This window comes from Lissotriton vulgaris, chromosome 3_1 (assembly GCF_964263255.1).
Source record: "Lissotriton vulgaris chromosome 3_1, aLisVul1.2, whole genome shotgun sequence".
NCBI lineage: Eukaryota > Metazoa > Chordata > Amphibia > Caudata > Salamandridae > Lissotriton > Lissotriton vulgaris.
The window spans coordinates 817,109,758-817,181,846 of record NC_141689.1 but is presented as its reverse complement, the minus strand read 5'-3'; positions in this window follow the sequence as shown (position 1 = coordinate 817,181,846).

Genomic DNA, 72,089 nt, shown 5'->3' with positions numbered 1-72,089 from the left:
ACTCTCAACACTCAAGCAACTAAAACATCTGCAATCTGCTTTGGGCTCATCAGGATGCTCAAAAAAATCCTTCCCCTCTTGCCTTTCGAAGCCAAACAGATTGTGATACAGGGCCTATTACAATCCCAACTCGATTTCAGCAACGCCCTGTACTTGGGGGCACTGGAATATGTGTTGCAAAAACTCCAGCGGGTCCAGAATTGTGCTGCATGCACGCTGCTTCAGATTCCACGTAGAGCAACAATAGAATCCGGGTTGAGAACTCTACATTGGCTCCCCGTTAGGGAGAGAATAAAATTCAAAGCCCTGTGTGTGTCCCATCAAGCCTTTTGGAGAACCGGTCCCAAGATCAACCATTCCCTTCTCTCCCCCTACTGCCCCAGCAAACAACTTCGTTCTACTCACGCTTTTTTAGCTGTAGTCCCCCGGATCAAAAGGTCAAGAGCAGGAGGAAGATCCTTTTCGTTCAACGCTGCTAAGTTGTGGAAGTCACTCCCTGTACATCTAAGATCGAATTCCAATCTGCTATCCTTCCGCAAACAGCTTAAATCTTCCTCTTCACCAACTGAACTCTTCTCCGAGCTGTTGCTTCTTGAGGCACTATCCCTTCTTTACTAGCGCTTGGACGCCCAAGGGCAGCAGTTGCGCTCAATAAAACCCCTTTTCATTTAATTTCACAACATTAATTGAGTTCAGGAGCAGCATGTGATGTCACATCTGTTGTTGAAGGAAGATGACAGTTCAGTTTCCAAATTCAAACAGTCTTTGACAGCTCCCAGGCTCCCCAATTAGCAATTATTTTTATATGCCGGAAAATGCAAAATATGGAGAACTTGCACAGTTCAAACACATTTATAATAATACAAGAATGCTACTGTATATGTTTGGGAAGTGTATCTGTATTCTTCTGGCATTGTCCTTCTTGGATGCAAGGCTGAGTCACTGAGGAGAGCCAATGAGGTTCTGTGTATAAGAGAATGCTTTTGGAATACAAAAAGAAAATGACAATACTGGAGAGTCAAGATAAGCATGGTTCTAGAGGTGTCACTGTTAGGGGCTGGAGAATGAGATGGCATAATAGCATACCATTAACCAACAGCCAGTCTAATATTGATCCCAGACACCAGACAGCCAGACAGTCATCTAGCTACATGTACCCAAACAATGAAAAAACGTATCTGTGCCCATCATGTAACATGTCCATGCCACCTCCTCTTATTAGGAGTTTGCCACTTTAGTCAATAGCATGCATTTTCCTTATCAACAGACCTATCTCAAGTTCGCTGGGGCTGGCATGTTTGAGTCCTCTTGTTTCTAATAGAAGTAAATTGGCATTAGTACTTCTTCTGGCTGTAGTCAATGGTGCTTTAAGATTTCTTCCAAAAACAAATCCACATTTTTAATCAGAAAATGAAAAGAATTAGAGTATTAGTCTAATTTTCGTTAATGAGTAGTCTCAGGAGAACTTTGAGATTATGGATTTAAGTTAACAAAAGGACAATCAATTAAAATAGATATCCCAGTGACACATGAATCTCAATGGTAGATAGAACGCAAGCATGATCCAGAGTAATCACCCAAACGTTAAGGGCCTGATTCCCCAACTGCACATTGTGGTACATGTTGACATAGTCCTGCACAATTAGGTTTATGCATGCATTAAATATAGAACCTTGACCTATTCTCTATCAGTCATGGCTTTGAAAATATTACTGCCATTTTCATTGGCAAGGAATGTAGTGGTTGCTGTTAAATGCCCTAAAAACCATCATCATCAGTAAGTCTAGCAGGTAGCTGTTGCTTTACTCCCTTGAAGGAGATTTAGCATGCAGTGTTTCACAAGCGATTTGTATGTTGCTTGACATCTGGTCCATATGTTCATAGTGAGGTGGATGGGCTGAACAACACTCCGACATAGACTAACCAACCAATTGCATGACTTAATTGTGAAGCACTGGTACACTATCAGTGGAAAAATAGGTCTGGTTTGGTACCTTCAATTTGGAGCAGAGGATCTCCACAAATTCACGAAACCACTCTCCTTCATTGAAAGAAAAAGAGAAGTGGTCAAGCACTAACCTTTTTGCCAGCTTCCAATTGCATACATGTACTTTCTCATCTATTTGATGATCTGATGACTCCTGAATATAACCTTGATAGTTGGTTTTTGGGACTGTATTCTTTGTGATATTTCCACTGATGACCTACAAGGAGCAGGTAGGCTGCTAGGGCACTTTAGGGTGACTTTAGCTCTCTGTCCCATGTGCCATTCTAAGGTTTCTGCGGGCAATGACCACAAACAACAAGTGAGATTTACAGGGCTACTTGGTATTACACTGACATCTTAAACTCTTCCTTACCATCATCCTCTTCTATTAGTTAACATTCTTCTTCTCTCTTACCACCAGCAACTATGATTTTTAAGTGCTCTTCACACAAGATTGTTAAACTTTCAGATGGGCCATTTTGTCCCTGACACTTAGGACCCTATTTATGTTTTGACAGTAAACATATTCCATCACAGCCACTATGGAGTATGCCTTCAGCCAAAATAATGGCTAGACAATCAATTTAGATGTGGAAAGACTATTGGTTTAATCACAGTGGAGGATACTCCATCTCTGCAGTGATTAAATCCCTCTGACAGCCCTAGGGCACAAGGGCTGTCAGATGCAGACATGAAATTCCCCGCACCTGATTTAGATGCACAGAATTAAAGGGCAGCTTTTACTGCCCATCATTGCCAGAAAAACCATGGCGATATGTGGCAGTGAAAACTGCTAAATGCTCCCTTTGCAATGGGGGAGGACTGCCATGGTGAGGGGAGCATTTTTTTTTTTATTTCCAAAAAGAAAACCGGATTTGGGGATTTTCGTTTTGAAAATTAAAAAAAGACAACAGTTTGGTGCTGAGCTCCATCATGGTGAACTGCACCTGTACCGAGCAATGAAATGCATTGACAAGAACCACTGTGATAGTGATTCCTGGCAAGGCTTTCTAAATGACAGCTAGCTTCATTCTGTTTCGCTGGTGGTACAATGGGCCATCCACCAGGATATAATTGAGGCCCATAATGTCCCCCTAGCTTACCACAACAGTCCTTTGGTGGCAAATTGAGCCACAGAGGAAGTACATCTCACCTCAATTCAACATGAGTTTTGTACCTCCACCAACAGTGCCTGCTTCCATCTTTTCAAGAAGAACCCAAAACCTGCAGCGACCACCAGCCCTGCCACGGTCAGGGGCAGTCTGTCCTGGAGGAATGCGAAAACAACTGCCTAGCCACACATCAAGTTCTTTAGGTTTTAGAACAATAAGAAAGCTCTAAACTCCAGTTTAGGAAGACCTTTTAACACTCACATGGGGAGCTGCTTTCGTAAACTTTCCATTCCTTCATTTCTTGTTGTGAGTGGCAGTTACATTCTAATCACTATCAAGATCATCGGAAGGAAACTTGGAGAAGATGGAGGATGGCTCCATCTTTTCTTTGCTTTAGATTATGAAGCAGATGTGCCCAATTGAAGAGCAGTCACATCAACATCCTTCTCTGCAACAAACACAACTTCCTGCTCTGTTCCTACTTGTGGAAGACCAAGGGGCTCATTATGATGGTGGTCCCTCTGCCATCTGACTCCCATTTACATCGCCACATTAGGATGACGGGGGAATCGCTTTGAGACCATGGCGGTCGCAAAGACCGCCCTCCACTATTCCACCAAAGGCAATCGTCATGATTGGCTAGCGAAGCAGTCAGCATGGGTAAAATGGCGGCGGTGCCCAGCAGGCCCGCCCGTCAGATTACAATGCTGGCGGAGGCTGTGTTCGGGGGCTCGTTGTGGGCCCCCTCTGTGTGGGGGGAGGGTCTATGTTCACTCGGGGGTACCTATGGTACCTAGCTACATTTCCATGCACAAGGTCACAGGCACCACGTGGTGCCTGCAAAGTGTGCATGGAAATGCACAATGTGCGATTTCCAACCCTGTGGCGGTGCTGCAGCCAGCAGCACTGTCCACAATGTAAAATCTCTGGATGTGACCACCATGGTGGTGGTCACATTGTGATTCTGAGTGCGGGACCTCCGCCTCACAGGAGGCACAATATATCATGATAAAACAAAAACTTAATAAAAATGTTAAGCGATTCTTCTGTAAATGTTCCTAGATTATGGCTTTTACAAGTGGAATAAAAGGATTTCAATGTTCACTGAATCCACAGATTAGTGAAGGTGGTTAAATTACCACATGTCCGGCAAAGAAGGAGTCATGGAAGAAAAAGACAAAATGGCCAGCACACACACAACCTCCCTCACTGGCTCAAAAAACGGTGGTCGCCACATGCCCCACAAAGAAGGAAGCAGCTGGAACAAATTCAAAATAGCCACCACACATCCACAAACTAGCCATACAACATGGCCACCACCTCATGGCCAGCAAAGAAAGTGGCATAGAAAGCAGAGAAGAAATGGCAGCATTTTACAAACACATATCAACTACCAAAGTGACCACAGCTTCATAGCCAGGTAAGAAGGAAACGGTCATGATTGCACAAGATAGTGATGCCAGGAACCTTAAAGTTACAGGCAATAGCTCATTTAAATGTTGTTTGTTGAATTCTTACAACAATTGGAGTGCTAAATATGATGATGATCAGTAAAGGTAGCGTTCACAGCTATTAATATGCAAAAAACTGAAACTATCTAGAAGCTTGCGGGAAGCAGCATTTCTGCAGTGGTTGCCATTAGATATTTATTTCATAAAGGGAGAATGGAGTCGGAGTCTCGTTGCTTCGCAAAACAGTCCATGGTTGGCAGTTAGAGGATTACAGTGGAGAAAGTACCTTGAGGTAGGAGAATCAGGTTGGAACTCTGACTTCCTGCTTTTTGAATACCATTCATATCAAACACATGAATAGTTAAAATGTTCATGGTAGTGTATTTTCGTTTATATATGTGCACGCTCTATTTTCAGGAAATTGTTTGGGCATGTTCAATCTTATTTTGCACTTCGTGTATCTCTTGTTTTCATCACTGCCATTGTATTTATAGTCATTTTCTTGAATCCTCCACATTGAACTACTTTGGAGTCCTGTGCAATGAACTCTCTAGTAAGTTAGCAGAGTCATACGTGAACACCACACTGCATGGATTCCAAAGGACAATAGTAATCATTATTTTTCTATATTTCAGTGAGAAAACTGTATTTTAGCTGATAGAAGAAATGACTGAGGTAGAGATCTTGTTACTTAAAGAAATTAGGAAGAATCATTATATATCATACTGATGTTCCAGGATTTTTTTCTAAATCTCATATGGTTCCTACAGACTTCTATAGCCGGGTGGAAGGAAGTGTGACGAGTCTTGCACCAGTGTTTCTTTCTCTTCCACTTACCCTTTTCCCTTCTGTATTGGCTGCTGTGATATCTGTTAAAACAGAAAGTCTTGGTCACTTTGTGGATTTGAATATCACTAGCTTCATGACATCCCTTCAGCTCTTGAAATCTAGGAACCTCTATTGAAACATGGAGAACAGGAGTTGCCTTATTCTACCTGGAGTACCTCCCAACTCACAAGAATTATTGTAGCATTGCAAATATGTATTATTTTCTCAAAATGTGTGTGGGCCAACACATGGGACTGTCCATTACCCACCGCAAGTCACCAATGTCAGAAAAGTACATTAAATAAACTTTAGATATTTCCCTTCCACAAACAACCAAAGGTAACATCAATTACCCCTTCAAAATGCTTTGAGGGGTTGCAGAGAAAAACAGTAAAACACAATATCAACAATGTCATACTTGCAGAAATTCATAAACAAAATGGTGAGCACGCACATGGGGAAGAAGGTAGCTGAGAACAAAGGAAGATATTTGGCAACATGAGCCTTGACTCAAGGAACCACCCAGATTCCAGTCAGCAACAGGCACATGCAGGCACACAAATAGCCTTCATTCTGCATTCAATAAAGGCCATCCAAGAACCCCTAAAATAATTTGAAGCAGCAGTGAGAATTTGAAAATGAATTAAAAATACACTCAAGGGCTACTGCAGGGAAGACCATGCACCTAAAAAAGAGTAAAACAACAGCACAGTGAAATGATTAACAAATCTGTAAAAAAAAGTCACAAAAACACGGGAAATGGAGAAAATACATATTATAACCCCAGGCCTCCAAAATCTCCAAAATGTGCAACCATTAACACTTAAAAAGCTAAGGGTCTTATTTAAATCATAGCTGACGGTCTTATTCTACCAGGGTGACAGACTAAATTACTCCATCGCCCTAGTGGAGGGACCATCCACCAGATTTATAAATTACTGTGAAGCTGGTGGTCATTTATAAGCCATTGCCAGGAACAGCCCTCACTGTGGTGCCTGTCAATGCATTTTGCTGTTTTTTCCCAGGGCTTCGTCCACATGATGGAACACTGCAGTAAACTTTGATTTTTATATTTACAAATAAAACCTCCCAAAACTGAATTTTCTTTTTGAAAATAAAAAATAAAATGTCCCTCTCCCATGGTGAATGGAGCATTTAGCAGTTTTCACTGCCACTTACCACCAGTTGCTGATGCTAGCTCCTTCAAAATACTTCAAGTCGATAATAAAACGTCCAAATGACTAGTGGCGCAATTTATTTGATGACTGCACCAGAGTTTTAAAGGTATAGAAAAGTGCGCTGGATCACTATTGAGAATGTTGTTGTTGTTGTATGTACTTTATTCGAAAACATTTTTATCATAAAAGTATGTACATCCTCCAGTCATAAAAAAGATCTATTTACCCATACAACCATTATACAAAACATTAAATTACAATAAAAAGAATATATACATATAAAAACCTAGAATGATACTATAATACAAATGAGGAACAGCAATCTGTGTAGATCCCCTATCTCCTAACTCTTATTTTTCTTTAACAACTTTGTACGGATCAACCAGACACTACCCAGGTGCTTTGCTACCCGGCAGACAATGACGAAAGACGTAGTGGCATATGTTAAGATGCATTGTGCCATCCTGTAATTCCTACAGCCCAGCTCTTTGCAGATGGGTTTCAGCCATATTCTTCTCGCCACCCTATATGCTTTACATGCAAAAAGAAAATGGGCTAGTGACTTCCTGGGAGCTGCGCAACCTGGGCACGAGACGGATGGGGAATTGCACTGTTTCCAACTTGATGTGATTTCATTAATCGGGAGGGTTACAAACGTCAGCTTTAAGTAGAGTGTCCTGTCTGTGGGATTTTGGATAAAGTCAAGAAAGGGTTCAAGCTTCCTGACAGATTTATGCTCCAGAAAGTGCTCTGTGAGGGGCCCCCATATGGAGCGATGCATCTCCTCCGCCTGCACCCAGTCCCAATATAGTTTCCTAAATATTTGTTTGGGTGGTGGGCACTGGGTAGCCCACGGTTCACACAGCCCTATGTTTGAGACGAGCTGTCTAAGTTTGCTTATCCACTTGATCTTGTTACAGGTGCTCAATTTAATGAGTTCGTCGAAGGCTGCTGCATAGTTTGCCAGTTCAGGCGTTCTTCTTAGACGTACCCAAAATAATAAAGGGTGGAGCCGTACTATGTCTTTATTCGAACGTTTTCCAAAGTCCTGACGGATGGGCTTTGAAGGGGTGGAAGTTGGAAGAGATACCAGACCTCTAAAGAACTTGTTCTCAAATCTGACCAAGTCAGTGGTATTCTCAAAACCCCCATAATTCCGACCCGTATGCAACCGAGGCTAATGCTTTCCCTTCATACACCACGAGGACTATTGAGAATGTATTATCTCACACGGTGCTTAGAAATTAAAAGCTGAGAGGCTTAGAGATATTTGCATTAGATGCAATCTGTCATGCATTGTTTAGACAGTTGCAGTGGTGAAAATATGCCAGTTCTGTATAACAGCACACGATAGAGCCTCGGTGACCTACTGCTCATAAGCAGGAAGTTGGGTTTTCCTTTTCTGAGGGATGAGAGGATAATATTCTACTTGGAAAGTTGTGCTCCAGTGGGTGACTCAGATGCAACTGAGGAAACATATGAGTCAAGTGCACAATGGAAGAGTTGTTTGTGGATCTATGTGGACATGCATATGCTTTCTTTTTTTCCTGTTTATAGTAATCTTGATATGTGTATCTCGGTGGATGGATTAGCAAACATTTGTTTTTCCACAAATAAAGCTGTTTTCAAGTTCTATGTGCGTGCATGAAATTCGGGTGTTTTACATATCTCTAAATGTTTCCTTTTTTTTTCTAGATTTGAATCTTCATCTGGTCATACAAAGTTGTATTAATCACAGGCCAGGACGTGGCCCATGGCTTTCTCTCATTGAAGATTGTAATTTACTTCACTAGCAGTGTTTCTTCCACTGCATGTTTTTACTCCATGATCTACCTCAGCGTGGTTCCATAATCACATTTTCACTCAAACACGTTTTTGCTCTATTGAATCTTTTTTTTAACCCAAACGGGGGGAATTGAGAGCAATTAAGCTACAAATTTCAGTGACAGAAGTTTAGAACTTGGACTTAAGCAAGTTGAAATGAACGGTATATACAATTGAAACGAATAGCATGAATGCAGGGATACATAATGAACAGTATAATAAATACAATGTATGAAAACTGGGCAAAGCTATCGATTTGTGAAACAAAGGATAAATCTGGAAAATAGGCAAACGTTCTTCTTAAAAGGTACCAGGACAGGCCACTTCCATGGTTTATATTTTTCCCCAACATTAAATAAACTGTTGGCATGATTGCAAAGATTTTCAACTGTGCTTTGGCACAGAATCTGTTTACCATTGTCGGGAAAGGCAGAAATTATATTTTTCAACTGTTTTTGCCCATTTCTTCTTGGCAGCTATTATTTTGAAGAATAACAGCAATCCGTCACAAGCTGTATGTGGGAGTCTGAGCTGCTGCATTAGGAAAGGCACGTTTATTTATAGATTTAATCATGACCCTGGCACATTTGTGATTCTTCGTCATTTTCTATTGCTGCTTTTATTTCGCACTTTCTCTTGTATGGGAGGATGACTCACGTAGCACACAATACATGTGACAATCATTGATGTGTCACTACCTTTCCATGTATATACACTCCAGATATGCGAGGCCGAGGAGTTCAAGGCAACATACTGCAAAATGATGTATTTAAGTTTTACGAATTCACAAACGTTTTTGTTATGGTTATGAACAATGAAATGCGTAAGAAACAACGACTTCCCATTTTAAAAATCTATCTATCTATCTATCTATCTATCTATCTATCTATCTATCTATCTATCTATCTATCTATCTATCTATCTATCTATCTATCTATCTATCTATCTATCTATCTATCTATCTGTCTGTCTGTCTGTCTGTCTGTCTGCCTGCCTGCCTGCCTGCCTGCCTGCCTGCCTGCCTGCCTGACTATCAGTCTATCCATCCCCCTCTTTTAAGAAAGCTATGCAGATGTCCAGTCTGCACAGCTGTACCATTGTCAGGCCCAGATGACCATGTCTTATGCAAAGTTATTTGAATTAAGCGACATATTTTGTGATAGAATAATTGTCTTTCATTTTCGTGAAATCTGCAAATCATGAAAATAATGTGGCAAATTTAGTGGCAAATCCTGTAATCTGTAAATATGTGGTAAACAGTGTAGCCACTGAATCCCATACATCCACTGGCACTGCCATTTTTCATTGTGATGTAAATTTCTTTTCAAAGGTAAACAAAATCTAAACATTCTCGTTTAAATTCCAATTAGTTCCCATTGTTAGCTGCACTTAGAAGAAAACTGCTTTTCAAGATAACTACGCCAAACCAAACATGTAGAATTAAAAGTACGAAACTTGTAATATTTATATCATGGATCTATGTTACCATCTCTGCGTGCTGGTGGCGTTCACAACCCAAGACCAGTGCAATATCCTATATGCAGCATATACATATCCACTGTATAATTATAGTTAGGTGAGTTTCTAAAGGGGAAGTGTTTTTCCTTAAGAACTTTGGCACCGTTTGACGAATCTGCAAAGCTATTCAAAAAGAGTTTCCCCACCTCAGTTTCCTCCTGAACAGTTTCACACCCAATCCATCAAATGGGGGCCAATAAATAGGAGGGTCCCAAATGTTGATTTCTCATGTTAATTCACAGAATAACCTTTGATCATTGATCCGAAAAAAATGCTGAACAAAATTCATGAAATTTGTCAAAAAGCTAGAACTTTACTCCAAACTCGTTCTTTTTGTTTTTGGTGTAAATTGGTTCTGCTGCTTTAGAGAAATTTCCATTTAAGTTGGTGAATAGCTTGGGCTTGAAAGGGTTAAAAAGTTAAAACAAGTAGGGCCTCATTTCCTTCCGATGCGTCACTTTTTTGACGCATCAGAGGCGTAAAACATGCCTCCTGTTGCTCAATATTTACATCTAAGCAGATGCGTCACTTTGTAAACCCCTGCGCTACATTATACCTGCGTCAGGTGTAATGTATGAAGGGGGGGCGTTCCCCACAAAAAGCCTTTTAGAAGTGATGCAGTGAAACCTATGAGATTTCACTGCGTCACTTCTAGGACGCTGTTGCGTCAAAATCTTACGCCTGCCTCACAGCAGGCGTAAGACTGATGCTGACCCTTTCACATGGGGCTTACCCCATCTGAAAGGTATCATTGCTCGAGTTGCATCACTTTTGTGACACACTCCAGCAATGCGTCACTTTTGCACCATACAGATATGTCAGAAATACTGACGTATCTATAACTCCTTACGACATGATGCTTCATACAGTAAATATGACACATATGTCGCAAGGAGTGCACACTGAGAAGTGACGCATTGCTGCTTTCACGCAGCGATGCGTCATTTCTCATAAATGAGGCTCGTAACATCTAACTGGATGGTCAGTCATGCAGAACTACAGCAAGAGTCCAGCTGTACTGAAAATTTGAAAAATAGGGCCCTTTCAATGGGACAAGGTAGTTTTTTTCTTGTTGCCCATTTTGGTACCCATAGTGATCTGATTGGCTGGACACTGTTTTGGAAAAAATGTTGTTGTCATCAATAAAGGACTCACTGATCCAGTACAGATGTTTTGAAAATGTTTACAAAATAGGGCATGGGGGCACAGGGTAGGGACACATTGATCTCAGGCACTTGTGTGGAGCGAGCCATGTGGACCACCGGGTCAAAATTGAAAAAAAGAAAAAGTCAAGCTATGGAAACTGTTGTACTAAAGTATGACCCTTTACAGCCCTCCTGTGAGTTAATGTGGTACTCCACCATAGTATTGCATAACCATATGAGCTTCCTCTGGAAAACTTTCACAGTACTATGGGGAGCACGCTTCAGTGGTGGGTACTTTGGAAGTACCGCACTACCCAGAAAAAGACCATGGTGGGAATGGAAGCAGAGCCTAGCCATATGCAAGGCCTTGCATTAAATGCCCTGCTGTGCATGGTCAAAGTTTGTGCACAGTGGAGAGTTGGTTCCCAGTTGTTTGTTGCAGGGCTTGGCTGGGGGCCAGACTCTGCGGCTAACCCCTGCTACACACTGCCAATGGTCGTAGGCCATATGATGAGAGTTGGGTGCAGGACCTGGCTGCCCTTGGAACTGTTGGGTGTAGAGCATTGCCAGATCCCAGGCCTTAAGGCAAACCCCTGTGGCCACAGCTAGAGGCTGTGAGCAGCAGTGTTTGGCACCTGTGGGGGATGCGGGCAGTGTGGTGGTTGATGCATGACGACTGTGTGCAGAGGTGTGCGACATATAGTAAACTGAAGGTAGTGCAAACATTATAACTATATATTCAGATATATATACACAGATATATCAGATATATATGGACACATGCATAGCTAGATTTTGGTTAGACACAAAACCATAATATTGCCATCCTCCATTTCATCTGAAAATGTATCAGAAAACTGACCCGTCGGCTCATGTAAATATCCTAGGTCAGTCTCTGGAATCTGCCTTACATCTGCCTAAGCAAAATCTAGCAACACATTTGTCCATACTTTAAAGAATCATATGGGAGCAAACCATTTGCATCCTATAACTCCGTGGAGCGTTTAATACAGTAACTTTCAAGAAAGCCTTCTCATTCTGCAGGTTTCTGCTCATCCACTTTTGATCCATCATATGAAATTCTTTTTATTGGGTTTTGGAACATAACATACACATATCATATTGGTGATAAGCCCACAAGGACCTCCTGTGATTTTTAGTTGAATTTCAAGGTTCTTTCCCAAAGATCTGAATTTGTGTATTTTGCAAATAGCATAACTCTAGCAGAGTGAATGCCACTTCCAACAATACCATTGACGGTCTTATCTTTTTTAACATTTTTAAATGCAGGGTGGTTAGATTTGCACAAGACCCCAGTTAAACATTGGGACCAGAATCATTCTAAAATTTCTAACTCATAGTACAGAGAGTTGACAGGGTTGATTAGCCTTTTCTTATGTCTTAACTACGCCCGGGCATAGAACTGTGCTCCATTCACGGAGTTTGCGGAAGTTGCCAACTGCACATTCCATGCAGTTACCGTTAAACTCCAAACTCCAAAACAGAGCTTACATTTTGGGGTCCAAGCCCTTGAAATGTCATTTTGCGTATACGAGAGCGACTTGCTGGGCACTAGTGATTGCCCACAACATTTTTAGGGTTGTTCACAGGCGCCACAAGATTTGCTAGCTGGCTTTTGCGGTCACTAGCACGTCATTCAGATGTGCCAGTGACTTCTGGCAGATGTTTTGTGCTGTATGTGATCCCAAATGTGCAGGATCTACCATGGCTGCAATCTGGGGAAGTCTCTCCTTGAGAAGCATCAAAATCTTCCCGAACTGATGAACTGGAGTTAAAAACCTCCTCAAATTGACATTTGGTGGTGTTTTTTTTTGTGCAAGGAGTCTTTTTTTGTTTATTTACATTTAAACCTGGAAGGAAGTGCCCCAGAGTCTCCAACTTCCTGTTCCTGTCCAGCAGGCTCCTCCCAGTGCTTTGGCCATCCCCTAGTCACTTTTCATTTGGAGCTGAAAGGATAACTATTTGTGTCTGCTGTGCATATCCTTTTGGATATAAGTCCTTTTGTATTTTAGATTTTACAAGTAAGTTGAAAATCTGGTGTTGTTTATTTTATTGGGGCCATGGACCTGGATTTGGTATTTGTACTGTTAATAGATTTTAAGAATGTATTGTGATGGGTGGGCTGTTGTTTCAGTAGGGGCCTTGTGATCACTGATTTATTTGCATTGTATGTTTCTTCTTTTGTAGAGGAAAAACGTTTCACAGTTTACTGCAATTTCTCCATGTTTTTAGTACATTTACAATATTGATTGAATTCACTAAATGCTCTATTCTGCCAATGGGCCTTCTTGCCAGCGGGCACAGTGCTAGTCATGGGTGCACGAAACAACTGTTTCTGTGGTGTTTACATCATTAAGAACATGGATAGATTTGGATTGCAATAGAAATGTGTTTTTTGTGTTATTTTATTGTTTTCTTCATGCAATCACTGTATAGGACTAGGTGAGGTAAAGGTAATGCCTTTGAAGGGTGTGTGTTGTTGTAAAAAAAAATGTTCTGCCAAATAATTTTCATTTTTGGCATTGCTGAATTAATTAGGTGTTCTCTGTTTTTCTAAGCCTCCTTTATCTTGCCAGTGTGTGTGTTTGTATGTTTGCCATAGGTCCCCATTTGCCTTTGTTCCAGATGCCATGTGGACACTGGCCAGGGGCCATTTTGTATAGTCAGTGGACCGTCACTAGGCCTGCATGTGCTGTTTGTTTTTCAGGCCTCCTGCCTCTTGTTGTTGGGACTTGTGAGTGACTATGTGGCTGGCGGCCATTTTGTGTAGGCAGCCAGTGTGCTTTTGCCATAGGCCTGCATGCGTTCTTCTTCCCGGGCCTTCAACTTCTTGTTGTCACCATGTAGCTGGTGGCCATTTTGGTTAGGCAGCCAATGTGTTTTTGCCATAGGCCTGCATGTGTCTTTGTTCCAGGCTTCCAGCTTCTTGTTGTGACTGATCATGTGGCTGGCTGCCATTTTGGGAATCCACCCAGTGTGCTTTTGCCATAGGCCTGCATGCGTTCTTTGCCTCCAGCTTCACGTTGTGACCACTAGGCTGGCGGACATTTTGTGTAGGAATTAGGCGGCCAGTGTGCTTTGCTTTCCCTATAGTCCTGCATGTCTTCTCTTTGTTCCCAATGAATGCATTCATGCTCAGTATTGTTGTTTATGACAATGAGAAACTGGTTTGCAGCCATTTTGTACATCCAACCAAAATTGGCCCTTTGTTATAAGTTGCATGTTTAGTTGAGCAATGAGATAGCAGTTTATTATTATTATATTATTATTTCTTTAAGGTTAAGTACACTTATGTTTAATTTTTCAAATTGTAATTACTATATTTTTTATTTTATAATTTTTCTAATGTTATAAACTTTTTTTGTATAATTAAAAAATTGTTTTTGCTCATATAATTTTCTACTACACCTGGCATCAACCGCATGTATACTATAGGTGTACAGCAGCATTCTGATTTAGAGATAGATTATAACACACCTCCTACCCCAAAGACAAATAGGAGAAAATACAGGGAGAGAAGTGTGAAAGATAGATAATAGGGCGACAGGAAGAGAGAGATGACAAAGAGAAAAGTGATTGTCAAAATTCCTAAACCACTGGGGAAAAATAAAGTGATTGCATGTACAGCAATATAGTTTGAACAATAAAATCAACATTTAACTGGTTCTGTACATAGCTCCAATTATTTCATGACATAATCACCATGCCACTTAGGTGATCTTACAAATCTGTCACTGCGTTTAACTTCAGGCATGTTGGTTTGCAAATTAGAACTCTCATCTGACTTGTTTAGACTACTCTGCTCTGAATATGGAACTAATCTTTCCATGCTCCACATTCTGCCATCAGCCATGGTAACCACATATTTCTTGACATTCTTTATCCTTGCAGGATCATAGTATTTATTGTACCTGTCCGAGCTATAGTGAGGTCTTTTAACCAGGACAAGTTGACCTGCTTTCCAATCATGTGATTTGACTCCCTGTTTGTGATCATATTTTTGTTTGTACTCATTTTAGTGGCGCACAATTCTTTCCTTGGTCAACTTTTCATCCCTTACAAATGAGTTGTCTTTGATTAACCAGTTAGGTGTAAGTTTGGATCCTGGTTGGCGCCCTCTTAGAAGACAAAAAGGTGAGTAACCAGTCACGCTGTTGGGTGTGATATGATATGACCAAATCATGTCTTTAATTGACTGAACAATGGGTTTATGTGCAACCATCACTAATTGTAAAGCCTCTTTGTTCAACCTAATGCAGCGTTCCACCAATCCATTTGCACAAGGATAATATAGGGGAGTAGAAATGTGTTTTATTGCCAAACTGACAAGAAACTCTTTCGTTTTCTCAGACACCAACTGCACTCCATTGTCAGTAATGAGCGTCTGGGGAACACCTTCATTCGCAAAAACATCAGAAAAGAAGCAAATTATAGTTTTGGTGTCTTCCTTTTTGACAAAATTTAGTGTGATCCATTCGGAAAAATAGTCTACTAAAACAATAATGAACCTCTCTTATAGACCTGATATTTGTAGGGGGCCAATGATGTCCAAGCCTAATTTTTCCCAGGCCTATAAGGGAAGGTGAACCGGTTCTAACAGTGTTTTCCGTGTGCTTTTGGTTTTGGCACTGAGACCACAAGCATGGCACTCTTTAATCAGATTCTCTATAAGAGTGTCCATGCCAGGAAACCAATACCCAGAACAAAGCTTGCTTTTTGTAAGGCTACTTTCTAGATGGCTTTCATGAGCTATTTCTCTGATATGCATCCTGAGTTCTTCAGGGGGAATTATCTTGTCAACTTTGAACACATTTGTTCCTGCAGTAGACAGTTCATCTCTAACATTCCAAAATGGTTGTAACTCACAAGGAAGGTCTCTAAATTTCTTGGGCCAACCCTTAGCGATGTTTTCCCTAACCGCTTTCAATGTGACGTCCCTTGACATGAGGCTATTTCACTCTTCCTATAAAATGGCAGGAATGGTTACTTGTAAGACCTCGAACTCTTCTATACCTTCCTCCATATACTTATTGAGGGGTAAGCGAGAAAGTCAGTCGCAACTTGATTCTTGTTACCTGGAACATACTCAATTTTGAAATTGAAATTTTGTAGGGACACAATACATTTGCCAATTCTGGGTGTAGTTTTCTCAATGTCCTTAGAAGAAAATAATGACACTAAAGGTTTGTGGTCCATGCTGAGCACAAAAGGTATATCCCACAGAAAAAAATGTAAATGATTAATTGCCCAAAAGCAAGATAAGGCTTCCTACTCAATTGTGTAGTTGTTAATTTCTGCTTTCTTTGAGTGTCCTGGAAGCAAAGACTATGATTTTTTCATTGCCCTCGTGCATTTGAGAGAGCATGGCACCAATGCCTCTATTGCTAGCTTCTGTAGTGAGGAAAGTGTCTTTGGTACTGTCGAAGTTACCTATGCAGGGTGCCGTTGCAATAGCCCTTTTGAGGCCCACAAACGCACTGTTGTGGATGGGTAACCATTCAAATTTCTTCTCTTTCTTCAATAGGTCTCTGATAGGTTGTAAAGGATCTGAGTATTTTTTTAATGAATTTAGACATGTACTCAGCCAAATCTAAAAAAGATTTTGTTTCATCTTTGTTGACAGGAGTAGGAGCTTCTACCACAGACTCTTAAAGATCCATTTTGGGTTTCATGCCTTCACTGGACAAGGTGTGCCCAGAGAATTCAACAGATGTCACTCCAATCTTGCACTTGTTCTTTTCAATGGTGAAACCTGCTTCACTAAATTTGGTACACACTTTTCTCAAGTTAAAATTGTGTTCATCCTCATTGGACCCATAAATGAGAATGTCATCTTGAAAACAGATGGATTTGTCCACCCCCACCAAAATATGTTGCATTATTCTTTGGAAAGCTGGTGCGCTGAGGCCAATCCAAATGGCATCCTTAAGAATTTGTAGATACCAAAGGGTGTGGTAAAAGCCGTGAGGATTTGAGAAACAGGGTGCAATGCCACTTTAATGATATGCTGATGTGAGATCTAATACGGAAAAGTATTTTGCATCATTTATTATGGATAACATTTAGTTGATTTTTGTAAGTGGATACCTTTCTACCCAAATGTTCGGGTTGAGACTTCTCAAGTCCACACACATTCGGATCTCATTGCTCTCTGTTTTAGAAATTATAACAATGGGGGCCAACCATTCTGGACTCTCCGCAGACTGAATAATGCCCAGCTTCTCTAGTTTCTCCAGTTCTTTTTCAATGGTTCACGCATAAACAAAGAAATGGACCTGGTCTTGTGTGAGACCAGAACTGCATAATTTTTTTGCTTAATTTTGTGCTTGTAGTTTTTTAGCATGCCAACATTTTCTGTGAAGAACTTTGGAAATTCATCACATATGCCTTTTCCTGTTATCGATCTATCAATTAGTAATACTTATTTTATGTTGTTGGGGTCCAGCGGGATGCCTAACTCTTTCTGGTACTTCCACCCTAGTGAATTACTTCCTTTTTCTGTTATGTAGACTTTCCCAAATGTATATTTGTCCTTGAAAGTGATCCGCATCTTCACCATTCCTTTTAAAAGAATGGGATCCTTATTGTACCCCCTGGGTGCACATCAGGGTTTTCCAAAATGTATTCACCTTCCTTAAACAAACCTTGGAAAATGAATTTGTCTATTAGGGTGTAAAGGGAACAGGAGTTCACAAATGCATTGACTTTCTTACCGTCCAATTGTATTTCACAAACAGGGTAACTCATTTTCTCTTCATTTTCCTTTACCATGCACCTGAAAAATAAATTAGTTGTCTCCAGATTCCGTGACCTGGTCATAAACAGCATGTACATTTTTACCTACATCTTTGGAATTACACATTTTAGAAAAATGTCCAACTCTATTGCACTTTCTGCAATGAACTCCTCTGGCAGGACACTTAGGGAAATTTGCCAGGCGATTGACATTCCCACATCTGTAACATCCGAAGCCTTTAGGCTTAGGTTTTATCACAGCGCTTTTGTTCTCTATTTTTAGAATATCATAAACCCCTTAATTTCATTTACATGTTTCTCCTCTGACACATAATCTTTGTTAACTTTCATTTCTTTTACACAATAAGCAGTGTGCTCAACACCTTTAGCTATTGCTAAAGCCTTTTCCAAATCTGGACTTTGGGTTAACAACCTCTCTTGCACCTTGTGATCATTGGTGCAACTAATCAACTGATCTCTAACGAGAGAATCGGTAAGTGCACTGAATTCACAAGTGTCAGAGAGCCCCCTCAATGTGGCAATGTATGAGGTAATTTTTTCATTTTTAACTTGTACCCTTTGGAAGAATTTATGACGCTCCAATACCACATTAACCTTATCTTTGAAATGAGCACCCAGTTTCCTCAGAGTGGTAGTGAAAACATCAACATCACCATCACCACTCTCTTCACCCCCATCAGCAAGATCTTCATAAATTTTCCTCCCATGAGTACCCAAATTATGTAACAATATATGTTGTTTCCTCACTGAAGAAAACTTTTCTCCTCATATGGCAATTAGATGCCATATGAGGAGAAACACACCTATCCCATGGAATTTCTGGTTCCCCTCATCTTTTAAAAACAGAGGAGTTTGATTCATGTTGGCAACTGACATGGTTAAATTTAGAACTAAGGTGGAAATAGAAATAATACAATGAGGGGAGAGAAAGAAGAACAAACGCAAAAAATGTTGAGCCAATGATGGAGCAGGGTGCACAAAAGTCAGAACTGAGCAACAAGGAGGGATGTGCCTGTCAGATAAATATAGTCACAACAATAGTGCAAGCAATTGAGCTGTGCCTGTCAGCGATAACACACAAGAAATGAACAGTAAATGAAAAACTGCAGGCAATCTGTGCCTGTCAGCGTGTATATTCTTGGGTGCACTTACTTAGAGGTCTATGACGAGAATAGAAGAAATTGCCACAGGGTGTACCGGATACCTGAGGAAAATTTTGCTTGAATTCCTCACAGTTCTAACAAAATAGAGACACTTCTCTGGTGCCTCAGTGGGGAAATGTTGCAACACATTTCTTTGTGGGCAGCGTGATGACAGGAAACCCCAGGGGCATGCGTCAATGAAGGAACGCTTCCCAGAGCGAAGGTGCCTCTCTGAAGAGGATTGAGGGTGGCACGATGAACGAAATACCTCAGGGCATGCGCTGACATAGAAACGCTCCACATGCATAGACGCCTCTCCTGAAGCGATTTCTGATGGGACACTGCTCAGCAGGCGGCGCAAAAGAAGTAAGAGCATGCGCCGAACAGGAGACACAAAACACAGCCACAGGGAACACTTCACGGAGTGCACCGGAAACCCACAGCTGCGGGGAAAGGCGGAAAAAAATGCCACAATGAGGAATTCAAGGCAGAGATAGTGCTCCAGAAGGCCAGTCACATGAAACGAGGTATCTGAGGACCACCACAGCAACGGCCAGCTGAACAGAGTTCAGAGCGCTGTGAACTGAGGCACGAAAATAATGGAATCAAAATGGCAAAAGGTAAGGTGGAGCTAGGACAGTTGAGGGTAGGCTGGCAAAAACAGGGGTGAGGAACTTCAGCTGTCCCCTGTACAGCATGAGTTTCCAGTCATCACCAAAATTGTTGAAAAGACTCCAGGAGGCAAAAATGTGAGTTGAAACGTGGGTTTATTTCGTCAAACAATTCCTCAAACTGCCAAGCCTAACGCTCCTCAGCCAGAAGTGCCAACATTCTAAGGTGAAATCCTGCTCATATTCTAAGCACTAACATACGAGGTTGGTAGGGGGTGGAACATACCAAGTGGAAAAAATTAAGATACAGCAGAAAAGAAAGAAAGAGATATGCAGGGATGAAGCCTGATTTAGAGATAGATTATGACAGGTCCCCAGTTTGGGACTTCTTTTTGGTTAGCCAGAAGGAGGTGAACCTTGCCATAAACTCCCTTTGCAGAGCAAGTGTTAATCCGGGTAAGCTTGGTACAAACAATCGTACCGGGGGCCAAACTAACCCATTTGAGAAAGCACCATATGATTCATTTGAAAGCGCACCTTGGCGGCCAAAAAACTGCAAGTGTTGTTGATGAAGGGGGTGAAAGCTGACTGAGAAGGGAATCCGAATCAGAACGATCACGGTGGAAGGTAAAGAAGTGGAAGACATCTTCATTACACAAAACAGCCCTCTCCCCAGAAGTGCAGTAGTATCGCCCACATCAGCAACATCGCAGTGGCACAAGACTCAGGTCGAGACACCAAGTCAACAGAAGACAGTGACAGCCCGCTGAAAAACACATTGAGCCTAATACCGCCTGCTCTCAAGAAGTCACCTGCTTCAGTGGCATCAGGAAAGAAAAAAATTCAGGCTACAATTCCTGCCATGTTTATGCCAGAGGGGCAGTATGAATGCAACCACACAAAGGCACATTTGTACAATGTGAAGCTGGCTAAAATGTTCGTGCTGGACCTTCTTCCTTTTTCTTTTATTGAAGGGTTGGGTTGTCTTGAATTTGTGGCAGCCACCTTCCCGAAATGGAAGGTTCCCAGCCTGTCCTATTTTGCCAGCGTTACTGTTCCAGCACTACATCACGATGTACATGAATTGCTTGGACAGACTTTGCAGCAAGGTGCTGTCTACAGTATCCACCTGACAATAGACATGTGGACCAGTTGCTAAACAAATATTTACATGTGCATCTCTGCACACCGAATATCTTTTGTGGAGGCTAGAGAAAAAATATCTGCATCTGCAGGTGTTGACACTGCTGAGATTTGTAATGCTGCTAAGAAGCATGCAACAGAAGCGATGTTCCCAATGGAGAAATCTCATACTGCAGCAAACATTTTGGAAGCTTTAACAACAAAGTCTTTGAATGGCTGCGATCAAGAGGGCTTAAGTTTGGATTTGTAACCACGGACAATGGCAGTGACATTGTCAAAGCTATGGCGGATGGTGGGTATTTCAGGTTAGTGTGTTTGGCGCCCTGCATCAACATCATTGTACAGGACTTTCAAAAAAGAAGACCAAGTATCTCCACCTGAAGTAGAATCTGCACTCTTTTCAGCTATTCATTTAAAGCCCGGAAGCAGCTGAGGATCATTCAGCGTGATAATAGAATGCCTGTTAAAGCACTCATACAGGAGGTGCCAACCACGCTGGAACTCCACTTATTACATGCTTGAATACCTCTTTGAGCAGTACAGACCTATCAATGAATATGTCATGCAAAGAGGGGATGCGACTGTGAAAGGCATTATCATTCAGATCAATGGGCCTAGTAAAATGCCTGACAGAGATGCTTCTTCCTTTCGAGGGGTTCGCACACGAAGTCAGCAAAGAGGACAGTACCATGGGCCAAGCTATCCTGCTATTGCCCATGCAACAGGAACAACTAAAGGAAGTGTCTGTGATGTACACATGGGTGAAGGAAAAAAAAGATACATAGGACTTGGTGGAGAGCTTAATCCTTCGCTTGTCTGCTAATTCAATGGTGGAAATAGACATTGGGGCACATGTACGACCCTACCAATTTGTGAGTCACAAATTGCATCATTTTGTGACTCAAAATTTGCGATTGGAAAATTGGAATGTGGGGCCGCAAATTGCATGCCTCATTAAGATACATGAGGCAGGTGCAATTTACGACCCCATTAGGAATGGCTAGCACTCCCAGGGATGGTGGCCTGCTGGGGTCAGCAGACCACCATGTCTGTTTCCGCTTTTTAAATAAAGCAGTTTATTTTTTAAATGCAGCCCTTTTGCTTTACAGGAAAATGGGATGCGTTTAAAAAAGAAAAACTAAATGTTTCTGTTTGAATTTTTAAGGGCAGGCCGTGGTCCCCTGGGTACTCATTTCCCTTTGCAAGTGGCTTACCACCAACTTGAAGTAGGTGGTAAACAGCGAGTGATTTGAAGCCGCAAATGCAGTAGCAAAACAATGGTACATCGCTATTAGGAAGAGACGCCCCTTCCTAATAGCGAGAGTCGCAAACACTATTTTGCGAGTCACTGACACGCAAAATAGTATTTGTACATGCTGGGACCCTTTATTGCAGTCGCAAACTCGCCAGTTTTCCTTTTATTACTGCAAAAAAAGGTCACACACCAACGAACCGCCGTGTGGAGTGGAGATTCACCAGAGTGACTGGGCGACCCGTAGCTGACTTTGAGAAAGTTGTTCGTTCCTTGGGATTGGTTTCCTTGACTGAATGCACCGTATGAGAGTAGTCCACACTGATGTACTACACCATTTTCAAGAATTGCTCCTGTGTTTGAGACCTTGAAGGGTGCCGCCTAATTAGATATATACCGCTGTTCTTTTATCACCCTGTCCTGAGGAGGCCAGAGTTGTTGGAAGGCCGAAACACGACCGCCTCAACACTTTCCATTAAGAGGAGTCTGATTTAAACTTGAAATTAAAGTGGAATTATACCTTTTGACACATCCCTTATATTTAGGTTCTATATTTGCCGCTTTGGACCAATTAAGTCTGACTACCTCGGAGTGTACTTCTTAAAATTAATAGGAGGACACCTAGCTTTTTGCTTTAACAATTTTGTCCGAGTGAAGATGGATTCTTTTTTGATTATGTATTGCCTGTATTCATTTTGTGTACTTTGTCCTGTGTTGTTGTATATAGTTGTGTACATATGTATGTGTATAATGTAAATTTGAAATCTACTGCAGTTATTGAATAATGTTCTCGTGTTATTATGATAATTAAAATGTGTAATCAAGTTCTCCATTAGTTGTTTATGGTATGTTCATCGATAAAATAGTAGATGAGTGGACTAGTGCCACCAGTATGGGAGAATTAGCAGTCCCCTATTGGTGAATCATTCAGATATTTATTCCTCCTTTCCCATTTTCTTAGTTTGCTTGCTTTGGGACCCACTATTGAAGTCACAAACTGGCCAGGTTCCCTTTTACTACCACAAAAAATGGTCATACATCTGGCCCATTGTATCCGCCAAATATTACATCTGTGCCAGTATTCCTGATCCACGGTACATGCCTTTACTGTCCACTTTTATTCCTTTTTCAGACGGGCATGTTAGAAAATACAAAACACAGATAGCTGAGCAAGGCAGTGAGCTAGAAAAAGAACTGCAAGGAATTAGAGGCCCACTGCTTCAGGGCACAAGTCCCATGGGAAATCCTTCAAATTCAGAGCCTGAGTGCAGTGCTGTTGGCTTAAAGTAGCCATAACCAACAACAAGACCAGGGACATCAGCCCCCAAATCTGCTACTGATTAGTTTCTACTGGCAGGATTTAAGTACAATGCAGAAGTGGTGGCAAAAGAGGTCAAGCAAAGTAAAGAACCAGCAATGAGCATTGGGTGAATGGTCCAGGCCTATCAGGATGACTCAAACAGAGGTCTACCTTGATCAAAACCCATTTGTGTATTTGTATGTGAAAAGGTGCCAATGGCCAGTGCTTAGCAGTCTGGCAATTAACTATCTGGCTTGCCCTGTAGACAGTGTCTCTGCAGAATGTGTTTTCAGTGCTGCTGTTGTCACAGTGCGAAGGACCAGTCTCTCACCCCAAAACATAGAGAGATTAACCACGATCAATATAAACCAGCACTTTATACCACCGGATTATACCATACCTGAAGTACCACAGGAGGAAGATGATGGAGACTCGGGTCATGGAAGTAGTGTGTTAGATTATCTACTTCTGAGTGAACTACCTGAGTTTAGGTACAAGCTCTACTTCCCTCACTACCAGGCTTTCTTTATTTGATGGCAATAAAAAGGTATAGCTAGGGAACATTATTTACTGTGTTATTTGTGTGTGTCTGGTTGACCAATTCATCCCCACCGTCTTACTCTTAGACACATTTTATTGCCAGATTGAAGTTGCAACTCTGTGCAACAAAGAAATCCTGGCTCGCCCTCCAAAGCCATTTCCCTCAAGCCAGACATTGGACGGAGAATACAAACAAATATGTGTCTGATCCAACCCTGGGCCATCCTTTCCTACCCTAGAGGGACTGCCCCACATGTGAAATTATTATAATTCAATTTACACTGGCAATTCTCTGCTTCATGAACAAATGGAGGATCTGCATTCTGCAATGTACCACCAATCGATCACATTGAAAACACCGGAAGAACAGGTAAATGCTGGCATGCATTACAATCTAATTGATTGTTGTCTGTTGTAATGTGAACTTGTTGTGATATCATTATGTGTGTTGAGATTGAGAGGAAATAATTCATGTGGTGGCAGGCAGTGTGAGACTGAGTGTTTGTTTGTTATGCTTAATGTGTTAGTGATGATTGAGATTCGCAATGTTGGTGGCTGATCAATTATTTTCCTTGAAAGTTATTATTTTCCTTCCCTTTTGAGATATAAGGTAGCTAGATTCCTTCACTGGGTCCGGGCCACACAGTCTGCACTAAATTTGTTTTATTGTTTTATGCTTTATACTCGTCAAAGACTCAGTCCCGACCAGTCCCTTAGATAATGCAAAGTTTGCAAACACAAATATAGTCTACGCAAAAAAGTGACTCCATCTTTCCCTTCTTGTTGTTCAATAACAATGTTGTACTACTACAGGCCAATCTATTGCATTTTAAGTTAGGACTCGGGACACTGGTGGTACGGAGTTTGACACCATACTCTGAGTCAGACTCAGGAGGATCAATGATGATGGAATACCCAGGGCGTGAGCGTGACTACTTTGAGAACTGCCACCAGAAAAAGATGGAAATTTCAAATTCACTGAAAACAAGAGATTTGGAGGATGATGACTTTGAAGTGGCCTAAAGGTAAGCAACACCAGACCTTCACAAGTCTGTGTAGGCAGTGGTGGTGGTAAGTGGTGTGATTGACAGCGGTGCATTGATATTTAATTGATTGGGAAAATGCTATGTTGCAGAGTCTGTGTTTACAGTGCTGTCTTGCTTTTTATTTCACTATAATTAGTTTCCTGCAATGAATATTCCTCGTCCTACAGTTTGAGTTCAGCAAGGAGGGAGTGGAACCTCATTTTGTATCTGGCGCTTTAACATGTATTCAACTGTTGGGAAACAGCTACTGCAACAAAACTACTACAACGCATGCCATTAGAACGCATGCAATCACAAAGCAAGTAACATCACATCGCAATGCCCTTACAACACATGGCATTACATCACATATGCATTTGCCACACATGCCTTTACAACAAATTTTGTTGTAAAAGCATGAATGTGTGTTTTACATGCAAGTATAAGGTAAGTATAGGGTTTAGGGTGGGTTTTTGGTTTTGGGATGTAGAGGTAATTTTCGGGTTCATGGCAGGTATGGGCTTCGGGGTGTCAAGGGTAATCTTAGGGTTCAGAGTGGGTTTGGGTTTTGGGGTACCAAGTGTATTTTTAGGGTTCAGGGTAGAATGGGGGTTTGAGGTGCAAAGGGTAATTTTAGGTTTCAGGGTGGATTTGGGTTTTGGTGTGCCAAGGGTAATTTTAGGGTTCAGGGGTGTTTGGGTTTTGGGGTGCAAAGGAGAATTTGAGGGATCAGGGTGGGTATATGTTTTGGGGGTGTCAAGGGTAATTTTCAGTTTTATGGTGGGTTCAGGTTTTGGGGTGCCAAGGGTAATTTTAGGGTTCAGGGTGGGCTTTGCTTTTGGAGTGCTATGGGTACTTTTAAGTTTTAGGGGGCGTATGGGTTTAGGGGTTTCAAGGTTCACTTTCGGGTTCAGTGAGGGTATGGGTTTTGGGTTGCCAAGGGTAATTTTAGGGTTCAGGGTGGATTTGGGTTTTGGGGTGCCAAGGGTAATTGCAGGGTTCAGGATGGGTTTTGGCTTTAGAGTGCTATGGGTACTTTTAAATTTTAGAGTGCGTATGGGTTATAGGGTTTCAAGGTTCACTTTCGGGGTCAGTGTGGGTATGGGTTTTGAGGTGAGAAAGGGTAATTTTAGGGTTCAGGGTGGATTTGGGTTTTGGGATGCTATGGGTAATTTTAGGGTTCAGGGTGGGTTTGGGATTTGGGGTGCTAAGGGTAATTTTAGGTTGAGGGTGGGAAAGGGATTTGGGGTAGAAAGGGTGATTTTAGGGTTCAGGGTGGGTTTGGGTTTTGGGGTGCTAAGGGTAATTTTAGATTTCGTGGTGGGTATGTGTTTTGGGGTGCTAAGGGTAATTTTAGGGTTCATGGTGGGTATGGGTTTAGGAGATGCTAAGGGTAAATTTAGGGTTCAAGGTGGGTATAGGTTTTGGGGTACTAAGAGAAATGTTAGGGTTTTAGGGTGTATTAAAAAAAACATATATATATATGCATTACCTACTGGTGGTTATCAGCAGGTAGGTATAGTTATGACCTAGTTTCCATAGGAAAAGCATTTTTTGATTTTCCAATATCTTTGGCGCCTTTTGACAAATCTTTGCGAATGTTTCAAAACTAATAGGGCATTCCGGTCAGCTCCTGTCTTAAAAGTTTCGGGGTGACTGGTCAAGCGGGGCCGAGAAAAATGGGGGTCAGAAAACCCGCTTTCTTGATGTTAATTACCATTGGACTTTTTATTGCGGCTACAGCCCAAACTTCCAAACAGAATTACACCAAGTTGGTACAGAGGTAGCTGTTGTTCCAGAGTGCACTCTTTGCTTTAAATGGTGTAAACCCATTTAGTAGTTCCTGAGAAATAAAAAAAAAAAATATTGCTATCTGTTGACTGCGGTGGATTTGTGAATCCTCCCGAGCACAAGCTTTATTTTGATTGTCTGTCAACACTCTAAACCAAGAAGTATTGGCAGACTTCTTTTGACTCGTTAAAACGGAGCCCACGAGAAAAACAGGGAATAAAATGATTAAAAAAAAGAAAAGGGGGCAGGGTAGAAACACCCTGGCCCCTCGGCGGAATTCACACTGGGTGCGCTAATCCTGCAGAAAAAAAATGAAGCGCAGTATGTTGCGCTTCATTTTAATGAGCTCTCGGTGGGCCTGGTCCCCAGGGCAGTATGTGAAATATATGCAGGGGCTGCTCAGGCCCTGCAGTCCGATAGGTCTAACAAACGGTAACTGTTCCAACATAGCACATATCTACCATCCTGCATCAAGTAGATCAAGTGAATTTTGTAAGTAGAATCGATTTAACTTCCTTTTTAAAAGATGCAACGTAAGGGTTCTGTCTTGTTTTTGGGGTTAAGGCATTCCAAATCCTATGGACCATTCCTGAGAAGGAGCGGTTATAAGTTTTATTTTTTTTTAAAGCGTTGTGGTTTCAAAAGAAGGTTATATGAACTTCTGCAAGGTATCATGGTGTTTTGTGATGAAATGCCTTGTGTGCCATACAGGCGACTTTCAAATGGATTCTGGCCTCAAAGGGTAGCCAGTTAAGGGCACACAAGTCCGGTAAGATGTGACAGTTTCTTTTGGAACCTGTGATTAGTCTGGCGGCTGCATTGATTATTGATTGAGGCGCTTAGTGGGGCTGTCATTGTTCTGGGAAGGCCGCAGAGAGCAACCCTATATATTCCACTCTGGGATTACTAGAGTTTGTACTTCCTGTTTAACACAGTTAGCTATCCATATTCCTCTCCTGTGCTGGACCACAATAGAAATGGGTGTGGTCATGACGAGCTCAGCTCGTCATCAGCACATGAGCACTGTGCTGCATGACGAGCTGCGCTCGTCATCAACACAGAAGGGGTTAAAGTCATTTGCGGGGTATGAAGGGTTTCAGTCTTCTTAAGGTGTTCATTCAAAAAGTTGCTCCTTTTGTTGCTGCACTGATGTGTCTCTGCATATTTAACCTATTGTCCAGAGTTATTGTCCAGAATTGATCTTGAGCGGTTGGTCGTTTAGTGCTGTTAGGACTTCATCCATTCCATGATGGGGGTTGTTTGGTAGGGTGGTGCTATTAGGAGGAATTCTGTTTTTAGGGTGTGTAGTTTTAAATTGTTATTTGCCAGCCATGTCTGTGTTTTTGGAGCATAGAGTTGAGGGACTTGTTGTCCGCTAGTGAGTGTACCTTAATGTAGAGTTGTGTGTTATCTGCGTACATGTGATATTGGACCATTGCAGAGTTGAGAAGCTCTGTGAGTGGTTTCATGAACAAGTTGAAGCATGTCGGGGAGAGGGAGGAACCTTGGGGTACTCCTAAAATGACAGGCGTAGGTTTGGATAAAGATTGATTGGTCTTGAAACTTTGTGTTCTGTTTTGAAGGAAGAAAGGGAATCAGTTGAGAACCATTCCCAATAGCCCCATTCTAAGTTTCAGGAGGTCTAAAAGACTGTTGTGTTTGGCGGTGTCAAAGGCGGAGGATAGTTCACCAGGATTAGTAGACAAGCTTTGTTTTAGTTGAGTATTTTTAATGCTTCATCTATTATGTGGGTCATGGCGGATTCGGTACTGTGCCCTGATCGAAAGCCCAATTGGAATTTGTCAAGCAGATTAGAGTGATCAATGTGATGGGTAAGTTGCTGTATGGGGAGAGGTGGTGATGTTTGACGTGAGGGGGAGGGGGCCTGTAGGAACGCTGGCTGATCGGATATACCGGTGTAGGGGGAATTTGGGGCTGAGTTTGTGGTGGGGATCCTGGGCAAAGCAAGAGCGGTCGGGTAGGTAGAATTGTGTAATGAGTGGGAGGAGGTTTGGATGTGGGATGGGACAGCTAGAGGAGAGGGGATGTTCGTGTGCGGAGTGATAGGCATAGAGGAAGTGGAAGTGGGGTTGTGGGAAGAGTAGGCCAAGGGGAGATGTGTCATGCAGTGGGGGGTCAATTGGAGCAGGGGCGGGTGTATGTATACAATGGGAGCTATAGGGAGGAGGACTAGTGGCAGGGTCATGTGGCTGATCGGGCTGAGTGCAGGGAGAGTGGTCTGCTGGGAGAGTGGGCAGGTGTCTAACAACCTTATCTTTGATGTGGGGAAAGATGTTATCCAGTAAATACAGGTTCTGGTCTGAGGCTTGCATGAGGGTGATTCCATTATGATATATGGTGATTGTCGCTACCGCCTTATAGAACATGGAGGGAATGATGGAAAGTGTAAGCCCATGTGGTGTTTTCTTGGAGGATGTAATAGAGAATCAGGCGAGAAAGGCTTCCGCCATTGGGCCCTTCTCTTGGTGTAGAAAATTATGTCATTTGTTATATGTCCTTTATCATTTGAGAAATAGGAGTCAGAAACTGGAATTTCTGGGTGAGATTTTAATAGTCTATGTTTGAAACTCGTTGCCGCTTTTTTTGTAAGGTTAGGGGGATATTTAATGGAGTGTGCAGATCTGTTCACTCCATGTCTTTGTTGCAATTGAGCTAAGGGAACAGAAAATAGAAAGAGGTAGAGTCACTTTAAAAAAAAAGTTTTTTAGATAGATCTTATCTAACAAAATTTCGGCCGCCTAAAGCATTTTTTACTCTCCAATCTTTTTTTAAAACTATAAAATTGATGGATGTCTGGTGATTACATTTTCCTTCGGATAAAATGTTTACCTTTTTCTCTAACCCACATAACTCATACTCAAGACTAAATTATTTTTCAATTTCTCGACAATTAATTAATTCAATTGTTAATCATTCTATTTGCAATATTGATATTTCGAAACATGCTTTGATTTCCATGGTTCTACAACTTAACTAAAATGTTAAAACTCAATCCAGATGGCGCATGAATACTAGCATTGTCCTCAATGAACAAAATATTCTGAACAATTTAAATCCACTACTAGATTACTTCCAACTCAACCCAGAAGACTCTACATCTATGGAAATCGATGGGATGCTTTCAAGGCTTATATCATGGGAGCCTTCCTTTCTCCTATGGGACATGAAAACAACATTTTTCAATGAAAAAATTAAGGAATTAGATAAACAGATTGCAAAATTTGATAGACTTTTTGTTACCTCCAATGACCCCCATTATAGACTGAAATTACAAAAACTCTGATGTGAGTTCAATTCAATCGTAAGTTGAAGAGCAGTTGTACAACTCTCTAACTCTAAAGCAAAGTTTTGTTTTAATACTTTTGGCTAACTATTTATGTAGTAAAAAAGATAAAACACAAAGTCATAGCCCCAATGGGAAAATTGCATTATCACAAAAATATATTGTTAATGAATTCCTAAATTATTATGCGGCCCTATATAATAAATCTGAATTTGATGAGCCTTCTTTAATTGATAATTTTTTATCTAATGTGGGTTGCCTAAGGTTCCTCAATTAACCAAAAACAAACTAGATTTACCCATTAATGAAGAAGAAATTCTATTAGCTATTACCTATCTTAAACAAAATAAATCCCTAGGCCCTGAAGGCATTCCAGCACAATTTTTTAAGGAATTTCATTTGCAACGTATTCCTCATTTGTTGAAACTCTTTCCCTTTTTTAGTTCTAGGGTATCAACTTCAGATTCTTTTACTGAGGCTCTGATTGTTGTGTTACCTAAACCTAATAAAGACCCTGCACTTGTATCAAATTATCGCCCTATTTCCTTATTAAATTAGGATTGCAAACCTTATGCCAAAATACTTGCAACTAGATTAACCCCTAATTTAGATTCTCTTATCCATCTCGATCAGTCTGGATTCATGAAAAATAGTTACTCTGTCAATAACACAAGTATTACATGCTATAGACCAGGGATCCACTTTATCCCTGTCCTCTGGAGTACTTGCATTGGATGCTGAAAAACTTATTAACACAGTTGAATGGCAATTTTTATTTTGTACTTTACCTGCATTTAATTTTGGTAATTTATTTATCTGTATGATATCTGCTCTTTACTCTACTCCTACTGCTCATTTATTTATTAACCCTTTGGGTGCTCATGACGAGCTGGACTCATCATGGCACACAGTGGCGCTCCCCGTGTGACTTCGATTTTTTATTTTTACCGGTGAAGGCAGGGGAAGCCCTTCCCCTGCCTTCGCCTCCCCCGTTATCGTCATCAATGATGCGCTGACGTCACAGGGGGTTACTCTTTGTTCTCCGACGCGTAGGAAGCCATTTGCTTCCTGCGCGTCGGTGAAGAAACAGGTATGTTCTGGGGCTGGGGAGGGGAGGATTTAACTAAAAGAGGCATTGGAGCAAAGGAAAGAGTTTTCCTTTCCCCCGATGCCTCTTTTGTGCATTCCTGCTGCACGATCGTGTGATCGTGCAGCAGGAATCCCACTAGAGCCAGGGATTTTCTTTTTTTTTTTAAAGTGAAGTTCGATTTTTGGGTCGCTCCCCCTATGGGCCCTATATTTTTGGATGTCGGTGTCCCCCTGGAGGGGCAGATTTTTAATTTATGTGTGTGTTGTGGTTTAGGGGAGCGGCCCCTTAGGTCAGGATCACTCCCCTTTTGGGCACCATTTTCTTGGATGTGACTGCCCGCCTGGAGGGGGGGGGGATTTTTTTAAAATGTGTATTTTGTTGTTTTGGGGATTGGCCCCTCAGGCAAGGGTCGCTCCCCTTATGGGCTTTATTTTTTTGGATGTGTCTGCCCCCCTAGGGGGGTGCAGATTTTTAATTTATGTGTGTGTTGTTGTTTAGGGGAGCGGCCCCTTAGGTCAGGATCACTCCCCTTTTGGGCACAATTTTATTGGATGTGTCTGCCCCCCTAGGGGGGCAGATTTATAAAATACATCTATTTTGTTGTTTGGAGGAGCAGCCCCTTAGGCAAGGGTCGATCCCCTTACGGGCCCTATATTTTTTGATGTGTCTGCCCCCCTGGGGGCGGCAGACTTTTAAGTGTGTTGTTGGTTGTTTGGGGGAGCGGCCCCTTAGGCAAGGGTCGCTCCCCTTATGGGCCCTATATTTTCGAATGTGTCTATCCCCTAGGGGGGTGCAGATTTGTAATTTAGGTGTGTTTTGTTTGTTGTTTGGGGGGGCGGCCTCTTAGGTAAGGGTCCCTCCCCTTATGGGCACTATTTTATTGGATGTGCCTGCCCCCCTGGGGGGGGGGGAAGATTTTTAAAGTTGTCCATTTAGTTGTTTGGGGGAGAGGCCCCTAAGGCAAGGGTTGCTCCCCTTATGGGCCCAACATTTTTGGATTTGTCTGCCCCCCTGGGAGAGGCAGACTTTTAGGTGTCTTGTTGGTTGTTTGGAGGAGTGGCCCCTGAGGCAAGGGTCGCTACCCTTATGGGCAGCATTTTTGGATGTATCTCCCCCCCGGGGGGCAGATTTTTGATTTAGGTGTGTTGTTGATTGTTTGGGGGAGACCCCTTAGGCAAGGGTCGCTTCCCTTATGGACACCATTTTTTGGGATGTGAGATTTTTATATTTACGTGTTTTTGTTTTTTGGGGTATCGGCCCTGTAGTGTAGTTACTATATTCCCAATAGGCTCTGCGCATTGGAATAATATATCCTATAGATTAGACCAGTGGTTCCCAAACTTTTGACTCCTGGGGACCCCCATTGAGTCACCACTGGAAGCCGGGGACCCCCAAGCAATTTGTATGAGTTAAATTTCAAATATTAAAACAGTAATTCAAAAAAATACACACGTGTGCACACAAAACAAATACTCAAAGTACTAACGATTTTGGGGCCAGATGTACAACCATTTCATTTAGCGCCTCGCATTTGACAATACATTGCAAGTGGCAAATTGCGAGTTGCTAAATGAAATGTAAGACAGTATGTTTAACACTGTTTGGGATTCCCAATGTGGTCGCAAATTGCGAGGTTCCTTAATATTAATGAGCCTCTCGCAATTTGCGAGCCCGTTGGGAATGCCTGCCCTCCCAGGTGTGGTGGCCTGCTGGGCTGTGCTGGCCATCCATGTCTGGGACTGCTTTTAAATAATGCAGTTTAAAAAAAAAAATGCAGCCCGCTTACCATGCATTTAAAAAAATAAAATAAAAAATGAAACGTTTTCGTTTCATTTTTAAGGGGTCCCCTGAGGACCCCTTCCCATTTGCGAATGCATTACCATATACTTGAAGTAGGTGGTAATGGCAAGTGTTTTTTCCGACCACAAAACATTTGTACATGTTTTTGAGACTCGCTATTTGGAAGTTGCAAAACCTATTGAGCGAGTCGCAAACAAATTTCGACTCGCAAAATAGGCAATGTACGTGCATGCGCAAACGGGTTCGCAAACCCGTTCGCGCATTTAAAAACGGATCTGGCCCTTAGTATTTTATATTGAAGTAATAGCCCCTCTGTCACATGTATTTCATTTGTTTTATAGCACCTCTCATACCATTGTAGGATGTCAGAGCACTTTACATCACACACATATAGACATTGAATCATACATGTAAATCAGTGTGTATATAAAATGTTTAAAGAGTGCTTGGTCTGGAAAAGCACAAACTCAGGATTCAGAACATAACACAGTGGCTAGCACTGACTTTAACATTAAAAATGTATTTCTACCCAAATAAATCTTTTTAGCAGCATCAGGATAATGACTAACTGGGAAAAAACATACGTTACTAACTGGTACCATGCAGTTTTCAAGCAGCTCTTTGATGACAGTTTATAGGTCCCTCTGCTACATTACGATTGTCACTTATGAAGTGCACAGTAACGAAAGAATATGTGACAAAAGCAGTAACCACGAACCTATGCACATAAAATACTGCTTTTTAAAATGCATGTTACACATTCTTTGCAGTAGGCACATTAACCCTCTGTGCTACATTAGTCAAAGCTGCCACTGAACAAAACTCTCCTTCCACTCCAGCAGGTACATTAATCACTGGCATTTATTTATAATCTTGACACTTTTAATGTTGCTGGAAAGCTGCTAATTATACAAGAAACGTTTCGGTGCTTTTAAAACTGTTGCCTGCGGACCCCCTGGGAATGTGTCATGGACCCCTGGGGGTCTGCGGACCCCAGTTTGGGAAACACTGGATTAGACGTAGGACTGAGGTCGACTAGGTCTCGATTGAATATACTAGACTTAATTGTGTGTGCCAGCTAGCTCAGAGGTCACTAGAAACTTTCTCGAATTCACAAGAAGGAATTAGTCTCTGAAAACTGCATAAACATGACAACTTTGTTTCCCCAAGATAAAACGTATCTTCAGAGTCGTGAAAACAATAGGTAGATATTTCACTCAGTCAATCGTGCATGCTTCGTTTCATTGGAGGTGCAAAGAAAGTGGAAAGACGGATGTTTTCAATAAAAGTATTTATTGAACAGTCTCCTTTCTCAAGCATAAGAAATGAACTGCTACAATCGTAAAACTGGTTGTAAAATATAATGCATACAGAATAAATAGTAGAACAAAATAATACTGTAAGAGCATTGTATGGTTCCTAAACCATAGAAAAATACATACATAATTAACAGAGGCTAAAAAGTACTCATTTGGTGCTTCTAAAATACACCTACCCCAGTGTACCTATCCTAAGCTTAGTACGAGGGAGGAAGTAAGTGAGGTGTAGCATAAAGGTAGTATTCTTTTTGCCAAGAATCTGCTCAAGATTTTTCTTAGGGTCTAATCAGCTCCGTACCTTAGTTTAGAATGAAGGAGGTCAGTCTCAGGACTCGATTTCCCAACAACCCGCAAGGGTAGCTTGGAAACACTTGAGCTGGATTTCTCGGCAGGAGAAAAGACAGCGTCTCTCTCAGTGCGTCTGCTGGAGGTTCGGCTTCCTTCGGCACTTGATGTAGCAGGGTGCGTCGGGCAAGTAGATAGTCGAACTGCATCATACCACTGTGTCTTTGCTTGGGCGAGTGTGGGCATATTTATACCTTGAAGGTGCTGAGTTTGACGTACAGTAGGACATAATAACGTCATCAAAGAGTCTCAGTTCTTCGAAAACTCCACGAGTTCTTGGACAAATCAATATTCAAGCAAGGGGAAGTCCCCGGCTGCTGAAGCTAAGCTTTCTAAGAAATCGTTGGGGATTTTCAGAACTAGTGGAAGTAGCCCTGCCGTATTTGGACTGCATGAGCTATGCCTAAATAAGGTTATGATGATTTCTATGCCTATATAAGGATATGGTGATTTATACCTATATAAGGGAATGAATCTGGAAACTTATAGTAGGGTCCTAAAATGATATATAACAGCCCCTTAGGCAAGGGTCGCTACCATTTGCCCGTTTATGTCACTCTGAGATCTGCAGATTTGTTTTTTTGTAGGCCCACTAGGCCACCAGGGGTTTTTTTATGTTGGGGAGCGGCCCCCTGGACATGGGTTGCTCCCCTTTATGAGAGGATGGATGTGACCATTTCTGTACTCTTTGGGTGGAAGGATATCAGTATGTTTTTAGGCCCACCTGCCCCACAGGGTGCAAAGTGGATTGTGAAATTGTTTTGCCTATTCATTTTTTTCAGTTGTTTATGGATAATCTATTCTTGGGTGAGATTGTAGAGCAGACTAATTTTTATGCTGAACAGTTTTGGGGGGACAACAGTGACAAACTTAGGCCCCACTCTAAAGCTACCCAGTGGAGTCCCATAAATCTGGAAGAGTTTAGGAAGTTATTGGGTATGACTTTTGTGATGGGTTTGATAAGGAAGCCGTCCCTTGCTTCATATTGGTCTACCAGTCCCTTGATGGCAACAGCCATATTTCCCGCAGTTATGATTCAGGATCGGTATCTACTTTTGCTACGTATGCTGCATTTTGTTGATAATTATTTGGCGTTGCAATGTATTCACCCTGACTGTGACCTTCTTTAGAAGATTCGGCCTGTTTTTGATCACTTTGTTGAAAGATTTTCAGAGATCTATATTCCAGGGAGATAAATATCTATTGATGAGTCCTTGGTCTTGTTCAAGGGCCGTTTGTTTTTTAGCTAGTATATCCCCAGCAAGAGGGCATGCCATGGAATTAAGCTGTATATTATGTCTGAAAGTAGGACACAATATGTTTTTAATTTTCGTGTGTACACTGGTAGAGATTCCTCTATTGACCCCCCTGGTTGTCCATCCACTTTTGGAGATTCAGAGAAAATTGTGTGGGATCTTGCTAGGAGACTGTATAACAGAGGCCACCATTTGTACCTTGATAACTTCTACACTGCTGAGCAATTGTTTAAGGAATTGTTTAAATGGACACTTTTGCATGTGGCACAATCCGCTCTAACCATAAACGTTATCCAAAAGAGCTTGTCTGCAAAAAACTTCAGCGGGGACAGTGCTGTGCCCTGCCTAGTGATGAACTACTAGCTGTGAAATTTGTGGACAGGAGGGATGTGTACATGCTGACTACCATCCATGATGAGAGTACTTCACCTGTGCCTGTTTGGGTCAGGTTGCTGAAGTGCACAAACCTGTCTGCATTATAGACTACAATAAGCACATTGGTGGTGTTGGCAGAGTAGATCAGAGGTTGGAACCTTACACTGCTATTTGTCAGGCTTATATTTGGTATAAGAAGTTGGCCATTCATCTCTTCAACTTAGCAACTGTCAATGTTTTTGTTGTGTTCATGTAGTGTTCTCCTGAGTCAAAGTTGACATTTGTTCAGTTTCAGCACTCTGTGATAGGCAGCCTTGTTGTTGTGAAACAGGAAAGTGTTCCTAGATTTGGAGTGGTGGAGGATGTGGCTCGATTGAGAGATCGCCACTTTCCTGATTACATTCCTCCCACATCTTCAAAAGACTTTCCCACTAGGAGATGTAGAGTCTGTTGGCGAAGAGGTTTGCAGAAGGAGACTCGTCTTTTCTGACCTGAGTGTCCTTCTAACCCTGGGCTGTGTTTGCCTGCTTGTTTTAGAGCGTACCACGCGCAAAAGAAATTTTGGGAGCATCCATGAGTGGCAAAGTGAACTGCCTGGTCTGTGTTGTCTAAAAAAAAATATTCTGTTTCAACGTTGGCATTAGTACAATGTATTTAGTTTCAGATTTTGTTTTAGTAGATTTGTATCTATTTGCTATTTGTTTGTGTTTTGTTTTCTATTAAAAAAATCCTAAATGTGATGGTGGTCTATGTAGGCTGGCATTTGGATGTCAGTGTGCATGGACTGGCACTTGGCTGGAGGTGTGCTTGGACTGGCGCATGGCTGGCGGTGAGCGTGGACTGGCGCTTGGCTGGCGGTGTGTGTTGACTGGTGCTTGGTTGGAGGTGTGCGTGGATTGGTGCTTGACTGGGGGTGTGCGTGGATTGGCGCTTGCTGATGGTGTGTGTGGACTGGCACTTGGCTTGTGATGTGCGTGGACTGATGCTTGGCTGGTGGTGTGTGTTGACTGGTGCTTGGCTGGCAGTGTACCTGGATTGGTGCTTGACTGGCGGTGTGCGTAGATTGGTGCTTGCTGGCAGTGTGTGTGGATTGGTGCTTTGCTTGTGATGTGCATGGACTGATGCTTGACTGGCGGTGTGTGTTGACTGCTGCTTGGCTGGAGGTGTGCCTGGATTGGTGATTGACTGGTGGTTTGCGTGGATTGGCGCTTGCTGGTGGTGTGTGTGGACTGGCGTTTGGCTTGTGATGTGCGTGGACGAATGCTTGGCTGGCAGTGAGTGTTGACTGGTGCTTGGCTGGTGGTGTGCCTGGATTGGTGCTTGACAGGCGGTGTGCGTGGATTGGTGCTTGGCTGGTGGTGTGTTTGGACTGGCATTTTGCTGGTGGTGTGCGTGGACTGGCGCTTGGCTAGCAGTGTGCGTGGACTGGCACTTGGCTGGCAGTGTGTGAGTAGTGACTTGCTGCTGGTCACTACGCACACTCCTAGCTGAGCGCTACTCCAAGCAATCAATTAGCTTGTTTGGTTGCTGTGTCAGGAATGTGGGCATGTGAAAGTGATGGGCCCCTGAATGGCGCTGGTTGCTGTTGTGCGTGTTGTAATGTGATGGGCCCGCGGCTGGCAGTGTGAATGGTTTTGTATGTGCCAAACGAATGAAAGGTGTATGAATGGCCTGTAAAGAGGTTGGTGCCTTTTCATGGCTTTACAGCTCACAAGCTGTGAGTCAATGGTTCAGTTTCGCGTCCTTTCAATTATTAACTGTGCATTTCATTTATGTTAAATCACTTGCTAATACAATTGTACATACTGAACCATCACCCACCCTCATGCCAAATCCAACCAGAATGTGGGTTGCTTGACTTTTAGATGGCTGTGCAGTAATATTTGTCTTTTTTGTCTTTATGAAGCAGGGTGTAACTTGTCCCTTTTTGTGAATGTTGTAATGTGTTGGTTTCGTGCCTGGTGGTGTGAATGGTCTTGTGAGTATCACATATGAAAGGTGTTTGAATGGCCTGTAAAGCAGTTGGTGCCTTGCCGTGGCTTTACAGCTCACAAGCTGCGAGTCACTGGTTCATTTTTTTGTCCATTTAATTAATGACAGTGATTTAATTTTTGTGATATCTCTTGTTAATAACATTTTATATACTGAACCATCACTCGCCCTCATGTCAAATCCAACTAGTATGTGTGTGTATGAGGAATAGATGGCTGTGCAGGAATCTTTCTCTTTTTAGAGTTTCTGCCAAGGTGCACATTCCATCTAAGATTAACCTACCAACTGTAAATTTTGTTGTAACCCCATGGAAGTACATGGTGATGTCTCTCTTGTGAATTCCAACAAGTTATGTTATCCACAATGTCCTGCAAACCTCAAAATGTCTGTCACATTTTCCTTGCAATATTGTGCCAAAATTCTCACACTGCAGAAATGAACAACTAATTATGTCAAAAAGATTTGGCTTTGCAAGGGGGGTCAACTGGGTTTTTGGTCCAGTGCTTGGCGGTCATCTAGGAAAACCTACCAAAAACACACATTTTTGAAAAGTATACACCCGGGGCTTCCAGGGAGGTGTTGGTTGCATGGATCCCCCAACGTTTCCTTACCCTGAATCCCCTGCAAACCTCAAGTGTAGCTGAAAAAAACACTTTTTTCATTCATATTTGTGTGGGAAAGTCTGGCATCACCGGGCTCACACAACTTTCCTACCACTCAGCATTTCCCCAGATCTCTCGAGAAAAATGGTGCCTTACTTGTGTGGGACGCCCAAGTACCCGTGATAGGCAAGGGCCCAAAACGTAGTGTCATATAGCTACTTCTTTTCTATATACTGTGTTAAGTTAGCATGAGCTTATTAAATGTTTAAACGCCATTTTTCCTTTTGCTTCATTTTGCACACGACACATAATTGTTATTTTAGCTTTCAACCTAGAAGAGCGTTGTGATTTACATGTGAAATAGTATGTTATTGCTCTGATATCAGCTTTGCTTGGTACACTGTCTGCACAGTGAGTGCTGAAGCCTCCAAGGATAACTCGAAACAGTGTTGTTGTGAGGTCTTATCTTCGCACCTTCCTAGACATACCACAAATGCAGCTGCTGCCAAAATCTGTCTCTAAGCGGGTTTTATATTGCCTTGCTGAAAACACACGTAACACACTTGATGGCACTTCGCATGCAGAGAGCTGGTGGAAGATGATGTGATCCTCTGCCACTGAGATTTTGAGGTATGGGCCCGCCCTGCTAAAAACCCGAAAGAGACCTTCATAGATATAATATACTATGCTAATTAGGGAGGGTGAGAAATAGGTGTTGTTAATTCCTATTCATTTCAGCATCTTAGTATGCTGTCACCGTTCGCTTTTTATGGACTAGTTACTATGCTGATAACTTTGTTTCTTATAATATGTTTGCTTGTTTTATATAAGATACTGCATTTGAGAACCCTGCATTAGTAAATAAATATTTCAAATATGCACGTGTCCTCATTTACTCAACGTTCTGGTTTGAAATGATTATATAGCGAAAGAGTGTTCATGTGTTCCACAATACCTGAGGTATTCTAAGTTCATGTTCTGGTTTGTCTAAACATTGGAAGTTTTTTACGACCAATGAGTCACTGTAGCTAGCTCGGTAAGGGGGATTTTGGGTACTGAGGTGAGTTTTGGGCCATCCTAATTCACTGAGGTTCCGAATCTCTATGTACAGTTCTGTAGGAGAATGGAATTCCCGCTACATGGCGCCCATACGTTGTTGGCCTTATATCATGACACTCGAGTAGTATTCCTCAATCCTTAACCGCTTCACTGTTGTTTCCAGAAAACGGTGGTGTCGGGACAAACCTACCTATTTGTGGAATAGGTCTTTTCAAGCTTGATTCTTACTAAAACGGTTTCCTTGAATTACTACCCAGTTGTGCTACAAAGTTACCTTTGTTTTTCTACGTTCATGCGCTGTCATGGCCAATGCCGTGAACATTCCGCAGCATAGTCGCATTGCAGTGCGCGATCATTTGCGGATTTACAATGTACCTTTGGAGGGCTTGGCTGTGATAATGGTGGTGAGTGCGGATGCTGCTTACCCATACGAACTGTTTTATTCGTGGGTGACATTTCCGGAGGTGGACGCTAATTCTGGTGTGTTCCACACATACACTCCCTCTGTTGTACCGAATGAATATACTCCGTACAGGGCACAGGAAGTTCCTATTGACGTTTGGCAGCATCGAGTTTGGTTTGGTGGCGCCCTACCCCATACTTTGACCGCTCCGAGGTTAGGTCCTTTGTCCATTCCGGGCGCGAGTTGGCCTGTTTTGCCTGGATTTACTCCTCATCCTCTACACGGCAATTGTAACCTAGCTGAACTTTGGAGAATACATGTAGTCCCTATTGCCGTGATTAGAGCCTTAGTGCTCTACATTGGCCGTAATCTTCCGGGTGGACCCCCGGGGGGTGCGGCACTTCCAGCTGGACAGGGTGGGTTAAAACTCAGTCCTGTGATGGTCAATGCTGTAATGGGCAAGAAACCCCAGGATAAGGATGATTTTCCTTTCTGGCTTGCCGAAAAATTTGACTAGCTGGAAGTTGTATTTCCTAATACGACTCCTGGTGAAAAACACTGGATTCTAACTCTTAGTTTGCCGAAAGATTTGGCCCCTGAACTCGTTGACTTTGAGACCTGGGGTAAGACTTTTGCAGCGGTCTATGCTAGGTGCTACAGCACTCCGTCTATGGCTGTGCTGCCTACGGTCCTTAAACGTGTTCAAGATGATCACGGACCGGAGTCTGAGGTTGAGTTGGGTATGCGCCTGTGTGGCACCTTTGATGTCGTTTGCAATCTCATCCTTGCTAATGCAAGGGGGATGCAGTGAACTTTCAGGTTGCAAACACTTTGGTGGCGCTTCCCGATGCCGAGAAACCCCCACAGTTAGCGAAAATTATTGTGGCAGCTTATAAAACTGTGGGTCGCAATAGTAAGGGTCTTAACCCTTTTTCTGTTAAGGAGAAAAAGCAACCCCAGGGACAAGCTTCTGAAACGGAAGTTCATCCCAAGTCTAAGAAACAGAATTGGCCTAAGAAACAGAAACAGGGAAAGCAATAGCAACAACAAACACAGGTTTCGCGCCCTGCATCTCCGTTGAAACGTGTTTATGACTTGCGCGATCGCGCGATGATTAAATCCCCTGATCGATTTCAGGTTTCTGATCAACGCTCTCCTCGTTCCTTTCAGGACTCATCAGCTCCGATGACCGGTGGTGGAGGGGGCGCAGGGGTCGAGGTGGTCAGCAAGGACGTGACCAGCCCCGCCCGGAAAAAAGTGCAGGAAAGCAGGAGGGCTCGACGCCGAAGAGACCGCAGTTTGCTAAGAAGAAAGTCGCGGCTTTAACAGCGCATCGATATGCCACAGATAGTGAGAACGCGGCTTAGGAATCTGGCGTGGGCTCTGACCTTGCTGGACAGCGCGGCGGAGATTACCATAGTGAGAGAGGCCCTGCGTCCACTACTGAAGGTGACAGCGACTGATAATTATGTTGTAATAGAAACAGCTGATACAAGAGTTGCTCCCCCTGATAGACTTTTTGAAATTGTCCTGTTAATCGAAGGTGACATACAGCAAACCATAAAAGGGGTATTTTGGGAAAATCTTTCGTCTACGTATGACATTTTGCTTTCTGAGGCAGATTGGCCCCCACCATTTGTTCTCACAGCTCCGTGAGGGGAGGAGGTAATCCTCTCCAGTTTCGCGAACACAGTCTCGAAAGAGGATGCGCTTCATTTTGCAGAAGAGTGGGCTCTGGCTGTAGCGCCGGCTGTGTACCTCAATCAATGTGGTTGGGATAATTTGTCCCCGAGCCACGAAATTCCTTTACGGTCTCAGCCGCAGCCTCAACCCCAATATCCCATACGACGTGAAGCCAAGGCTTCCGTCGCGGCAATCCTTGAACAATTGGAATATCAAGGTGTAATTGAAACATGTGTGTCACCAATGAATAACCCTCTTTTTACTGTAAACAAACCAGACGGTTCGTATCGTTTGGTGTTGGATTACCGGTATTTAAACTCGCATTGCCGTAACTGTGTAGTACAGAATACTCATGGCTGTGCCCTAGTGAATAGTCTTGTGCGTAAGCGGTTTAAAACCACGCTTGACATTTCAAATGGTTTTTATGACCATAGGTTGGATGGTCTAAGTTCCCAATGGACCTCTTTCACGTGCGGCAGTGTCCATTAACAATTTCGGCGTTTGCCAATGGGCTATCAGAATAGTCCTGGGATTTTTACTGCCCGCATAGTCTCTCTTTTGGAGAGAATCAACCCAGATGCTTGTTCGTATGTGGATGACATATATCTCACAGACGACGAACTTTGGGAGCATCTGTATCGAGTCAACGGAAGTATTTGTACCTTTGCAAATATGGGTTACAAATGTAACTTTGCAAAATCGCACATTGCAGAGTTCACAGTGTTGTTTCTGGGCTACGAGCTCAACAATGAAGGAAAAGGTTTGGCTCCTCACTTCCTGGAGAAATGCGCACAGTACTGGGCTTCTTAAATTTCGGGAGGAAACACATTCCGGAATATGCCCGGCGTATCAAGCCTTTGTATGCTTTGATACAACCATCTTTTTCCAAATCATGCTGGCTGCCTGAGCATTCAGCTATACTGCAATCCTTGCAAGCTGATCTGCTCGCTTCTAAATTCCTACAGACTCGTGATAACCAAACTAACCTGGTGATAAGAATTGTCCCTGGGACGGTGGGTTTCACGCACCTAACTTTTAATGAGGGAGATACAGTACCTATTGCTTACAAGTCACACTTGTACACTTCGGCTGAAATGCGATTTTCCACTGTGGAGAAAGTTTTAACGGCTGTGCAGATGGCAATTCTCAAGGAACGTGCCCTGTCACAGGGAAACCGTATGTTGGTTGTTACCCCGTGTCCTGTCTTGGAGGCAGTTACGAAAGCCAGTGTACCAAATTCCAAAGCTTTGCACCCTCGGTGGATTCAATGGGCTGCATCCAAGACGTCCCAGGATGTCACGTTTATTTTTGACGCAACTTTAAAGTCGCAGGAGTACTTACAGTATGAATTCGTTCATCCGGCTCCTTTAGCAATGCGACCTTTGGAGGATTTCCATTGCATCATTTACACTGATGGTTCGGCGCAGGTTGCGCATTGCTTTGAACATGCCTACGTTTCCGCATGCGCCATTGTGGTCGGTGCCATGGTGAACAATGAGTTCAAGTCCAGTGTCGTGCACACGCAGACACTAGGGGACTGCACCGCACAATTAGCAAAACTTTGTGTTCTGATGCTTGCATTGGAGGACGCTGATCCTAGTGTGACAACTTTGATTGTGAGTGATTCTTACTACTGTGTCCAGTCTTACAATGAGAACTTGTTCTTTTGTATTCAGAATGACTTTCGTGATTCCAAGGGTAGCACAATAAAACATAAGATGATCTGGGTCTGGGTGGCTGAACTTAAGGAGTAGTTGCCACTTGTGTTTGTTATTCATACTCTTGGCCATCAGCGTGTTGGAGTTCACGATGTTGGTAACTCACTTGCTGATGAAGCGGCGAAATCAGCAGTATCAAAATATTTAGTTGCAGCGGTTACACGGTCCAAAAGTAAAATAGATCATGACATCTTGGCGGCTGTAGCTGCCACTGAGAATGGAGGTAAATATCCTACGGGGTTCCCTTCGAAGTACACGTACCACTTAAGTCCCGATAAAGTTCCTTATGTGAAAATTCCTGAAGGTGGGGAACGGTTGATTCCCAACTTGGATCGCGGGGCTACGTTGATTACAGCGGCACATGAAGGAGTGGCATCTGCGCATGCGGGCGTCTTGGCCACTTAACTCAGCTACAACTACGTTTCTGGTGGCGGGGACTGTACAAACAGACGTGCGACTATGTCCTTCAATGTGACATTTGCCAGCAGATTAAGCCTTCGACTGCTGCGCGTCCGCCTCAGACACAGTTGTACATATCTAATAAACCACTGGGTTGCATTTATTTACATCACTGCGGTCCTTTTTCTTCTGATACTGCGTATAAGTACATCTTGGTAGAAGTTGATTCACGCACACGCTTCGTGTGGGTCTGGCTTCATCGCAGCGCTGATTCACGGACTGTCATAAGAGATTTGCGTGTCTTTGTAGGGATTTTTGCCTGTGGTACCTTCCATTTGGATCAGGGTCCGGCTTTCACCTCTAAGACGTATAAGGATGCTATGATTTAGTTGGGGGTCCAAGTCAAGATTTCGTCTCCATACAGACCTGAGGGTAATAGTGTAGTGGAACGAATGAACCGTGACTTAAAGCAATCTTTGACAGCTCGAGTTATAGGCACTGGCAGAAACTGGTTGGCCCACCTCAATGGCGTGCAGCGTGCTCTTAATAATCTCCCTAGAAGGTCTCTGGGTGGGCGGACCCCGTACGAAATGCTCTTTGGTATCAAGATGTATGTCCCTGACCTCGACGGTCTAGACCGCGTGGCCCAAGCCACGGCCTTTGACGTAGATGAACATTGCAATGTGTTACAGGATCTACAAAAGACCAGAGACAGTCTTGCAAAGGAACATTTGCCCTCCAAATCGGATGATGCGTTGCAGATCCCGGTAGTTGGCTGGCTACCCAAAGTTGGAGAACTGGTTCGAGAGAAGATCGATAATAAGAAAGAATTTGGTTCTTCCTATCGAGCTCCGGTTCCCGTTCTTGGAGTGAAGGGCACAATAACAGTCATTTTACCACCACTTCCAGGTCGTAAGGAAAACAGGTTTATCTCAATTGACAATGTCAAGATACACAGGGTGGCCGATTCTTCATAGTATGACACCGGCGGTCTCCTGTCCTTCGATTGTGAGGAATTCTGTTTTGGCCACTACTTCTAATGCTGAGCCAGAAGTGGCCCTTGAGATGCCTGCTGTTTCCAATCCTTTATTAAGTACTTTGCCTATTAATAACATTGATGACCTAGATTACACCTATCCAGCTGATTTATCGATGCCTGATTTACAGACACGTTTGGCCACAGAATCCAGATTCTCCTTTGACACTGTTTCAGTAAATTTGAAAAAACCCACACGTTTTGCAGTTTATGCCACTTTATTTAAAAAACATTTGTTCATTCCCCCTTGGACATATATTTGGCTGGTACTTTTTTCAATTTACCTTTTTATGTCAATTGGTTTTGTGTTTTATTTTTTCTGTCTCATCGATGGACACTATGTCGAGGAGAGAACATGCATTTGGCATCTTAATGGAACTTTGGCCCCCCTTTCCTCGTCACATTCTGCACACAGACTGAAGAGAGACTTGACTTTTGTTAACATCACTGCTTGGCCTGTTCTTGATGGAATTGTGTGGGATGCAGTTACATTTCAAATCCATGGCGCTACTGAAGTGGTTAATGTCCCAAATGTGCTCAGGGTGAACATGGGGGATGTGGTGAAACAAAACATACGTTCTGATGATTGGGATTTTCAGGCCGTGAAATCATTCTTCTCTGATTTGAAATATTATGCTGCCTTTGATGCTGAAGATTTACATTTAGAATCTGCTAATTATGGTGAATTATTTTGCTTTCAACATTTTGGTAACCATTATCTGCATAAAAAGAGTTCAAGAAGGGGTCGTGTAAATTACACACAGTGGGAACATTGCCCAGCACCATTACAAGGCAGCTCCAGTACATTTTTGAAAAAGTACACTTATTTTACCGACTTTAATCAATCAAGTCCTGAGTTCTTTTATTTTAAAATGACACAAAAGTCCATGTCTAAAGTTAAACTTACCAATACTAAATTGTTGTATTCAAAGTCCTTTCTAGACAAATTAGCTGTAGAGGGCTACGATTTCTGGAAGGAAACCATTGACCTTAAATCAGTTTGGGGTTCTAAAAGTTGGCAGGTACAAGGCGTTGAGGCTTTGCACCGTGCATGTCTCATCCCAAATTATATGTTGTTTTTAAATTCTACCATTTTCCAGACAACATGCTTTGGATTGGCTACTTCTAATAAATGAAATACCCCTACTATCCCTGATTTGGAAGAATATTCCGATTGGAATAATTTTATGCAGTTTTCCCATTCGAGAATTGCAAACATTGTTGCACAATTCATCCTTTAATATATCCAGTTTGGATCCGAAGGGTTGGCTGATGTGGCACAGAAATTCTGATTCTTGCCAACGTCGCTTTCTGGGTTTAGCTGAAGGTTTTACACAAGTCAGGCCTGATCCGCGTTTTGATACTGACCATTCTCTCACCACTTACTCAGTAGGCAAATTGTGTCAGAATTGGCTTAAACATTCTACATTAGCTGCAGTTAAATCACATCTATCCAAGCTTACTGATAATGTGGATTTAAATGATTTTATAAAGGCCCGGCTAGTGGTAGAGCTAAAAGGTGGATTTTTGCGATTTACAATGAAATCTGGAAAACTTCACAGGTTGAGGCTGCTAAGCGCCTTAGAGCAATTGATCAAGCTAATTTGAAAAAGGTGCTTGCTGTTGTGGATAATAGTATTAACATGCTTTCTTCACGCATTTACACGTTGAATAATATTGTATCTTCTCTTGTTAATATTGTACATGATGAAGTGTCTGTGTTATACCATGGTCAAAATCAATTGCGTTCCATTATGCAATTTGCGTGGACCCTGCAGTCGCTTAAGGATGGTAGGGTGCCTTGGAATTACATGAACGTGTCCTCCCTCTTTGCCCCTTTTAATTTGACAGACAAGCAATGCATGCTTTCTATGCGTGATGCATCCTTTTCCATGTTACACATTGAGAGGTTGGAATCTTTACCGTTCTCTGTAGCTGAGGCCACTGCTGCAACGTGGCTTATCCATGGATTAATCACATTACCATTTGCCTTGTACAAATTTACAAATTGTATGTGATATATTGCGATAGGGAGATATGAACCATTAGGTAGCTCGTTTCTCCATGAGACATGGTCGCTTCTGTTCACTTATAGGTGCTTGAAAGACAAGAAAGAGGTTTACCTTAAGGGGGAGGAATGCACAGAGACACCTGATCATTCATTGATATGCAGACACATTCAGTTGCACTGTTCTTGTAATCAGGACCGGAGCAAATTTAACATGAGTTTTGAAAGGTACTCCGGTTCCCGCAATCATTACAACTTTCACATTACTGGCCAACGGTAGTTATTTACTGTTGAATAACGAAGAATGTTATGGGTTAATTAAAGGTATCGCTTATGTGGTAACAGTATCAGAACGTGTGGTCTGTTGCAAAAACGTTCTGTATCCTTCTACACATGGGAATTCAGATTCCATCTGGCAGCGCATCCCAACCTTGAAGCAGAGTTCAATGGTATGAGTAGAATAAGAGCCCTTTTGTCTCAAAAAGAGGTGGCCCTGAGTTCGGCCCGAGAAACATTTGTCCTTCACATAGCTAACACGCGCACAGAGGTGCAGGCGCTTTTAAATACTGATTTGCCATTACATTTCAGCGAGCGGGTTCATCAAATCATTAATGCCTCCTCGACTTCTGGCATCGCTCACTTTTTTAAAATAGTTAGCAGTGGTCTCGTGACTTCCTTCGAGAAAATATTTGAAGTCATCCCTGCCTTTTTCCTTTCTATATTTTCAAGCCTGTTTGGTGGCTTTCCTGTTTTACTAGTGTTGGATGCCGGCATTTTGGTGATATTTTGTTTTATTAAACATGGATGCCCGTCCTGTATTAGAAGCCGCACAGCCCCTCCTGCAACTGTTTCGCAACCGGATGCTTGATTACTATGGCGCACTGCCGCTTGCGACTTTGAGCTCGGCATTTGGATTTTCGTTTCGGTTTTCCTATTTCAAATGTGTCCAGCCTGTGTTTCATTGCCTGAGCTGCGATTTCAACTGGGCCCTTGATTTGTGTCTCTGCAAGACGGTGTCTCCTGATGTCGATTTTAATCATCTGATGAGTCCCGTAGTTGCTCACGAGTTGATTTGTTCTGGCGAAAGGATTATGGCCTTGGCAGCGATGCATGGACTAATGGGTCATTGGGACATACTCGCAGCAGCGCATGAGTTCTTAGCGCAGAGCTTTCTTGTCCTCTGATGATGCTAGAGGATCCAGTGCTGGAGGAGCACATATGTTTTTTCCAACTACTTAATTGGATTGCTGAACTGTTTTCGGATGATGACAGTGATTTCATGCTGGATGTGTAGCTGCATATTTTGCATATTCAGTCCTATCCTGAGAAGCCTTCGGAACTTTTGCTAATAGCATGTTCCTGATTGCATTTTTTTAGGGGGTGCTTTTTACCTACAAACTATTTTTTTCTACACCCCAAGCCTATTGACTTGAATGAAAGTTGGCCTTGTGTTGAAAAGTTTAGATCTTTTTACTTTGGCCGCTGTAAGGCCATCGCATCTGCTTTTGAAAATTACCTTAGCTCATTATTATTGCACTCTGATTTCATGTTATGCCCCTATTCTGGTCTTACCTTGCCTTATTTTTTGACCATGCTCGGATCATTGGGGGGGTGTCATATAGCTGCTTCTTTTCTATATACTGTGTTAAGTTAGCATGAGCTTATTAAATGTTTAAACACCATTTTTCCTTTTGCTTCATTTTGCACATGACACATAATTGGTATTTTAGCTTTCAACCTAGAAGAGCGTTGTGATTTACATGTGAAATAATATGTTATTGCTCTGATATCAGCTTTGCTTGGTACACTGTCTGCACAATGAGTGCTGAAGCCTCCAAGGATAACTCGACACGGTGTTGTTATGAGGTCTGATCTTCGCACCTTCCTAGACATAACACAAATGCAGCTGCTGCCAAAATCTGTCTCTAAGCGGGTTTTATATTGCTTTGCTGAAAACACACGTAACACACTTGCCTGAAAAGCACCTGGTTTTCCAAGGGTGGTCACCTTGGTTTTTTGCCCCGTGCTATGCGGCCATCAGGGGAAACCTACCAAACCCACATATTTCTAAAAACTAGACATCCTGAGGCTTCCAGGGAGGTATAGCTTGCATGGATTCCCCAACGTTTCCTTACCCAGAATCCCTTGCAAACCTCAATTGAAGCTGAAAATTTTACTTTTTTCACACATTTTTGTGTGGTAAAGCGTGGCATCACTGGGCTCACACAAATTTCCTACCACCCAGAGTTCCCCCAGCTCTCCTGAGAAAAACTGTGCCTCACTTGTGTGTGAGGCCCAAGTATCCGCGACAGGCAAAGGCCCAAAACGTAGTGAGGTGACATCAAAATTCCCTATCTGAAAAGCACCTGGTTTTCCAAGGGGGGTCACCTGGGGTTTTTGCCCCGTGCTAGGCGGCCATCAGGGGAAACCTACCAAACCCACATATTTCTAAAAACTAGACATCCTGAGGCTTCCAGGGGGGTATAGCTTGCATAGATTCCCCAACGTTTCCTTACCCAGAATCCCTTGCAAATCTCAATTTTAGCTGGAAAATTCACTTTTTTATCACATTTTTGTGTGGGAAAGTGTAGCATCACTGGGCTCACACAAATTTCCTACCACCCAGTGTTACCCCAGCTCTCCCGGGAAAATTGTGCCCCACTTGTGTGGGAGGCCCAAGTACCGGCGACAGACAAGGGCCCAAAACGTAGTGAGGTGACATCAAAATTGCCTATCTGAAAACCACCTAGTTTTCCAAGAGGGGTCACCTGGATTTTTGGTCCCGTGCTCGGAGTCCATCTAGGGAATCCTGCAAATTCAAACATTTCTAAAAACTAGACACCCGGAGGCTTCCAGGGAGGTATGGCTTGCATGGATCACCCAATGTGTGCTTGCCCAGAATCACTTGCAAACCTCAATTTTAGCTAATAAATTCCCTTTTTTCACACATTTTTGAGTGGGAAATTGTGGTATCACCGGGCTCACACAAATTTTCTACCACCCAGCATTTCCCCAGCTCTTCCGAAAAAAATGGTGCCTCACTTGTGCAAAATGTGCAAATATGTACTGTTTCTAAACTCTATAATTTGTTCCCATTTCAGAAAGACATAGGTGTCTTTCATAACAATTTTTCCATGCATACATTTCCACACACCAATTGCTATATTTCTGGTGCATAATAAAAAGCCATTGCAAATTGCTACTCAGTTTTTGACTCTGGGTTCGTCTGGTTCTTGGTGAACCTACAAGTCCTATATATCCCCACAACCAAGAACATCCAGCAGATGCAACTGTATATTGCTTTTAAAGAGCTGTCAGAATTACAAGAAGTTACAGGTGAAAACATAGACACAAAAGGCTGATTTTTTCAACTAATTTTCAATTTTTCCAATATTTAACTGCTAGTTTGTATAAAAAAACCTTGATAGATCTACACAAATGACCCCTTGCTGAATTTAGAATGTTGTCTACTTTTCTAAAATGTATAGCTTTTCAGGATCCATTATTGCTTTCACGCTCTTTTTTACCATTAACTGGAAGGAGGTTGAAAACACAAAAAATAGCAAAAATAGGCCAGAAAAATCCCAAAACTGTGTAAAAATGTTTGTTTTTTTGACAAAAGTCTGTCATTCCCTAAAAGCTTGGAATATGGTGATTTCAGCCCCATAAACCCTTTTTTGATTACATTTGCAGGGAAAACACAGACGCTTTCATTTGTAGCCCATTTTTCCAATTCCCCCCCCAAAAAAGCAACATTTTGCTGTATTTTGGCTAATTTCTGGCACCCCCCAAAGGGAATCCACAAAAGCCCCATGATGATGAAAGAAAAGGACGCAAAATTGGTGTGGATACCTTAAGTGGTAAAAAATGTACAGGGGCCTAAGCGTGCACTACCCCAAATAGCCCAAAAAAGGCTTAGCACAGGGGCGGGGGGGGGGGGGGGGGGATGGCCTAGCAGCGAAGGGGTTAATGGTTAAATCTTGAATCATTTTTTTCTTTTTAGGGGTACCAGACAAGGTTGACCACTGTCCCCGTCATTATTTCTTCTTGTTATTGAACCTCTGCTTGTTTCCAATAGGAAATGTAATGATGTCACTGGTATCAATATTAATGATCTCATTATTAAAACATTAACATATGCAGATTATATACTTTTCTTTATTAGCGACCCTGAATCCTCACTCCCTCCTTTAGTAAAGATTATTTTATCATATTCCGTAATTTTAGGTTACACGTTAAACACTAGTAAAACTACCGCAACAGCAGACAAACAACAAATTGAACCGAAGGAGCCTAAGGATGCTAAGGACGCACAGAAGGATGCAGTGGCACCGGCTACTGGGGCTATGCCTGTGTGAGGGACCGGGCAATCTCGCAGAGTGGTCTCTAAGAAGCCAGATGAGCCCGATGATACTGGCAGCAGTAATTGCAGTGGCAGCAGTGCTCTCAATGGCGGCAACAATGACATTACAACTGGCAGCACCATTTGGAAAATTACCAAGACTGGGCAGGACAGTGGGAATAAATCTAGGGAAAGCAATCTGCGACAGCCTATCTTGATCAAGTCCTTCTCTGCGATTTCGGTGGAGCCCTCTAGAGCTTCTTCAGTAGAGAACGTCATAAACCCTAAAAGCCCTGTCGCGCACTGATACAGTGTTGCAGTCTCAAGCTGAGCATCCAGATAGACAAGGGGAACCGAGTGGAAAGAACACTGATGGAACAGGCAGGCCTCAAGCACAGGTCACACAGAGCCTTGAGGTGGAGGTAGGAGGCGCTGGACTCAGTAGTTTGGAAAGCACAAATAATATGACTGAAAATGCTTTGGGCTCTGAGCCGGACATTGTTTGGGATGCTACGGGGGATAAAAATGATCTTGCTAGAGTTAAGCCCAGCAGCCAGGCATCAATCCCCCAGTAGACAAGGTTACTCTAGGGGTGGCAATTGTGAAGCAGATACAGGGGTCTATCCATCCTAACACAGTTACTGGCTCACCAGAAGGAGATTGTTTTTTTCCCCTTAATGATGACACAGACTCTTCTCTCTTGAGTGATGGTAGTTTATCTGGTTACGTAGACTCAGGGGAAAATTTGTCGGTACAAAGAGCACCCGCTGCTAAATTGATAGTGAGACCACCCCACACAGATGCTGCTAGAAAGCTTATATGGGACTACTTAGCCACATCTCAGCTATATCAGGAAGATGGTGCAATAAATGTTCAAGAGGGCCATATCAACCCGGGCAGCTCACCTCAGACACCCTCAATGGATCTTCTTTATGCCACGCTGAAACAAATGCGGGGAGAACCAGGTCAGAGAGCTGGAGAGCAAAGCAGGCAACGAAGAAATTAAACTCAGAAAGATGTATACATTATACGAGGATATGGCAGACAGAGTTACCCACATGGAGAAGAGAACTGGAAGATTAGAGGACAACATCAGTAAGGGGCAGACATTTAAAGATGCACATGAAAAGGCGGTGGAGCATGTCCAGTGGAAGATCAAGGATTTTGAGAACCGCCAGAGGCGGAATAACATCAGACTGCTGGGGGTGGCTGAAGGGATCGAATGTCAGGATGTTATGGCCTTTGTTATCTTCCTCTTGAAGGGGGCCTTTCCTGAGTTGGCTTCCTGGAACTGAGAGAAGGATGTGCAGCAAGCACATCGGATCCCTTTGACCCAAAGGAAAGGGCAAGCGGCGACTCAAGCTGATAGACTTAGGGCAATCCTTGTGTACGTTGGCAACTACCTTCTCAGGCAGGAAATTATGGACAAGGCAAGGCCAGATGCCAGACGGGCATTTAATGGTATTTCATTTTTTGCCCGCCCAGACTTCTGTCATGCCACAGTTTAAAGGAGATGGAGGCTCAGACAGTTGATTGCTCCGTTCCAGGGACTGCACTGTGAGGCCTATTTACACTATCCAGCACCGCTCAAAGTAATAGTTAAAGAGCAAGTTCGAATGTTTTTTTTCCAGAAATTAAGGCTCAAGTATATTTGACTGAGCTAAAGGAGCAGAAGGGGGGTAATGGAGGGGTCCACCATGTGTTGTTGTTAATTAGAAAATCTGGCATGGGAGATTAAGGGGGCATAAAGAGTAGGTACAAAGGGAGGGGGGTTGCGACTTAGCTACGGGTTCAAGCTGTCACACATATTCATTGCTGACCTATTTGCCTGTAAGGGGGAGGGGGGCTTGCAGGGGAGGGTTCTGAGGGGTAGGTGGGGTTCGGGGGAAGTTCGAGGGGGGACAGGGTACAGCACACCACAGCATCTGAGATTTGTGGGTGGACACAGGAGGTGTAGCAAACTGACTAAAAATAAAGACAGAGGGAACTCAGAATGGAAGACAAGGAATCTAAGCACTGATTTAGAGGATAACTGGTTGGGACAGCTAATTGATGTGTTCTAATGAGCATTCGAATTGCTTCAGTTAATGTATGCGCACAAGGGGGTATTTAATGGAGCAGTTGGGGTTTCATTTGGTTGCATACACTAGGCAGGGGGCCAAACCAGAGGGGTTGCTATACTTTCTAGGAGAAATGTCATAGTTAAGAGAAAGATGGAGGATCAGTGGGGCAGATGGGTCTAGGCGGAATGTATGATAAATGGCGAAACAGTTACATTGTGTTCAGCCTATGGATCTACTGAGGGCGACCCGGAAATATTAGAATCTTTAGATCTAGAGTTAGCCTCATGGCCTATACCTGTTATCCTCTGCAGAGATTTTAATATAAATGGGAAGGGGGGTTGTGGACTGAAGCAGGGGACCAATTTGTGGGTCATAAGAAAAGAAAGTTCCAAGCAATTTCCAACCTGGCTCGGAATAACTCTTTAATAGATGCATGGGCATGTCTGAAGCCCAATGATCTTGGCAGCACTTACTAGTCTGCCCCACATAAGGTCTGTGTTAGGCTTGATTATATTTTTGTGTAGAATTGCCTGTTGTCAAGATTGAGAAATTACCCCGGATCATTTCTGACCACAACCCAATAGTTTTAACATTGGAAATTGCAAGGGGGGCTAGGCGCAACCGTGTATGGACGTTTGAGAAGGGACTACTGAAAGATGGAAGATACGTGCATCACATGAAGGAATGGATAGCAGGTTTTTGGGATATCAAAAGAGGTAGAACCTCTTCAGATGTAACCTGGGATGGTTTTAAGGCGGGTGTTTGAGGGGAGACGCTGAGCTTTAGCCTACATAGACAAAAACAGGAGGAATTAAGATTAAAATAAATTGTCCAAGGTGGTCGCTGACACTGGGGAGGAATTGAATGCAGGAATTATATTGGGGGCAACTCTGGATAAGGCTCTGCTCAAAGTCACATGGACAAAGGCCGAAGCAGAGGAGATTATAGCTAATAAAACAACTGCTACTTTTCTGGCAAGAAAGGAGCAATGCTATGAGTTATGTGAGTGCATTGGGCATACACCAGGGCTACGCACAAGACAGAAAACAACTATAGGGGAGGTTAAGGGGATCTCAAATGGAAAGGGTGGGATAGGTAGCAATTCAGATGTGATTCGAGAGGTTTTTAGGCAAGGGTATCTTAGGGACATCTTTGCATTATCACTCACCGAGGGAGATAGGGAGGCATTGGAAGCACCTTTGGCTGCCCGAAGAGATCTTTACGGCTATGAACAGCCTCCCCTCTGGTAAAGCTGCAGGCCCCAATCAGATTCCCATTGAATTTTATAAAGCCTTCCGGGAGGTAATCTGCTCTGATTTGAATGAAACAGCACAGCAGGCTCAGACAGGATAATCTGTTCTAGGTTCCTGGGCAGGCGCTGATATAGTAGTCATCTTAAAAAAAGCTAAACCACCCATAGAACCAGGGTTGTATAGACCAATAACTTTAATGAACTCTGATGCAAAAATCTTCTCCAAGGTCATGGCTCTTAGGCTTTGTAAGGTCATAATTGTTTTTTATAGAGAATAAGGGCCAAGGCTTTTCGATTCCAGGACCAATCGTCACTACTGAGTAGGACTATTGGGTTAGTTCCTAACCTCCGTGCAATGGGGTTGGTATGTGACCCACATACATCCCACTGTTGCGGTAAAAGAATACTCCAGTTTCTAAGCTCTAGACTGACCGAGGACCCGAGGAGAATATATTCTTGTTGGTATGGCTAATGTAGTACACTTTATATTAATTGATGAAAACAATTGTCGCAAGCAGAGTTGGACTTCCCAAACAGAAATTATATTAAGGGTCTCATGGGACTACCTCTGGATGGTGTTGAAGTGGTGTGGTATTGGGGGGATTCATTAATGCAATCCATGCTTTGTACAAAGCTCCCACAGCCCGACTCAGAGTTAATGGTGGATATACGTCTCCCTTGCAAATCAAGTGCGGCACACCTCAGGGTTGCCCATACTTGCCGCTGCTATTTGCCATATATATCGATCCATTAATTCGTAGGTTGGAAGCAAATGGTGGGATTCCCCCTATAAAGGTTCATGTCTTAGAGTACAAAACCTTGGCATACACAGATGACGTTGCTCTAGTGATCCCATCACCTGCAAATGCCATAGCTGTAGTGGAGTCAGAAGCTCTTGCTTTTGGTCGGGTGTCAGGATATGCGTTAAATGTGCCAAAGACCCAGATAATCAAGAATGAGGGGGCTGTGGGCAACGATATCCGGGTTGTTGACTCCGCTGTCTATCTAGGGATCAACATCTCTGCGGATCTGGGTAAGACAGTGGACAGGAACATCGAGCCAATAATATCTAAAGGTTAAAAAAATCTTGATAGAATGCATAATCTTCATCTCTCCCTAGTAGGGCGTTATAATGTAGTAACAATGATCCTTTTACCCAAGGTCCTCTATCTTTTTAGGGCGATCCCACTTGAATTCGAGGCCAAATGGTTTATGGCACTGGAGCACTTGGTCAACAGATTTATTTGGGCACATGGGAAAACCAGGAGGGCTTTACGTTTCATGTCTTTACCTAGGGCAAGTGGAGGTTGTGCCGTCCCTGTTTTTAACATGTATTACTGGGCGGCTGCCTTTAAGGATATATGTGGTCTGTGAGGGGGGTGTGTCTGATCCGCAGGTCATGTTAGGATCTATAGATATGTATTCTATATTGATTGGCGGGGAGGCAGAGAACTGCTTTTTAAAATACACGTCCCTAGTTATTTTAAAAGAACCAGGTTCAAGACTCTGATGGCTGCTTATAAGGTGTGGTGGACTTGGCAGGTTGAATGCTTACACTCAGTTATGTAGGAATCCAACCCTCCCGGTGGAAATCTTTGCAGACTCAGTAATGATAGAATAGGGATGGTGTGGAGTCTGGAAATTTAGGGCCAGATGTAGGGGAGAAAATACCGGTCGGTAACGGCCAATTCGGCCGTTACCGACCGGTATTTAGGAATTGGCATGTAGGGGTCATCAATTTACAGAATCGGTAAATTCACCGATTCGGTAAATTTACAGATTCTGTAAAATACCGAATCGGTAATTTTACCGATTCGGTAAATCCACATCTCTTGCCTCTTTCTGCAGTTCTCTTACCTCTTTTTGCACCTCTGTTGCTTCTTTCTGCACTTCTATTCCTTCTTTCTGTAAGCCTTTTCCATCTTTTCATAGTCAGTTTCCCTATTTCTGTACCTCTGGTGCCTCTTTCTGCACCTATGTTGCTTCTTTCTGCACTTATCTTGCCTCTTTTCGCACACGTCTTCACTTTTTCTGCACCTCTCTTGCCTCTTTACCAACCCCTGTTCCCTCTTTCTGCACCTCTTTTGCCTGTTTCTGCAACTCTCTTGAATCTCTCTGTACTTTTTTTCCTATCTCTGCATCTCTGTTGCTTCTTTCTGCACTTTTCTTGACTCTTCCTGCACCTCTCTTGTCTCATTGTGCATGTCTGTTGCTTCTTTCTGCACTTCTCTTGCTTCTTTCTGCACCACACTTACTTCTTTCTGTACCCCTCTTGTCTCTTTTGTACCCATCGTTCCTGTTTCTGTACTACACCTGGGCGGTAAATTCTGTTCCGCTTGCGGAACTTGTGGAATTTGGGTAATTACGCGTTCTGTCACGAATGTGGAATTGTCAAAAATTCTGCGATCCGTGGCTTTGCAGAATTTTTTGTTTGTTTGCGGTTTCAGTATGCATGCTCCCTAGATATTCCCCCTGAGCATGCAAACAGCATTTGCGAACAAGAAAAAAGCATTGCAAACGGGTGGAACAAGCAATTCTGCATGTTCACGGAACTCTGCGTTCTCTCAGAGATTTTTTACGGTTTTGCGGAGCTTTGCGTAGCACACCTACGCAGATTCTCCCATCCCTATTCTTCACCCCTCTACCCTCTTTCTGTACTTCTCTTTCCTCTGTCTACAGCCTTGTTCCCTCTTTCTGTACCTCTTGTGCCTCTTTATGCACCTCTCTTGCCTGTTTCTTTATTTCTCTTTCTTCTTTTTGAACTTCTTTTGCCTTTTTCTGCAAGCATGTTGCTACTTTCTGCATCTCTGTTGCTTCTTTCTGCAGTTCTCTTGCTTCATTCTGCTGCTCTCTTGCTTCTTTCTGTACTCCTGTTGCCTCTTTCTGCACACAACATCCAACTTTCGGTACTTCTCTTGTCTCTTTGTGCACCTCTGTTGTCTTTTTCTGTACCTCTTAGCTTCTTTCTGCACTTCTCTTGCCTTTTTCTGTACCTCTATGGCTTCTTTCTGCACTTTTCTTCCTTCTTTCGCATGTCGCTTACTTCTTTTTCAACTCGTTTTGCCTTTCTCCACCCCTTTTATTTGTTTCTGTACCTTACTACAGTTTTGCACCTTTGTCGCCTCTTTCAGTACATCTGTTGCCTCTTTCTGCTTTTCTTACATTTTTCAGTAGCTGTGTTGTTTGAGTTTTTCCTTTTAATCTGTTTGTAAAACTTTTTTTTTCCTTTCTCCTTTTGGCTGTGTGACCACCTTTTCTTGTGTTTTTGCAGATGTTTGCTCGTTTTAATTATTTTCTCTTTTTATGTGTCATCAATGCAATAGGAATTTAATTGTAATTTGTTCTTAGTTGTTATTTTTTAAATTGAAAAGTTATTAATTTTGAAATTTTAATTGATGCACCAAAATAATTAAAATATTATTTGTTTTTTAGGCATATATTTTGATTGGATTACAAATAAAAGATGGCAAGAAAACATGAAAAGAGAACAGAACAAAGGGAGTAGACATACTTAATGAAAACTAAAACGAGTGGAGTAGAAAAACACCAAAAGGATGCTGAGGATAAAGTGGCTTCTGGTAAGAGAAATAAACATTGTATTGAGAAAGTTGTGGAGAGATTGAACAATCAAACCACTAATCAAAGGAGGAAAGAAATGTTTTGAAGAATGGAGAAGCAAATAAAGAATCACAATGGAAAAGAAGCACTTGTGACAAAAAGTCAGAAACAATTTAAGGACACACGTGGACATATGTTTCATAATAGAGTGATTCAAAATGTATTAAAAGATTGTACAAAGTATAAAAAAAGATCTGCAGCATATAAGAAGAAGCAACAGATTGAAAGTGTAGTAGATACTGCTTTTGACTTGAAACAAGAAATGATTATATTGGTATTGAAGACAATGAAAACATTGAATAAAACAATGCACTTTATGAAGGAGAAAAGCAAAAGAAAAAGACTGGTTAAAAAATTAACTGGTGAATGGAAACACACTTCTAGTACTGAGACTTTTTTTTTAATGAAGAAAGCTATTTTCAACAAAATTCATTAGTTCATGCAGTTGATACCAGTGGTCATTGTTATGAGATAAAAGATGGTTGTCCAATTTAAAAAGAAAAGATTGTTCCCAGAAATGTAGCAGAAGTAATAGATGAAGAAGTACAAGGGAGACGTATGCAAGCTCCAGTGTATAAGTGGGATTGTAGTAGTATTTGTAGTATTTGAGATGAATCTATTAATATATTATGAATTTTCTTACGAGAATATGCCAAAAAAGTGATAAACAGAAGATTAAGATGTTGCAAGGACTAGATCCTTGTAAAGTGAGAAAATATAATAAGTTGCATTCTCTAGCTTGTCTTTCTAGAAAAGTATGTTGAAGTGCTTTTCATCATTTAAGAATGCTAGCAGTACATCACTCAGAAATGCGGAAGTTAGTAAGGAGATTGTACCACATAAAAAGTCCTGCATTATCTTTAGGTGAAATGAATACAGCTCTTTTGCATGGTTCAGTATCGGATGTAAAAAAAGTTTGTGGTGATATACAGTTTTATTTCTGTGGTTCACAAGAGGATATTAGAGAAAGGGATAGCTTCATAAGAGTAGGTGTTGAAGAACAGGAGGAAGATATCAGTACTGAGAAGTTTGCTGAAGAAATGTCAAGGTTTAAGATACTTTCATGTGAAAAACCAAACTATGTTTGTATTTGTTGTCGACGTACTCAGTATAAAAGTGAAACTAGGAATGTTGATGTGTATTTAAAAAGTGAAAAGGAAAATAAGTGGAGTGCTTATTTGATCAACGTATTTTTAAATATTATTACAACAAATTAGAAGAGAACAAAATGCTGGCTAGATCAGTACATAACAACTTAGAGTTGATATCTATTCCTCCAGAACTGATTTAAATGCATATGAGTCCATTCTTATTCAATCTGTGCACCAGTTTCAGGCTATAGTTCGTATGGAGCCTAAAACAGGTAAGCTGCCTCCAACAGTAGAACTCTGAAAGGAAGAGTTGTGTACTTACCTTTAGATTTCAAGAAAAATGTGGAATCTGTTGGCATAGAGAGAGAGGAAAGTGAGTCTGTAGTTATTCTAGTTAATGGTGTACCAACAAAGAGTTGAAAAATATGGCAAGAGTTAGTAGATGTCACCAAACTTCAAAAGGCTACATTATGTCTTGTACAGAAGAATATTTATTATAAAACTGTAAATGTGGAAGAACGGGACATATGTTTAGAAGAAGATACAGAAATTTCAACTGTCCAAATAGAAAATGTGCACAAGTCAATCAATCAATCAATCAATCAGGGGAATTATAAGCGCACTACTCACCCGTGAGGGTCTCAAGGCGCTGGGGGGGTTAGCAGCTCCGTTTCATTTGAAGAGTCAGGTCTTCAGAGCCTTCCTGAAGGTGGTTTAGGAAGGGGCACATCTGATGTAAGTAGGGAGCTCGTTCCTGGTCTTGGCCGTGAGGTAAGAGAAGGATCTTCCCCCTGCTCTGGCTCTGTGGATGCGGGGGGTATTGACAAGAAGGAGGTTGGTGGAGCGGAGGTTTTATTTGGGTACGTAGAAGGTGATTCTGTCGTTGAGGTATAGGGATCCGGAGTTGTGTAGGCATTTATAGGCATAGGTGAATATCTTGAAAGTGACACTTTTTTTCAACAGGGAGCCGATGGAGTTTGCGTAGGTGTTGGCTACTGTGTTTGTGTCAAAAGATTCCAAAGACAAGTCTTGTGGTGGTGTTCTGTATTGTCTGGAACTTGCAGAGTAGGGATTTGTTTTTGCCGGCCTAGAGAGCGTTTACGTAGTCTAGCCTGTTGGTGATGAGTGCATTGGTGATTGTCTTCCTTGCCTTGGGGGGGATCCATTTGAAGGTCTTACGGAGGATGCAGAGGGTGTTGAAGCATCTGAAGGTGATGGTGTTGACCTGTCGCTTTATGGAGAGGGAGGTGTAGAGCATGATACCAAGGTTCTTGGCGTGGTCTGTGGGGGTCGTTGGGCTATCAAGGGCATTGGGCCAGCAGGTGTTGTTCCATGCCGAGGAGGTGGTTCCGAGGATGAGGACTTCTATCTTCTCCAAGTTGAGTTTTAGGCAGCTGTTGCTCATCCAGGCTGCAACGTCCTGCATTCCTTTCTGGAAGTTGACTCTGGTAGTGGTAGGGTCCTTGGTGAGGGAGAGGATGAGCTGGGCGTTGTCGGTGTAGGAGACTATGCTGAGGACGTGCTGTTGGATATGGCAGCGAGGTGGACCATGTAGATGTTGAAGATGTTTGGGCAGAGTGATGATCCTTGTGGGACTCTGCAGTTGATTTCCGTGGGTTCGAAGAGAAAGGATGGCAGCCTGATCCATTAGCTCCTGCTGGTGAGGAATGATCTGATCCAGACGAGGGCGGTGGTATGTATGCCAGCGTCGTGTAGTCTGGCTGCCAGTGTGCAGTGGGAGACTGTGTTGAAAGCTGCTGACAGGTTGAGTAGGATCAGGGCTGAAGTATGGGCTTGGCCGAGGAGGGTGCGGATGTCATTGGTTACTGCAAGTAGGGCGGTCTCGGTGTTGTGCTTTCTTCGGAATCTGGATTGAGAAGGGTCGAAGAAGGTGTTGTCTTCAATGAACCTCATCAGTTCTGCATTGACTGTCTTCTCAGTTACTTTTGCAGCAAACAGGAAAAGCGAGATGGGCCGGTAGTTTTTGAGGTACGTTGGGTCTGCTGAGGGCTTCTTGAGCACGGTCCTGACTTCTGTGCATTTCTAGTCACTGGCTTAGGAGCAGGTCTCAAAGGTGGTATTGATGGTGCATTGGAACACGGGTGCAATGGTGGTGACAACCCTTTGGTATTTGTGGGGGGCAGGAGTCTGTGGGGGCCCTTGAGTGGATCCCTTTCATAGTCACAATGGTTTCCTCATCATGATTGGTGTTGAGGTGGAGATGGTGGTCTGGCTGGCATTGCCAGAGGGCAGGTTGACTGGGTGGTCATGTGTTTTGATGTTGAAGTTGTCGTATAGGCTCTGTATCTTTAGTCGGAAGTAGGATCTGAGTTTGTCACAGAGGTCCTGGGAGGGGGTGATGTCCGTGGCTTCGCTCTGGGCTTGGTGAATTCTTGGAAGATGCTGTTCATTAGAGATGTCAAGGATTCTGTAGCGGATGAAGGTCCTTTTGATGATTTTGATCCGTTGATGTTTTATTTTTCATACCGTCCTTGTAGATGGTGTAGGTCTCAGGTGTCTTGTTGTTTCTCCAGTTTTGCTACAGGTGTCTGCATGTGCCTCTGGTTTCTTGGAGATCGGTGGCAAACCAGGCGGCTTTCCTGGGGCGTTGCTTGTCGGGGTGCGCATCGGGCGAGCTTGTCTGTGTAGTTGGCAATCCAAGTGCGGAGTTCCATGGCCGAAATGTTGGTGTCAGTTGCAGTGAGGGTGTGGTCATTGAGGGTGGAGTTGAGCTGTTACTCAGTGACTCTGCTCCAGTTCCTATGTGGGGGCGCTGAGCAGGTTCGGGTTGGCTTGGGTTTTTTGTTGAGGAAGTGCACACAGTGGTGGTCGGTCAGTGAAGCTGCGTGGTGTGGCTGAAATTGATGCTTTTACCTCCAGCATCTTTGCGGTGTTGAGGGTGTGTTCTGCCTTGTGGGTCAGTGTGGTGATGAGATGTTTCAGTCCGATGTTGGCGAGGTTGTCACGGAGGGTGACGGAGTTGGGGTCGTTGGGATTGTTGAGGTGGAAGTTCAGGTCTCCGATGAGTATGTTGTCTGTGGCTGTGATGGCGCGGGTCGCTATGAGGTCAGTAATCTGGGGTCTGTAGGCGAGGGTGCTGCGGAATGTGGAGTTATGTTTGGTTTGTTCCTGGAAGTGCAGGTGTTTGGTGGTAGGGATGTTTTACCTGGAGGTGGTGAGCCATAGGCAGCTTATGTGTGCAATGGCAATGTCTCCTCCTGGGTTGTTGGGGCAGTCTATCCTCTGTATCTTGTACCCATCTGGGATAGCGATGGCGATGTCAGGGGCCGAGGAGGCATTGGTCCAGGTTTCCGTGAAGAAGGCGACGTCGGGTGAGAGCGTGTCCAGGAGGTTCCAGATTTCCACAGCATGTCGGTGCACGGAGCGCATGTTGAGGAGGATGCATCTTAGTGCGTTGGTGGTTTTGATGGCCTTAGCGGTGGTGAAGGTCTGTCAGCAGTGGCGGCAGGAGAACTGGCCTTGGGTAATGTTTGGCTTGGACAGCTGGCAGTTGTTGTTGTGCGAGGAGGGTGCTTCATAGCAGTAGATGTTTGGCGATCCAGGGTTTCTGGTGCTTCAATAAAGGAAAGGAGAATTGCTTTTGGGCAAGGGGAGCTACATGTTAGCAGCTCCCGTTGCCCAAAAGGAATGATGGCTCCCGCATGAGGTGGGGAGCTGGCGGGACAATGGGGGCGTTGGGGCTCCCCCCCACGGTCCCTAACAGAGAGGCCAGGCCCCGGGTAATACGGTCCCATCTCCCCCGCGCTTCTAAAAAAGTACCTCCAGGGCATCAAATCTGGTTCCCCCCTTGACCCTCTGCCCCCTCAAGTTATGTACTCCCTCGACCCTGCCCCACTCCACATTATTTTGGATCTCCTGAATGCATCCCTGGTAGAAGCAACTGTTCCCAATGAATGGAAGCACGCAATGGTGGTACCATTACTAAAAAAGGCCAACGCAGACCCTAACAATCCCTCCAACTTTCGCCCTATTTCGTTGCTTTCTTGCTTCTCCAAGATTTTGGAGAAACACGTTAATTCTTTACTTAGCTCCTTTGTTGAATCCACCAATTTTCTTCATGGTTCTCAATCCTGGTTCAGGGCTGGCTTCTCCACAGAAACTACTCTTCTTGGCGTGTCAGAAACCATCAGACGCCAAGTGGATAATGGTGAGACGGTGGCACTCATCTTGCTTGATTTGAGTGCCGCTTTTGACACCGTCTCCCATTCCATCTTATTGTCCACCCTGGAGGCAGTTGGTGTCGGTGGTACCGCCCTGGCCTGGATTGCTAACTTTTTGTCTGACCGCACGTTTCAAGTTTTTTCCTCCACATCTGTATCATCTACTCTCCCTTCCTCCCACGGTGTTCCCCAGGGGTCTATTCTCAGTCCTCTTTTTTTTAACCTGTACGTGAGGCCTCTTGCGTTCCTGGCTGAACAGGCTGGCCTCACAATTTACTCCTACGCTGATGACACGCAAATCATCTACTCACTGTCTACTAACAAAAACCTCCCCTCGTCCTCTCTCCAAATTGGGCTGAAGCATATATCGGACTGGATGCTGAAGCACAAACTAAAGCTTAACGGGGATAAAACAGAGCTGCTCCTGTTTGGCCCAGACACCTCTCTCTGGGGCCCACACCATTGGCCTCCGGAGATGGGTCCTCTACCCACTCCATCAGTGTCTGCTCGCAATCTCGGTGTGATCTTCGACAACCAACTTACTTTCAAACAACACGCTGTGAAAGTTGCAGCCACCTGTACTACCATCATCAGGTGGCTGAGAAAGATCACCTGGATGTTGCCTGCAGACACCTTGAGGACCATCGTCCAGGCGCTTGTCATCTCACGCCTGGACTATGGGAACATCCTTCTCTTAGGTGCTGCCAAAGAGGTAATCAGGAAGTACCAGGTGGTACAGAACATGGCAGTCCGCCTGGTTTGTCATCTTCCTGCCAGATCCTCGGTCACTCACCACAGGCGGAACCTGCACTGGTTGCGCATTGAAAGCAGAGTGCACTTCAAAGCACTCTGCTACATGCATAAAATCATGACTGGTAGAGCCCCTCGCTACCTCTCTGCTCTGGTTCAGCAATATATCCCCCCCCGTACACTCAGGTCCTCGTCGCAGAACAAATTTACAATTCCGCGTACCAACAGAGCCAAAATGGGAGGCCGTTCGTTCGCCCTGTTGGCCCCATCCTTATGGAATTCTCTCCCACAATCTCTGCGCACAGAATCGTGCTTTCTGAAATTCCGTAAGGGAATAAAAACATGGCTTTTCAACAACTAGTGTCCCTTCTTCCCCTTCACCGTTCAGTTTGCCCTAGCGCCGGGAAACCTCCGGGTAGCTGCGCGCTCAATAAATGTAATAATAAATAAATAAATAAATAGGGCCAAAAGTGGCCTGGCAGGGGGGCCACGCAGCCCCCCTCCCTGTTGAAAAAAGAAAATATGTAGATGTGGGCATGCCCAAGGAAATGGGGTCACCGAGTCAAATGTAAATTGATGAAAGGGAACGTGTTTTTCAAAAAAGTTTGGAGTCGCCATCCTAGAGCGGGCCCCTAGTTTGAACACGAAGGGTGCGCGGCTCTCAGCGTGGCGCCCTGGTGTGAATATGAAGGGTGCGCAATTCTCAGCGCTGTCCCGTAGTGCAAAGTACTTCTTGGGTCTTTAAAATACTGAGGGGCATATTCTCAAGGACACATTGCCAAGTTAACGGCACTTTAACGCACCATTCACAAGCTGGTGCAAAGAGCCCATATCACCAGTTTACCAGCGATAGCAGCCTCAAAAAACATTGTCACTGATGACCCTGGCAAATATCGCTAATGAGATGGAGAGTATGCGTTCCTGTGCAAATATCAGCAAACACACCACTTTGCAAATTTAAAAACCACCAGCAAGATTGGCGAAAAGCATACAAAACAGGCGATAAGGTGCGTTAGCAGCAGGAAGTTTATACCTGCTCTGACCTGGTGTAAAGTCGGACTACAGCCTGCAATATGAAAGGGGGCCCAACCCACAGCCATACCTGAGCGACAACAGCTGCCATGGAGCCAACTTTCATGCAGCTCGGACACCAAACAGTGCCCCCCGACAAGCAAATGTGGCCGCAACGTTACGAAATCTTGAACTTAACAAATCGGCTGATGTTGCACAATTATTATAAAAAAGATGCATGTGAGGTTGGACAAATGAGAATCACTGGAGTGCTAATTGGTGAGCCCCCCGCTGTGCAGCCAGGAAGTGGAATGAGGATGACTGCGGCAGAGGATGAGGGTCTCGTAGCGGAGCGGTTTCGCGACCTCGCCACCTGCACAGCCGATTAGGTGCTGCTGCGGGGACCGGCGAGTTTCAACACCATCTTGGGGGTACTCGGGGGTTGCCGGTGCAGTTTCTCGGCCACTCCCACCTCTGGCGAGTACTTGTAGCACGCTCCTGAGTGCTGCGTGCATGACTGACGATAGCACGCACATCTCCTGAGGCGGAAGCCGGGAGCACTGATTATTTGTATATTTTAATTTACTTGCCTGTGTTTTTAAAACTGTATTTTCTCTGCACTTGCACTTCTGAGTGCTACTATCTTTCTGTCGCCGCCCGCATAGCCGATTAGGCACTGCTGCGGGGACCGGCGAGTTTCGACGCGATCTTGGGGGTACTCGGGGGTTGCCGGTGCAGTTTCTCGGCCACTCCCACCTCTGGCCAGCATATCATGACACCTCCCTCCCGGCCGGGAAGCGGGAGCGCCGGCGGTGGGCCAAAGGCGCGCCAAAGGCAAGCCATCCGCGACCGGCCGGGAGCTGGGGCCACAGACTCTGCCCCTTTTATGCTTAACTATACCTCCGAGCAACTTTTAGCCCATCAAGGTGACTGGCCTATTACCACTGCTGTGCTCGAACGTATCCAAACCGCTGGCATTTTTAGCTCCCTTGCTCCTATGGCCCTACTCCCTAACGACTAGTCGGCTTCGCTTTTTAACCTCCTTCCCTCGCTTTCTTCCTATCCGCCTGCGGTGGCCTCGGCCTACCTACTAAACACCCGCTCGGCGGTTAAGCACCATTTGGAACTATTCAACCTTCTTGACACTGAGATTCCGGATTTTTTGTTTCTAACAGAAACCTGGTTTTCTGCAGAGTCATTGCCTGATGTACTATCAGCACTCCCAGACGCTTATTATGCCCTTCGTGCCGATCGCCCTGATGGGAAGGCCGGGGGAGAAGTGGCTATGATTATACGGTCCAACCTCCAGTTCCAACTTCTCTCCAATCACCCCGTCCTGAATGTGGATTTCTTAGTCGCCCGCTCGGTCAATCTTCTGGCTCCCCTCACTATCGCACTCCTCTACCGTCCCCCCCAAGCCATGTCTCACTTCGTGCCAGCCCTACAAGCACTTTTGGCCACTCTTGTGGTCAAAAATTCCTCAGTCCTCTTGGTGGGTGATTTTAATTTCTGGCCTGGAGACCCCAGGGAAGCTCAAACATCTAAAGATTTTTGTGATACTCTCTGTTGCCTCAACTTCATTTTGCATATTCATGCCCCCAGCCACACACACGGTCATACTCTTAACCAGATTTGGTCGGCCAGTCGGACCATCTCTTCCCCTCTCATTTGCCCTTGCGCTTGGTCGGACCATTTCCTAATTTCCTTCTCCATTGATCTAGGCGCCATTGATAAACCACCTCTCCCCAAGAATGTCATGGCCCGGAATTGGAATCGAGTGGATTTTAATACTCTTTGTTCTTCTTTGGCATCTTTTGCCCCCGATATATCTGACCTCCCTCTCGAATTCCAAGCAGACGCCGTTAATAGCTGGCTGTCTCATTCTTGCGACTTAGTCGCTCCTCTTAGGAGGGTCAGATCCTGCCGCCTTCGCGAAGCTAACAGATGGTTCTCCAGTGACCTCAAAACTCTTAAACTGGCTCTCCGACAATCAGAGCGCCAGTGGAGGCGCAACTACGATCCCTCCCTGAATGCTAGATACTTGTCCCATCTCCATAGCTATAAAAAAGCCATTCTTGCAGCAAAAACTGAGTACTTCACTGGGAGGATCTTATTGGAGGCTAACAAACCGAAGGAGATCTTTTCTATTGTTCACAACTTAGCTGCATCTGATAGAGCCAACCCCAATCCTGTCCCCTCCTAAGATCTTTGCAATTCTCTTAATGATTTTTTCCTTGAAAAAATCGCTAACATTAAACAAAATATTCCCTTGTCTTTTCCCCCTCCTTTCCCTTCCTCCCCCCCTGTCGCATTTTCCTTCCCCTCTCTCCCCCCCTATGCTGGCTCCCTCTTTTGACCACTTCCCCCCTATTTCCAAGGAGTCTTTCTTTGCCCTACTCTGCAAGGTCAAGTCAGGCTCCCCTGCTGACTGTGGCCCGGCGCACATCTTGAGGGAGCTGTTTTCTCGTTGCCCTGATCCCCCGATGTCCCTTCTCAACACCTCCATCTCCCAGGGCATAGTCCCATCCCCGTTTAAATCAGCCACGGGTATCCCCATCCTCAAAAAACATGGTGCTGACCCTACCCTTCCCGTTAATTTCAGGCCTATATCTCTGCTCCCATACTTGGCCAAGATCTTGGAGAGCCATACTACTTCCTGCCTCTCGGCCTATATTGAAGACAACCATCTCTTAGCCTCCCACCAAGCGGGTTTCCGTCCAGTCCATTCGACGTAATCTGTGGTTCTTTCCGTCTTGGATGAGCTGAGGTGCAAAGGAGTTGTTAACTCTCCCCAAGCTCTGGTACTTCTTGACTTGTCCGCTGCTTTCGACACGGTCGACCATTCCATCCTTCTCGACCGTGTCAGGGCAGCGGGCATCCGGGGGACCGCTCTTTCATGGTTGACCTCATTTGTTCAAGGCCGGTCGCAGGCGGTTCAACTTTCGGGCTTCACCGCCCCTTCCCGCTTAGTGCCTTGCGGGGTCCCCAAGGCTCCCCTCTTTCCCCTCTTGTTTTCAATCCTTATATCCATCCCCTTATTGTTTCTGTACTTAACATGGAGATCTCCGTATTTAATTATGCGGATGATCTCCAGCTTGTTCTGGACCTCTCTTCTTCCCCTGATTCCATTCTCAAATTTCAATCCACACTCATTTTTATTTCAGATTGGATGAATCAAAATCATCTTAAACTTAATCCGGACAAAACGGAGTTGGTCCTGACTGGTGGCCCCACCAGTCCATGGACCTCCACCTTCTGGCCCCCCTTCCTTGGCCCCTCCCCGGTTCCCTCTACCTCAGTTAAAACCCTCGGAATCAAGATCAGTCAGGACCTCTCCATGCGCCCTCAGATTGGTTCTGTTGTTTCTTCCTGCTTCTTGTCCCTTAGAATTATTCACAAAATTTCCCATTTCTTTTCCTTTGAAGCACTTAAAATTATTGTCTTGGCCATGGTTCTTTCTCGTTTGGACTACGGGAACAGCTTGTACGTGGGCATCCCTGCCTACAAACTGCGGCGCCTCCAGTCCATCCAGAATCAGGCCGCTTGCCTTTTTTACCGATTCCCAAGCATCATCACATTACCCCCCTACTGAAGTCTCTTCAATGGCTTCCCATCTTGCAGAGAACTCTCTTCAAGATGGGCTGCATGACCTTTATGGCTTGTGCTGGTACGGCCCCAGCTTACATCAACTCCATGGTCACCCCTTACCTCCCCTGCCGTAACCTCCGCTCGGCTACTCAGGCCCTCCTCATTGTCCCTCGCTTCCGAAAGTCCAGAGTGTGTGGCAATAGGTTCTCCATTCTCGCCCCCGCTTCTGGAACAGCCTTCCCCCAACCATCAGGTCCATGACAGTACACCTGCATTTCCGCAAAGCACTCAAAATTCACCTCTTCACCCAGGCATTTCCCCTATAGTAACTCCCCGGTGCTCCCCTTCCTCCGTCTATTAGTCTCCCAGCGCCAGAAACCGCTTGGTAGCAGAGCGCTTTATAAATCTTTTTAAATTCAAATTCAAATTCATTGTGACATTAACATAATGGCAGGAAAACACTTTGAATTCAAAGTTGAGGTCAGAGGTCATGCTGCTGCAGACTGGTTATCAGCTCGGGTGAGCTTTCGGGACATTTGCCTAACAAAAGCAGACATGAACATTAACGATTGACAGCAGTGGCATTTTTTAATTATTAGGTATATATTTTTATTGAGGCAACACAGGATTGCGAGTTTTGCTGCATTTTTTTGAATACCCACATTAATCCCACTGTGATAAATGATTTTGATGACTCACATGTATAATTATACATGGGGAAAACATTTTCGGTATTTTAGCAAACTTAGGGGCATATTATCAAGCCCCTTATTGCCGCATCATCTGCACTTTTCTGCCGATAACGCTGCGATGTTTGCATCGCCCTATTATCAAGGCAGCATTAAGTCAATTAACTTGGCTTAAAACCACTTTAATTGACTTAACACTGCCTTGGTAATAGGGCCCCTTTCACGATAAACTCATCGTGAAAGGGGGTGTGCAGTGGGTGTTGCTGTGGGCGTTCCACCGCAACATCCATTCACTTCATTTCTCCTAATTTTTGCTTTTCCCATGTGTGCTGCCTTGTGCAGCACACATAGAAAAAGCAAAATGCCTAGGTTTGTCGATGTACAGGAAGGTGTCCCTTCCTGTACATAAACACAACTCTTTTTAAAATTGCCAATTTGTAACTTACCTGTGTGCTGCATGAAGCAGCACACATGTAAGTTACAAATAGGCTTTTAAGCTTTGTTAATGTGCAGGAAGGAACAACTTCCTGTACATAAACAAACCTTCCCGGCCTGCGCTGGTGTTAAGTTGTAAAACTTATCCCCATCGCAGGGGGAAACGCTAGGCTGCACCATATCCTTGGTAATATGGTGCATTCTCGCGTTTCCGAAGTGGCGAAGAGAGGCGGAAAGCCAAGGCGGCTAACACCTCTCTTCGCCACTTTGTTGGTAGTATGCCCCTAAATACATGCAATGTGCGTAAGATTTATAAAGTAATGCCTTACCTACATTTATGCAGATTTTTGAGCTGTGGACAGTATACACATGTTTAATTTCATCTGTAAGTTAAGCACACATTTTATAGTATGTTGTTTATGTTTACTCATCAGTCTGGTGGGAAGGGCTACTTAATACAGGTGCAATACAGCACCAAACTAGATTGACAAAGGCCTCTTGAAGGTTGAAACGCGTCTCTCCTTGTGCTTGGGATTGAGTGCGACCTGAATAAATAAAAAGATGCCGAATCCGGAACCACCTCAAGTCCGTGCCTTCTTCCACAGAGCTTCTGTGGGAGGTGGTTGTTTGTTTCATATATATATATATATATATATATATATATATATATATATGTATATATATATATATATATATATATATATATATATATATATATATATATATATATATATATATATATATATATATTACCTACTGGCGTTCGCCAGTAGGTATATATAGTTAGGATAAATTCCCTATGGGACTTTTGAAAATTCTATGTCTAATAACTTTGGCGTTTGTGGATGGAATCGGCTGAAATTTTCAGGAAAATGGCACATTTTGTTTCTGAGCAGCTCCTGAAAATTTGGTGGGGTTTCGTCAAGGGGGGGCTGAGAAAAAAGGGGGGTCCCAAAACGCGTTTTTTGCATTGAGTTTTCCATAGGGCGGTTGGACTCACTTTTAGCTCGAACGGCTGAATGGATTTGCACGAAACTTGGCAAAATTGTAGGGACTGTTAGCCCGATGTGCCTTTGCTAGGTCTCAATATATGTGCTCCAGTAGTTTTTGAGAAATTAACGTTCAAACCAAGATATATATCTGTAACAGCGCTCTGGGCAGCGATCCGGTCCGCTTACTTTTCGCTTATCGGAACTTTGCGCGCAGAAAGCTGATTGGCTCTCCGGTGTCTGTCAACATTCTAAACAGTCCGGAGCGGACGCCATCTTGTCTCTCGGTAGGATCGAGAGAGAAGAAGAGGTGGAAAACGAAGGGGGAATTTAATGAAAGGGGGCAAGGTATCCCCCTCTTGACCTCCTAGGAATGTTGTTGGGGTTATTAAAGGGTCCCGTGGGGAAAATAAAAAAAAAATGATTTTTCACGGTAGAAGCGCGGCCGCGAACTGGTAGCGAAACGGGAATTCGCCATTTTGTGCTTCGTAAATTAAATTACTAGTTATAAGTGGGTACGGGAGACGTATCCTAATCCCCTATGTTTCCTGAGGGTGGGTGAGGAGGCTGATATATGTTGATACATCTCTTCCAGCGGCTGTGCGTGAGCTTTTTTTTTTTTTGCTGCGTGACAGTCCGGAGCGGCCGCCATCTTGTCTCTCGGTAGGATCGAGAGAGAAGAAAAGGTGAAAAACTAAGGGGGAATTTAATGAAAGGGGGCAAGGTATCCCCCTCTTGACCCCCTAGGAATGTTGTTGGGGTTATTAAAGGGTCCCGTGGGGAAAATAAAAAAAAAATGATTTTTCACGGTAGAAGCGCTTCACGGGCCGCGAACTGGGCCGCAAACTGGTAGCGAAACGGGAATTCGCCATTTTGTGCTTCGTTAATTAAAGTACTAGGTATAAGGGGGTGCGGGAGACATATCCTAATCCCCTATGTTTCCTGAGGGTGGCTGAGGAGGCTGATATATGTTGATATATCTCTTCCAGCGGCTGCGCCATCTTGCCTTTTTTCGAATGCCACAATTTTGTCGTGCACGGCAGCCATTTTAGATGCTAGGCTGGTCC